The 72,089-nt window shown below is 45.5% G+C and overlaps 1 protein-coding gene across 2 annotated transcripts; it reads right to left on the reverse strand.

Annotated features, from left to right (window-relative positions):
- Positions 1–15,315: 15,315 nt before the first annotated feature.
- On the reverse strand, positions 15,316–26,687 carry LOC146865732 (uncharacterized). Of its 2 annotated transcripts, none has more exons than XM_085632584.1 (5): positions 26,434–26,687; positions 23,827–23,878; positions 23,625–23,723; positions 23,324–23,464; positions 15,316–23,111 (listed from the first exon to the last, which is right to left on the reverse strand). In XM_085632584.1, exon 5 carries the CDS (start codon positions 19,325–19,327, stop codon positions 18,416–18,418), a length of 912 nt encoding a protein of 303 aa, XP_085488710.1. In that variant the 5' UTR covers positions 19,328–23,111; positions 23,324–23,464; positions 23,625–23,723; positions 23,827–23,878; positions 26,434–26,687; the 3' UTR covers positions 15,316–18,415. The 2 variants fall into 2 exon arrangements, with proteins under 2 accessions (XP_085488710.1, XP_085488711.1); XM_085632585.1 differs by having other exon boundaries at positions 18,779–23,111.
- Between the last annotated feature and the right edge of the window lie 45,402 nt (positions 26,688–72,089).

Here is a 72,089-nt window from a genome sequence, read left to right on the forward strand (position 1 = left end):
CAGCCTCTGTCTGATTTAAAAGTTTCCGTGAGGACAGCAGCTCCGGGCATGCTTCCAATTGCCCTTGGAAAAGAATAAAGCCACAATGAACTATGATAAACCTGCGGTGGCTTCGCTATGGTACCAAGGAAGAGCATTCATGAATGTATTGCTTGCAAACTCGAGTTTCCTTCTTCCGTGTTTTTATTTTTGTGATTTTTTCTGAGCGGAGGTTTTTTAAAATGTTGCCAGACAACATCCTTTCCTGCTCGCTCAGCTCAGCGGCTCAACGGACGTTCACAGTTTGTTTGTTACTTTTATTTCGCTAGTTTTATTATAAATAATGTTAGACTAGAGAGGGTCTAAGGCCACTTCTTCCTGAACCTATGTTCGTGAGGATCGATGCTGATCGAGAGGACGGCAACTCAGGAGACCTTACTGAGAGACCTGTCCTGACCCATTTAGCTAGAATAGGTAATTATGAGAATAATGATCTTGCTATTGATTGGCTTTCATTGAACTAATTTAGATAAAAAAATGATCTTTGTTTGAATATCAGTGTTGGGTGGTTATTTCTTTGTCATTTATTGAGTTTCAAATGTTTTTCTCCTATGTTTAAAATCATGACTCAGGACAATATCTTTATGGTCGCATTGACCTCGTTTAGATGCAGATTGGTTTAGGTTTCTCTCCTATATTCAGTGTGGATAGAGTAATAGTATGAATTTCAGTGTGATGGGCCCTAGCGTATGATGAGTGTATGTGCGTGCGACTGTGGATTTACTCTGTCCGTGGAAGTAGGGAGAATTTATATGCGCCGATCTGCAGCACTAACAGCTACCTGTAGTAGGTGCAAACAAGGGGAAATGTGATCTTTTATCCAAATAAACAACACATCGTATGTCTGCTGAAGTGTACATTACAGATTCAATGCATGGAACCTTCTGAGTTGATCTATGCATAGGAATGTCTACTCCTAGGAATTTGTTCTGGAAGAGTATGCCTCCAGTACAAATCTTATGCTGGACAGTACAGACTGACCTCGCGCATAGGGCAGGAATGTTCATCGTGTAAGGCAGCCTGTCTGTGCACTAGTGCGTGGGATGAGACCTGCATCAGGTCAATCTTTGTTGATATGGTCCTGCACTGTGTTCTCTCCCTTGTGCAACACAGCATGGCAAATGTGGATGCTGTGATGCTGTGAAACATTTGAAAATTAGGGCCCAGTTATATAATACTGCTATCCTAGTCCTCAGCATCCCCAAGGGGCAATATGACACACGGTTTAACATGTTCTTATCATTCTTAGATACTAGGGCATCATGGAGTTGTGATACATACCAACTTCATCACAAACAGCTGACAATGTAGGTGTTAGTAAATCAAAAAAGGCAGCGCAAAAATCAACAAGCAGGCTGTCACCCTATTGCATGTTCCCCCTGCTCACGCATCCCAACAAATTTACCTGCAGAATGTACGGACTACTACCTCTGACAGCCTGGTCTCCCTTCTGGCTTCACCCTGAACTCTGAAGTATTTATACATCTATGAAGACTTTCAAACACAAGGTGCAAAGATGCTTGCTTGATAACCTGTTGTTAAGATCCTTTTACTATTAGGATTAGACTTCACCTGCATATTGCTTTGTTTAACTCATTTGGATTTCAGCCTTATACTAAATATCTGATAATGGCCATATTGAAGAAGCACAGTTAGTGCTTGTTTGACCCTGAACAATCATCCATCTGTTGTTTTCCTTAGAAGCGATTGTTGGTCTCTCGGTTCTTCTACAAACCAAGCAAAGGTGTGCATGACCTCATTGTGCTGTGCTCATCATGCTGGTTGCTGATATAAGTCCAATGATCATCTTTCCTAATAATTCAAACGCCTCAAACAAATCTGTTTATCACCTATCTCCTACAAAGACTTTGACTCATCACCAATCTTTTTGTCTAGGTTTCCAACAAATTGATTTGTTCTGATATTGAGCAGTCAAAATACTTCTCTTGAACAAGCAATGCATGCTAACTCTTATCTGTCAAGTTACAACATATGAGTCATCCTTTCTGTCTATTCAGAGGAAGAGGTGACTGCTTCCATGAGTCTGCCTGGACACTCCATCACTTGAGTAGAACATCAGCTGCAAGGACTGGAGATGAATTGGAGATGTAGGGTCAAGTTAGTATTTAAGCACATGTGAAGAAAGCGCAATTAAGAGGAGCTGTGGCACACTGTTAAGCTGATTCAAGACCTTTTAATATACACTGGTCGAACAGGAACCAGCTGATAGGAAAGAGCTGCCTGACAGCAGAAACAGGTACCGATCATGAGAATGGACATAATGGAATGCGGTTTAGTGGTCGTCTTGGAAGGATGTACTATTAACCCCTTCAGTGCCCGCCCCTTTCCCCGCCCTGTGCCGGCCGTTGTATTAGCGGGCGGGGTCTATGACGAGCTGGACTCGTCATGGGCACAGCGCCACCGCGGCCCATGACGAGTCCAGCTCGTCATGGGCACTGAAGGGGTTAAAGAAAACCTGCGATGCAGTTTTACATGTGAAATGGTGAATGCTTCCAGTCCGCAGCTGTGCCTGACATTGGTCTAGCACTGTCACGTTAATAATTGCAAAATTTATATGAGATTAAACATTCAGCAGTGGTGTGAAAAAATACCTATCTAAGCAGGATAATAACGAATACCAATGCTGGCCACCCATGTCGGTTTGGGATTTTCATGTTCCCCTGCCATCAAAGAATACTTTAACATACCTCAGTCATGTCCCTTCTTTTTTATACGATCATTATTGGCTCTCTTGACCACGCTGTAAGTTTCCTTAACACTCCTTTAGATCATCTTGCACTCAGTCATATCTTAATATTGCACCACATGCCATAGGTTTATAATGGAAATTCAGTTTTCCCCACTATTGTGATTTTACCTCCACTGAAAACGAGCCCAAGAAATATTGAGGAAAACTATTGCCAGCAGTCTAAATTTTAAAAACTCCAATTCAAATATGGATGGAACAAATTTATTTTAAAGTGAGCTGTCCTTCAAGAACAAAATAAGAAATAATGTTCCGTTTGTAGGAAATGTAGATTTGTATTAGGGTCTCTATGTTATAATCTTTTCATTCTCTCTTCAGCGGTGCATCAGTGGAGTACAGTGGAGAAAATCCAGTGTAGTGGAGTGCATTGGAGAGAATCCAGCGTAGTGGAGTGCTTACAATAATCCAATATGGTTGATCAGCATGTCCCGTAGGGATTGTACTTCTCATTCGGCTTTTCTACTGCTAAACTAAACACTTTTTAACAAAGCCAATAGGAACTGTTTGCATTTTAAACCCCTTAATAAAACATGAAATAAAAACCTTCTAAAGTGAAAAAACAATTATTTTCTCTATACCATGTGTCTATGATATAAAGAATGCAATCTATGTACTACTCAGATGTAAAATTATCCCTCGTGTGACTGAAAACTAGGGGGTATATTCACAAGAACGAGTGATAACTACCGCAAGAGTAGCTTAACGCAACTCTCAACATCGCAGCCCATCGCTGGAAAATAACCCTGTGACAACGTGGAATTCACAACAAGGCTGTACCATGCGATAGTCTGCCTAAACCGCGGACAATGTCCGTGATACAACCACCTCGGTGGAGATAAAAACACAAACCACAACACAAAAAAATCTGCGATGGGCCAAAGCGCGATGAGGAAATCAGCGATAAGCATCGCCAGGCCTGCAAAACACACCTGGCAGGTGGGAAAATCACAATAAAAGTAGAAAAAACACCCAAACACAAACTGACCAAACCCAAGCACCATGGAGGCAGCCGGAGCAGGTGTAGAGGATGAGCGCAACACCACAAGCACCCTGGACGACCAGCCTGGGACATCGGGGGCAGGGAAGGTCAAAGACAAGAAGAAGAGGAAGATGAAGTTCAGTCCGCAGGCAAACAGGATCATAGTCACGGAGGTGATGGAACACCATCAACACCTGTTCGTCACCTCCAACGTGTCATTGAGCACCAAAACTGGATTATGACGGGACATCGTGGACAAGGTGAATGCCGTCGGAGAGCACAAGAGGAAAATGGACGAGGTCAAGAGGTAATGGAATGACATCAAGAGAAAGACCAAGGAGAAACTCGCAGCCAAGCAGAAGGCAGCAATGCAGACTGGAGTTGGGGGCCCTGCACCACAGCTCGTCCTGGATGACATGGAGGAGCTGGTGTCGACAGTCATCAGTGTGGATACTGTGGCTGGAGTCGGGGGACCGGACACTGCTCGACAGGACACAACACAACCGCAACAGGGTGAGTGACCACCAGGTACTGGGGGGATGGGTGGAGATGGCCACGATGGCACACATGCACAATCAATCAGAGCACAGTGCACATCCTCAATGACTCTGGGTCATCGCCCAAATCTATAGACTTTCACAATGTACAATGCAATGCTGTCTGAATGTCAACATGTACCATGCGACTACGTACATGTGGACAGATTTCAATATCCCATTTCCCCATCACATTTCAGGGCCACCGTCAACACCCCCTGCAGAGCAGTCCCAACCACTCTTCACTCATGACGAGGAGGACAACCCCAGCATCGATGCACAAGACCTCCTAGACATCATTGACATCATTGACATCATCCACGACTCACCTCCAGGATCAGGGCTGACCAGCTGCATCAAGGAGATCCCACCCACCACCCAAACCACCCAGCATGAGACACCCACGGCCCCAGCAGTCTCCCAAGATCCCCAGGAACAACACACAGCCTTCCAACGCCAGAGGGAGATGGCTGAGCAGGTGCGGGTGGGGTTCAACCTCATGGCCACCAGACTGGATGCCATCCATGGGTGTCTAGGCCCTCTCTATGGTCTAAAACGAGCCCTGACGGACATCGCTGGAGTCCTGACATGGAGAGAAGAACATCTGTCTGCTCAGAGGGGCACCACCGATACCAGCCGTGAGCTGGCACACATGCAGAGGCTCATGGAGGACATGGTGCATATGGAGGTGGAAAGGATGGAAGCCACCACTGTACATCAGCGAAATGTAGCTCGGATCTACCATGCCCTGCAGATCATCATCATGGCATTGCTGCCACAAGGCATAGCTCAGATGAATGCTGCTGCCCCCACACCATCCACATCTCCGCCCCCTGGTGTGCCATTGCCTCACAGTGCGGCAGACGTATCCACTCGGGCACCTGATGTGTCAGTGGCACACAGTGCCTCAGCTGGTACTGCAACACCCAGAGGTGGGGAAGAGCACACATCCGGGGATGAGGACATGGATGGGTTTGTGATTGGGAGGCACTAGCATTCATTTCCGCCACCTGGCCTCTTTCTGCTTGGTGCCGCACATGGCCTCATGACCGTCCACTGACCCCCGATATACTCCGATGCACTCACCTTGGACAGCGACATGGACTGCCATATCCTTTGTGATGTCCAATGACACGGCGACCAGACTGCGGACTGTACCCTTCCTCTTCTGCAGTACTTGTCATACCCGGATGGACTCTGGCTGGCCCGCCACGGGCCCATATTGTGTAGTGTGTTCGATATTACCCTGTACCGCTCCAACTGCCGAACTGCACTGGATGTGCAATAAACATCCAGTGACGCACTGCTGTGTCATGTCTATCATCATTAATGTATGAATGTGTGGATTAATGTAGGGACAGTGATTGCCCTTGCGTCAATGATGCTCATCCTGTGGGATGCCAGTCAGAGGGTGCTACATTGCATATTGTGTACCAGGTCCTGTGAACACTACAACAGGGACACACGCATCAGTCACTTCCATGTCCGGACATGGACTGAACCACGCCCAGAGCCCACGAGTCATTTTTGCAGGTCCTGCGCTGGTCCGGCGTATGGGAGGCCAGACCACTCCGCTTATGCTCCAAGGGGGGGCACTCATTGCTACCAGTCACAGGCGTACTCGCTGGTGGTGTGCAGGTCACTGGTTCAGTTGTCCGCATGTCACAGCCACTCTCTGAGGGCAGATTTTCATGCACACCACACCCATCTGGCACAGGCCATGTGACTCCGCCAACATAAGGGGGGGACGATGTCACATTCCCCTCTGCTGGTGGTGACTGGATGACGGACGCTCCACGGTTCTCAATCATAAAGGGCACATGAGTTGTTGTGCACAGGGTTAGTGGCACCTGAGGCCTTGCGGACGTCATGGGCCTACCACCATGTGGCGCTGACTGGCGTTGCAGGGGGTTAGTGGCACCCAGAGCATTGCGGCCGGCACAGGCACCCCGCCATGGTACGGTGACTTTGGGTGCACTGACTCAGTGGCACCTTAAGCTGCTGAGCGGGTGTGCAGCCTGCAATGATACCCCATCCCGGCGGTCCGGACAGCTCAGGTTTTGTGTGCCCTACTGGACCGCAGTGTAGGACAGAGCCAGCGGGCAGCGCGGGTCTACTGCCACGTGGCGTCGCTTCCGGGATCCCAGAATTAGTGTCACCCATTGGGCTGAGTGGGTGTGCAGTCTGCGATGATGCCGGATGCACTGGTATGTCCTATGCCATGGAGTAATCAAGACCCAGCACCAAACGTGAGACCTGGTGGCCTGCGTAGCGGGGCTGTATGGTGTTGAGTGTGCCATGTCCGCGGGCCCCAGGCTTGTGGCTTGCAGCGGCACGTGGTGGGACCTCCTGTCTACACGCCGGTAGCGGAAGGTGAGCAGTGAGGCCTGGGTCTGCATGGGTGGGCATGCTCCGATGCCTCTGCTTGTGTGTGCATGGGCAGGCAGGCGAAGTTGTCTTGTGCAATTGTGTGTACTGTGCCAATCATGTATCTGGTCTCTGTTTCAGATGACGTGTCTGTCTCAGATGTGTGACCTGGTGTACTGCTATACATACCAGCAAGTGGTTGGAGACACACCGGTGGCCGCAGGTGAGCAGTGTGGCCTGGGTGTGCAGGGGCAGCACTCTCTCTCTCTCTTCCCCTCTCTTCTTCTCTCTCTCTCTCTCTCTCTTCCCCTCTCTTCTTCTCTCTCTCTCTCTCTCACCCCCTCTCTTCTTCTGTCTCTCTCTCTCTCCCCTCTTCTTTTCTCTCTCTCTCTCCCCCCTCTTTTCTTCTCTCTCTCTCTCTCCCACTCTCTTCTTCTCTCTCTCTCCCCCTCTCTTCTTCTCCCTCTTTCTCTCTCCCTCTCTTCTTCTCTCTCTCTCCCTCTCTTCTTCTCTCTCTCTTCCCCTCTCTTCTCCTCTCTCTCTCTCTCCCCTCTCTTCTTCTCTCTATCTCTCTCTCCCCCTCTCATTCTTCTCTCTCTCTCTCCAACTCTCTTCTTCTCTCTCTCTCCTCCTCTATTCTTTTCTCTCTCTCTCTCTCTCTCTCTCTCCCTCTCTCTCTCCATCACTCTCTCTCCGACCTTTGATGTGCGCAGGACACACCTTCTCATCATGATTTTTGTCTTGCAGGCTGTGACCTACGGATTGTCCCGAGGGGAGCCGCCATGTGTCTTGATTTCATTTCAGTGTTCATGTTAATAAAGTTTCATTTGTTGCTTCGAAAGTGAATGTGTGATGCTCATTTTTGTGATGACACATGCATGTCACCAGTTGTGATTGTGCGACATCAAGCATATTATTCTGGACGTGTTTAGGTGTAGCTGATGTGTCATGTCTTTTGTCGGGGGTGCTGGGGAGGGGGGGTCCTGGGGGTGGTGGCGGCGGGTGTTGTTGCCCTTTTGGCCCTCCACGCTGCATGTTCAGTTGCCTGGGTGCATCTGTTGCCCTTCCGATGTGGCTGTGGGCTGTGGTCCCTTTAGTGGTGCAGGTTGTGGTCCGACTTTGCACCAGGTCAGAGCAGGTTTTATTTTCCTGCTGCTAACGCGACTTATCGCCTGTTTTGTTTCCTTATCGCAGTTCTGGCTGATCATTGTGAATGTTGTGGAGTGGTGTCGCGGCTTTAGGCATGGGAATGCCTACTCTGCATCTCATTAGCGATAGTTGCGGGGGTCATCGGTGGCGATGATTTTGCGGCTGCTATCGTGGGTAAACTGGTGATGTGGGCTGTTTACACCAGCTTGTGATTAGGGCGATAAGTTTATCGCTACTTTGGCTGCGATAAAGTGCTGTTAACTCTGCGATAGATCCTTGTGAATTTCCCCCTAGTTTGCCATTGCAATTTGAAACTCTTGTCTCCTTCCTTCTTTAGTTGTCAGCACCAGGACGCCCTGGTTGGGTAGCTGGGCCCCTTATAAACTAATATAGGCGGCGGAATGATAACACCAAACAATGGTCAGCAGTCTGAGGTCAGAGAGAAATGCTCCTCTGGGTGAAGCCAAAGCCCACTCTCTATATTTTGAAAAACTTTTAACAATAGATCTTGCAGTTAACTGCTCTGTTAAGCCAAATTAAAAATGGGAGAAGAAAGTAGGGATACCTTTACTCATCATGCGTGTCCCCAAAAGTGACAGGTGCCACGCCCCCTTCCCTGTGTCACCAAAAGTGACAGGTGTCAAACCCCTTCGCTGTGTCCCCAAAAGTGACAGGTGCCAAACCCCATGATCGATGTGAGTGCCCCCCTTTGAGCCATGGGGCGGTGTTACGTGGGGCGGTGCTACTTTTGGAGGCCTCAGTGCCCTATGATGGAGGCTGGACATGTTGTGATGTAGAGGTGCACGCCCCTTTTAGGGGTTGTTTAGGATACATATAAGGCCTCCTTAAGAGCTTTGTACAGCAAGTTGGCGCTTGAATACGAAAAGGTTCCCATAGCAAAATGAAGAGATAAAACCCGCTCGTGAAAAGGCCCATGTGGGGTGGAGGCCAACCAACTATCGATAGATATTACCGCAGCTTATCACCCCTGGTAATGGACGAGGATGCTCAACAAGAATCACCTAAGGATATGGTTTGCGATGTTACAGGTTTTGGCGATGACCAGTGTCGGCATATGGAAGCACATAGTCTCAAGGATTGCGTATGCCGGATGTCACCTATCAAGGTTGGTAGCATCGGAAGTGTGGACTTTTGTGATGGCAGCGAGTATGAGGGATTCAGCTTCGTGGAGCTGGGCGATTTGGAAGATACGATAGTTCCACCTAGCTCGCCCGTCTATGAAGACATGGGTTTTCAGGAGGATACGTCTCCGGAGAAGGTAGTTGAGAAACAGCCGGGTACAAGCATCGAAGATGATGGGGCAACGCAGGACATTAGCGACTCTCAAGATTTCAGAGCCACCGCAAAGGGCTGTAAAAATGCAGAGGTTAGTAAAAAAAAAAATGAAAAAAAAAAAGTTGTGAGCATACGGTTACATAATGATGTCTTTTTATTTCTTCAACTAATGGAGGGTCAATCTTTCTTCTTTTGAACCTAGAGAGCAACTGCAGCAGGATGCACATACTTCATAAAACACTATGGGGAAGAAGCTGGAGCACATCCTAAATCCCCCGACTGTGAAGACATGGTTTTTCTGGAGGAAGCGACTCCTGAGAAGGTTGTTGTGCAACAGCCTGGTACAAGCGTTGAAGATGATGGGGCATCGCAGGACATTAATGACTCTCAAGATTTCAGAGCAGCCGCAGAGGGCGGTGAAAATATTGAAGTTAGTAAAAAAAATATATATATGTTATGAACAGGCAGTTACATAATGATGTATTTTATTTCTTCAAATGAACTAACGGCTTGTCAATCTTTCTTCTTTTTTGACCCTAGGGAGCAACCCCAAAAAGAACTGATGCCGTGGAGCCTCCTACAAAAGCAGACAGCGTAAATTTTTATTGTCTATGTTGTGCAAAACAGACTGAAAGTTCCACAAGACAAAGTACAGATGTTCCCGTGAAGCGTGACTATGTCTCTAAGAGCGTCGCTGATGTAAAAGAAATTCAAGTAGTATTCCAAGATGGCATAATGGCTGTTAAGGGTTTCGCAGTGGCTGTGATACAAGCTTGTGTCAAACATGACTATTACGGCCTTTGTCATGGGCATCAAATGAATGATCCTCAGCAGGCAGTGCATGAGTGTCTGGCCAATGCATACAGAGATCGAGTAATCCGCTATATATGTAGTTTGTTGGACCCGTTCAAGGTGTATAAACTGCTAAGGGTGGTGTACGGGATGTCAGTTGAAAAGAAATATGTTCACCCGGAGATGCTGAAGCTCTTGACAGCGACACTCGAGGAAACCCAACATGCCCACTACCCTAGCTTAAAACTGCTGTGTATGCAGGGTTTGTGTGTGGCTTCTGATAGAAAGATGATAGAAAGACTCGTAGAAAGGCGTATGTGTAAGCTGTATCTAAAAAATAGAAGAATAGGGTCTCTGGCCCCTCGAAGACTATTTTAAATAAATAAGGTCTTACTTAATGGGACATGATAGCTTGTATTTAGAACAAACTAGCGGAATGTTACACCGCATGGTGGTTGTGTGTTAAACCGTACTTATGACGTTACTGTGAAAAGTGTAAAGTACATTATGTTTATGTTTTGTTAATATTCTTTACTTTTAATAAAAGGCTCTCGTGCAAAACACTTGTCATTCATTGCCTGCTGTGTAGAGGGTGATAACATGCAGGGGGAGCTGTTAAGAAAACTTTATTATGATACACATGGAATTGGTAGCTTTGGAAGCACCGAAGCTCTATATAGAAGGGCTGTCGATGAAAACAAACCTGTAAGCAGAGACCTGGTGAAGACCTGGTTATCAGGAGAGGAGGCGTATTCACTACATAGACCAGCCAGAAGACGTTTTAAGAGACGCCCTACAATCGTTAATGCGCAATTAGACTATCAATGTCAGACGGATATCATCAGCCTTTAAGATTTAGCAAAATATAACAACGGAGCTCATTATATATTAACCGTCATAGACGTACTGTCCAAGTATGCCTACGCAGAAGCACTGCGCGATAAAACTGGGACTAGCGTCACGGCCGCTTTTAAAGCCATCTTCGAGAAGGGTCGAATTCCTCAAAAACTACAAACAGACGCCGGTAAAGAATTCTTAAACAATACATTTCAGAAATTATTAAAGCACCATGGAGTTCAACATTTTGTAACACACACAGAGGTAAAAGCAGCGGTTGTAGAACGGTTTAACAGAACTTTAAAGTCTAAGATGTGGAGGTATTTTACGGCCCACAACACCTACAGATACGTTGATGTTCTACAAGCTTTTTTAGCTGTATATAATGCCAGCTATCACAGGACCATCAAAACTGCGCCCGTAGAGGTAAAACCTAGTAATTCCTTAAGTGTTTGGAGAACAGTATATGGACGTAATTTCGCTACAAAGGTGAAGAAGCCTATTTTTAAAAAAGGTGATCACGTAAGGATTTCAAAATTGAAAGGTGTCTTTACGAAGGGCTACCAACAGACTTTTAGCGACAAAATATTTATAGTGGAAAGTGTGGAGCTTAAAGAAGGGATGTATATTTACAGGTTAAAGGACTACGATGGGGAAGCGGTATCGGGGGTCTTTTACAAGGAAGAGTTACAAAGGATACCCGATAACCCGCAGAGGGTGTATAGGGTCGAAAAGATTCTGAAAAGGAAAGGTAGAGGCGCTAATAGTCAGGCATATGTCAAATGGCGGGGATGGCCGGAGAAATTTAACAGTTGGGTGTTGGCCAGCTCCCTGAAGGGTGTGTGAGATGAGGACCGTCTAAAAGCTGCTGTTAAGATGGAGACAGCCCCCTTTTATATCACCCTGCCGTCCAACGCTTCTAAAGATATGTTCCCCGACAACCAGATTTCTAATTATATCGTGAAATTGGCTAAGCCTGTGGACCTGAAAGGGGATTGGGAGGTAGCCCTAACTAGGGGCGGGCGGAATTTGCGTAATCGCGTTACGCAAACCTCCGCGAAACGGTAAAAAATCTCCGCGAACACGCAGAAATTCCGCGAACACGCGGAATTGCTTGTTCGCGATGCTTTTTTCCTGTTCACAATCGCTGTTTGCGTGCTCGGGGAGAAATATCTCGCGAACACGCATTTTGAGAACGCAAACAAGCAAAAATTTCGCGAAGTCGCGGAAAGCGGAATTTTGGGCAATTTCGCGTTCTCCGCAGAACGCGAAATTACCCATATTCTGCAAATTCCGCGAATGGAACGGAATTTACCGCCCAGGCCTAGCCCTAACCGAGATCCAGTACCCTAGAACATGGAATACATTTACACAGAGCGAGGCCAAGTTTTACTTAAAGCAGGAGCAGGACCCTGTGAGCATGCACGAGAGCATCCCCTACGGCTACTACCCAAATGTTCTAAGTGTTGTCGACGCCATCAACAAAGCCATATGTACCATTGAAACATATACGAATACGCAGCTGTCACTAGATCGCGTCAGAAGGAAGGTGTTTCTTAAAGCCCCAAGTCGCACCATGACGTTTAATTGCTCAGGTAAATTAGGAAGAGTTTAGGGACAGTACAGAATGCGAAAAGTCCGAACGAACCGGATCACACATGCCCTGATATTAACAGCGGGTTCTACACGCTCTACGTGTATAGCGATATTGTGGAGGCCCAGAGGATCGGCGATAGTTACTCACCGTTGTTAAGATGGGTCCATGTACAGGGTGAAAATAATACAATGGTCAATATTCAATTCAACAAACCAGACTACATCGCAGTCTCTAAAAACCATTTTGACACTATTTCAATTATGATCTTCGATAACCAGTCAGATCCTGTGTCCTTTAAATACGGGAAAGTTATTGTTAAGCTTCATTTAAGACCTAGACGCAACAGAAGCTATTAAGCAGGCATCATGGTGGTTGTGAAAACATACGGGGACCCTTCTATGTACAGGGACTATTACCGAAACCAGGCCAGATATGGAGGCCCTCCGTACTTTCAAGGGTCACCTGTTATGTACGGGGCTGGTCTAGGAGGTTTCTTCCGCAGTCTGTTTAGAAGAGCTATGAGAAAAGGCTATGAAATTGTAAAACCGCATGTTAAAGCGGCGGCTACGAACATTGCCCAGGACATTGTAGGGTCTGTTACTTCAGCGGTTGCCGAACGCATGAACAAACAGCCGCAAGAAGGCGCGGGCTTGGTGTACAAACCACGAACGCTTGTTAAAAGAAAGAGCCGCGCATCGAGACGCAGAGGACCACCGACCCCCTATAAAAAAAGGAGGAGTTCTTCAAAACGCACTCAGAAAAGAAAAACCCCAAGACGGAAGAGAACTTCAAAGAAGAAGAGATCCGCCGCTAGAGTAAATATTTTTTAAAGCGGAGCAAAATAAAGCATGGCCTTCGTACACTGTGCATCGGGCGAGTGCGCCAAATCTGAGTTAGACTTATTTACTCTAAAGCCCACGCAGACAAGCATCGAAAACAGCTTCTTCATGGAGGTATCGCCTTTAGCAGCTTTGACGCCTCTGGCTCCTATAGAGTTTTATGTATCAGGGTCCACGGATATGTATTTGGATCTCAACAATACGCTACTCCATCTTATGTGTAAAATCGTAAAAGCAGATGGAGCCGATATAGCAGCAGATGCTAATGTGGCGACGATCGCTTACCCCCTAGCAACCATATTTAATCAGGTGGACATCACCCTGGGTGATCGGCTCATCACACAGAGCGATAACATGTACGCCTATAGAGCATACCTCGAGAGTATTCTAAATTACAGTAGCGATGCCCTTGACACGCAGCTTTCAGCGGGACTCTTCTACAAGGACACAGACGGCCAGTTTGAAGCCAAGGAGTTGGACGGTGACAATCAGGGTTTTGTAAAAAGAGCCAGCTTTGCGGGGGGCAGTCGCCAATTTGACCTTCTGGGACGCATACATTCTGACCTCTTCTTCCAAGATAAGCTGCTCATCAACGGAATTGATCTTAAGATCAAACTCACGCGCAACAAGGACACATTCTGCCTCATCAGCGGGGATGCAGAACACTATAAGCTAGACATACTGTCAGCGAGTCTGTTTGTAAAGCGGGTGAAAGTGTCCCCAAGCGTCAGACTCGCCCACGCAGGCGCTTTGCAAATACCAAACGCCAAGTACGCTGTGGAAAGAGTAGCTCTGAAGGTATTCAGCATCCCTGCGGGTACATGTTTAACTCAGCAGCAGAATTTATTTATGGGACAGCTACCAAAGCTTATCATCATAGGGTTTGTGGACAATACAGCTTTTAGCGGCGTCTATGGTTCAAACCCCTTCAATTTTAAGCACTACAACATCAACTACGTGGCGCTGGTCCATGAGGGCATCGTGATTCCTGCAAAACCCTACACACCCAGTTTTAGAACCTCAAACTACATCAGGGAATACCTGGGGCTGGTCTCGATAACAGGGAAGCATCTGCGGGACTGCGGTGTAGCTGTGACAAGAGAAGGCTATGGGGCCGGATACACGCTATTCACATTCGACCTGACTCCTGACATGGAAGATGGTGATCACTATAACCTGGTCAAAAACGGCAATCTAAAAGCTGAAATACGTTTTAACGATCCTCTAACTACGAATGTGAACATGGTCGTATTCTCGGTATTTGACAGCATCATTCAGATCAACCACGCCAGACAGATTTTGTTTGACTATCTTTAAAAGTTTGTGAAATGGACACTGTACAGATACGTAACTTCTTAAACAGACATAAATACGCTAGGAAATACTTTTTAGGTGTTTTCCCTAGCGATGAACTACCAACTGAAATAGGGTCGGAAAGACCACGCACCCTAGTCTTTAATACAGATCCTCATTACAAGGGTGGAACCCACTGGGCTGCAGTGTTTATAGATAGTGACAAGGTTACGGTGTTTGACAGTACAGCAGAGTTCCCCGAACACAGTATCTATACACAGCCCATATTCAAGTTTGTGAAAAAAGCCTCAGCGAGGGTTGAGTATAACAAGCTAAGAGTCCAGGATTCGTTAGCCATCACATGTGGGGAACACTGTATTTATTTTATCAGTAAAATGTCGGAGGGTGTGGCGTTTAGAAATTTCTTAAATCTATATTCGAGTGACCTTGTTAACAATGACAACATAGTTGTGAAATATGTAAAAGAAAACACAAGGGCATCTGTCAGACCTGCGAAAACAGAATATAACGTTTGTCAAAATTGTAAGGGCCTGTAACATGTGTATGTTTAATGATGAAAGCTTAAAATAAAGTCCTTTTTTAAAACACGCATTCAGAATCTGTATTTCTATGATGCTCCAGACCCCAATAATAAAAAAAAAAAAAAAAAAAAATGTTTTCAAAACACGAGTGAGACGGGCTGAAAAGTTATAAAGTGTTTATTACAAACAGTTATGTAGGTTGCGCAGTACATCGGCATCTATTACTAAAGAAATATATGAAGAAAAATCAGACATGATTACACATGTAATAGGCACATTTTATTCAAAAAGTCTGTAAAAACATTAAGGATGAATCCATGTATGGACTTTGGACAAGGGCCTTTTTCGCCGTACAGACGGCACAAGTGGGGTGCTCCAAGAGGGGGATAGTAGAGGAACGTCTGAGGCGGCCGGTAATGGATGTAGGGTTGTCTTTAAACTTTCAAGCATCCGGCGGTTCTCGTTATTACCCACGAGTGTGGAAGGGATGTTGAGTTCAGCGGATGCTCGTAGAAACTGATCCCAACCTCTAGGAGCATTTTGATGAGTTAGGGGCTTGGGGTGTGTGAGACCTTTGATTAGGTCGTACATGTGTGAACCAGCAACCGGCTGCCCCTTGTAGAGAAATTCACCTTGCTCATTCCACGCTGATAGGTCTTTAGAAGCAGCTAGTTTACTCAGCAACATTTGTGCGGCCCCCCTATGCCTCTGACTTATATTTTTTAGGAGATCATCAAAGATATCCGAGGTCGGGGACGGGGTTGGCTGTGGCTGTTGGGGTTGCGTAGCAGGCACAGGCATTGCTGGCTGTTCAGAGTCCGGGGTATATAAAGTTAGCTTATTTTTTTCGGTATCCCACTGCCTGTAGTAGCTTAGACATTTTTTAAGGGTGCTGGTGTAAAGGGTAGCCTTGTCGTACGTGTTTAGATCCGTCCGGTTCAAAATGTCTTTAATTTCAGCATCCATGCGTAGAGTCTCGTTTCGACGTATGTCCCAGGCATTGTCCGTAGACGAGCCCAGTTTCTCCATCTGTTGTCTAGGAACCAAATACATCTTTGAGGCATGCTCCATCACAGTCCTGATAGGAGGTTTGAAATTATGGGTATAGCTATGCCCAGCAATGAACCTATAAAACCCCCAGACTGTTTCACCAGTTTCTTCTTGGTGATGAGTGAGGCCCTTTTATTACTGAGCTTCTTGATAAGATGGCGCTTCTTCTTCAACACTTGTAACTGGCTCTTTGATATAGGGACGTTGCCTTTTAAGGTGTTTAGAGCTATTTCTGAAATGGCAGCCACTAAATCGTCAGAAGCAGCGCAGAGGAGGTTCTTTCTGTGCTGGGGACTGGCTGTTACCAACATTTTCAGGAGGGCCAAATTGCGGCGTAGGCGGTCAGGCATGGTCGGCACCTTGGTTATAGGGGCAGGGACTACAAATGTCATTAAAGGTCTTCAGCAATGCTTTTTATAGGCTCGGGACTTAGTCTTTGGGGTGTAAGCGACTGGGAGATCAGGGGGAAAAATATCGGCCCTCAGTCTTTAGTCCTCTAGAGTGTTATTTTTTAAGTCGGCCAGCAGGTAGCCATGGGGTTTTGATGTAGCATCGTTAAAGGCCTCCATGAAGAAGTGTGTGTTTCCCGGGTACATCTGCTTAGCTATGACAGATATTTGCTGTTTGTCACGGGGATTTTTAAATAAAACAAGGTATGAGGCGTTGAGTGCTATAGAGCGACTGTTCTTACCCTTGTAAAATAAGTTCTGCACAATGTAGCATATGCTTAGATTGCGATGGTGTGAATATTGCGTAAAAGCTCGCTCTAGCTCAGGATGATCACCACCTTCACGCATAAGGTCATCGACAATTACCATGTTTACAAGGGTCGGGGGTAGCAGCTCATCATCGTTGAGCTTATCGGGTATACCTTCTATAAATCTGATATGAGGGAAGCTGCGGGACAGGTCTGTATAAAGATCTTGCCAGCCCGAATAAAGCCACACAATGTTATTAGGTGTTTAGGATAAAGCACCTGCAGCATTTTCCAAGAGCTTTTTTATAAAGTAGCTTTTACCGCAGTTTGAGGGCCCTGCTAACACGCAGGAGAACGGATGCTGTAATCTGGTGTCCATTGTGCTGTTGGTGTCCTCTCTAATGCGCCTAATAACCATACTGCAGTGTTTTATAGTCCGTAGTCAGGACCCTTTTGTCAAAAACAACGCGTAAGGTTTTATGTAGGGGCTGTGTTGTAATTTCCCACTTCTTTTTGGATCTGACTATGCAGGGTTGGTTAACAACTATGGTTCTATCATTTTTTTGATCGGCCGATGCAGAGTATTCTTGCACCAGATCCTTCAGACTGTCAAAATTTATTTTAGGGTATTGCTGACGTTTAAGGTTATACCTTTGACCTTCATGCACACTTTGTTGTTGTTAGTTTTATACGAGTATGTCTTAGGCCCGGCCGATGTATATTCTATTATGTGCTCATCCTTATCAAGCTCACTGGTCAAATTACCTAGATAATCCCCAAGAGGTGGATCTTCATCCCCCGGTTTACTCAGAAAAATCACAGAGTCGGTGTCATGATACAGGCAGCGGTCCTGGAGTTTGTCCATAACCCCGTAAAGCTCTAGACGGGCGTGTGCAGTCGTGAAGCATGCTATGAAGATGTTTATGTTGTTACACGTTGTGGGGTACTCCTCTGTGTATTTCCAGCACACAGCAGCGGTCTCGTCATCGATAAACTCGCAGCTGGACACCTCGTAACAAGGCGCAAAAAGGTACTTAAACAGTTCATCAGGATCTGTTATTAAGGTCGTATTTGACATGTTTCTACGCTGTGCGAATTTTCCCCATAAGGAGTTGAGGCAGAGTTTGGCTAACTGTCTGCGGGCAGGGTTGACCTCTATCAAATGGGGTCGTAAACGTATACCCTCGTGCGTATGGTAGTCATCGATGTATTTCTGTTTTGCATCGTGACTAGTACACCAATCGGGATATCCCGAGGCCTCCTGTTTGTCTCTGAGAAACAAATTAATGTAGCGTGAAAAGAGACAGGTCGTGGTCCTCTTAAAATGCCACACCTCGTGTACTCTCCCGAGTCTGAAGCCTTTCTCTAAGGCAGCTAGGACCTCGATGCTGCACCAGGTTCCTGTGAGCATCCTTTGTTATTCGGTGTGACTACAAACACCGACCTCTTTAAAAACGGTGCATGTTCGACAGAGGGGGAACATCAGCTTACCATCGACTCTGTATGGTAACACTGGAAAGTAAAGCTGCCTTGGAGGATAGATTTCACATTTGACTAGCCCAAAGTATTCGGAAAGGGGCTTAAAGTCTCTATGTATGATGGTAGGGTGTCCTAAGGGGTATACCTTCATTTTGTTTACAAATGGGTACAGACTGGTGAAATCATAATAGTGTATTTTCTCACCCTCACCAGCGGCCCTGTACAGCTGTATGGCATTTGTTCGCCCCCGAATAAGGCTTCGCGGGGTTCCAGAGGTTGTGGTAAATCACGACTCTGAAGGAAAGAGCGGAGCTCTGTGTCGGTTGTTAGCATATCTAACCACTCATGCTCCCATAGGACTCTCATCGCAAAGCCACATTTTTCTATATACTGGGCCCTCCTCAGAGTACGTCTGTGTAAGTGTTCAAATTTGGCACCCATCAGTCTGTTAAATTTGTGGGGCTTGTAACACCGAGGACAGCCGTGGTAAAAACAGCCGTTGTATTCAAAGGCCGTCGGCACTCCCTTAATTACAGCGTACCCATCCAGGTAATAGGGACCCAGGCGGTATTCACCACCTTGTAAGGCGTGTTGAATATGTATGTCTTCCTTCTCAGAGACATGCATGAGCCATTGGATAGACGGGGTTGAATAACGTTTCTGTTTACCGTTATAGAGGTCTGGCGGCACTAGAGCGATACTTTTTGGTCTTAAAAACATGTGTTTGTAGATGGACATACACATGGAGGCCAATGTGATGTTTTGAAAAGGGTCTATGTATTCAACAGCCTTTGTCATTTGAGGTGCCTTGGGTTTCAAGACCCTGACTTTCTTAGTCATTTTAGGAGCCTTGGGTTTCAAGACTGTGACTTTCTTATTCATGGCCACCACAACATCTCTGAAGAGGTTGCAGGCCTGTCGCAGGATCAATACATCGGCCTGACAATAGGCTTTCAACTCGGTTTGAAAATGAAACTCCTTTTCACGGTTTTCAGAGTACCATTGTAGAAAGCTCTCTTTCTCAACAGGCATCATATAATCAACCCCGTAGCTGTCCGGAGGCGGCATGGGCCCCACATAATTCTGGTTCGCCCAGGTGTTAAAAAAGTGTGGAAAATAACCTTTTCACCCGGGGAAACCAAAGGCTTTTGGCAGCTTGCTCAATTTCATGGGTAGGAAATTCAGGGTATCTATGAACCTTATTTGTAACTGGTCAGCCATTAACAACATCAGCTTGGAACCTTGAGTGATAAGTTCTACTTGAACCTTTTCACGAATCATATTCTGTAAAATAAAGAATGAATCTTATGCTTTTGAGTTATGGGCCAGCATGGTATACCCTTTGAATTTGGTCTGGATGAATGTATTAAGGAAATCACGAACGCACGTTCGCCCCTCAAACTCCCAGCAGTCATCAGAATTTAGATGGTGGGCATAAATAGTTAGGTTGGTGAACCCCCGTCTCTTGTGTGCACTCTATATCAAAAACGATGTAATCTTCTGTTTTGGTCTGGGGTCTGCCTTTAACCATGTGACATTGGTGTACAAATCCTACCCTACATGGAATCTGACACCTTGGACATTTCATGCCTTTGCATTTGTGATCTGTCGACACATACCGGCCGCACTCTTGGCAGTCCATTTTAGGGTTGCATTTAACAGCTTGGAGGTGTATGCGTAACCAAGCTTGCGAGCGACAAAACATTTTGCAGTTATGACACAGCACCTTTAGGGCGGCGTCTACGACGCAACCATCCCTCTGACACATCTTACAATGTATTTCACACTGATGATGTGTCTTAGTGTTGTATATATGGTCGCAATGTGTGCACACGTACTTGACCCCCAGAAAACTTTTAAGGTTCAAGATACCGTAAAAGTGATTTTCGTGGTGAAGGACATATACGGTCTTGTTTTTCACACGTTCCCCGGTTGTAAAGTACTTCCAAGAACCATTGTGATAAAGAACTTTCACCGTAACGGCGAAATAGTTCTCAAAAAGACCTATGTCGCCAAAGCCGACCATGCGGTCTGGAGGTATTTCAAGAACCTCATGGGCTTCAGCCGCTCTAGACAGGATGACAGCGTCGGAGGTGTTGCGTCCCATCAGCAACCCCACGATGCTGGCCGCCAGACATGTGTTGACTGCTCCGTTGTTAAAGTTGAGCAACCAACGTTGTTTCTTACCAATTATCTTGCTGTATAGGACGCTCTTTAAAGGCCTGGAAACACCCCCCTCACGACCCCGTACAATGAGGGCTATGACTCTGAAAGTGCCATAGGCGACTAGTTCAGCCTTACTCTGCAAGAGCCTCGAGAGGTTTTCTAGAAATTCCACTGCATCAAACACATCAAGGGATCTTCGCTTGGTGAACAAAGGACTGTCAATACCTTGCCCCTGGAAGCGTAGCTGGAAATATCATTAGGACCCACATCGCGTAACAACCGTTCTATGATGTTTGCACAGCCTGATGTATGGCTAAAAGCCCATGCGTGGAGGACGTTATCTGATGTAGGTTCATAAACCTAAACTCCTCATAGTGTTCTATAGCGTTAAATCTCTCTACAGTACGACTGTAGCTTCTAACGCTCTCTAAGAACACATCCTCTGAATCCTCATCTTGATGAATCTGACTTATGGGGGAGTTTGCTGCTGTATCATTTTGGGAATTCTGGTTTAGCCCCTGCTCTGGGTTTCTTTTAAGCGTCCGTGTAGCGCATATTCTGGCTTTCTTTAGTTTGCTTATTAAAAGCCTGCGCTGCTTAGAGCTATTGGCCCACTTTTGTTTTTTACGGGACCATACTTTTCTAGGTAGCATACCCCATCCTATCTGCGCTGTATGATTTGTGTCGGTTGGCGACATGCTCATAGAGGTCTCTGCTACAGACCCACCCCTAGGCCCTTCTGTGTGTTCCTGCTCTTGGTGTGTTGTTGCTCTACCCCCTGATCCCTTCACTTGTACCCCCCTAGAACGGTTCTCTTCTGAAGTTATGTAATGTAGGGTGTCTGTTAATGGTGTATGTGATTCAGGCATTGTTTGTGAAAATGTGTGCCTTTGTTCGGGGGGTTCCCTGTACTTTTTACGCTTGAGCAAGCGTAAGAAACGCAGGGATTTTGTCAGCACCGTATGGACCTTATTGCTATATTTATATTTGTGCTTACTTTTATTAAGACCCGTGGTATGATGGTTCTTTAGGGGTCTACGCAAATCTAGTCACGAGAGGATACTCCATATGTCGGCCAATGTTGTTTGGCATGTTTGTAGGATCACCCTTTTACACTTGTCAACCATTTTCAGTATCTTTCTCTGCGCCTCCAGACCTGTCCCATCGCCGCTTGCGCACCCCCCTAGTTTTAAAGTGGCGGTGTTCGCCCGGCGTTTTAAATTTCTGACCGCCATCTGTATGTCTTTCACATGGGCCCCTAGTACCTCTTTAGGGTTTACCGAATCATATTGCGGCGGATTAGGGATGAATACAGCGTTTGGTTCTACAACTGCCTGTAACACCCCAGGATCATCTACCGCTCCGTCCGCCACAACAACCTTCTGTAACTGAGGGACCGGGGGGATCATAGACATAGGGTCCCAGTGCGAACAACCCGGGATGGCCATGGCCGGGTCCTCACTCAATATGCCCTCCAAACCCTGATTTGTACAATCGTCCCAGCCCGTACTATTATCGAATACGGCCTCCAAATCCTGATTCGACCATTCGCCCCAACATGTACTGTTATCACCGTATATTGCTGGTGATGATGTGTGGTTTAAACATACCCGCGGGACTGGTTGGGTCATACGCACATGGAGGTATGATAGGTAACATAAGGGTTGGAGAGTTTAAATGGTCGTCAAAATAATCTAGGGCCCTATCGGCTAAGGAATTGTCGGTGTTGTTGGAGGGTGAATGTTTAACATCCGTATACAGATCCCCATTGTACGCTTTAGAAGGACCTTTGTGCACTGCTTCTGAGGTTCTATCAAGTGTGTCTATCAGCCCTGTCAAAGCCTTGAGACATCCGCTGCCACCAATATAAGGGGGTCCTGAGGGTTGAGCATTTTCAGGCTCTGAGTTTCTAAGACCCTCAGGCATGATTATAGCCGGTTTTGGGGTTTGGTCTAGGTTGAACCCCTCTATAGATGTTGTTAGTTTATTTGAAACTATAGAGGGTTTCAGGGTGTGGTGTAAGGGGCTCTGCTGTTTCCACTTGTAACGCCTGTACCCCCTGCTTCTTCTTCAGATACTTTCTTGAGAGGCGATTCACTGTAGGGGGTTGGGTCTGTACCAGATCTTCTACTACTACCGTCACAGCCGCGGGCTCATTAGAGATCAGGGTTGTAGAGGGTTCATTCACAGATGTCACAATATTTTTTAATGAAAGATCTAGAGGCATAGTTTGGGGCTCAGGGACCACAGGTTCCATCTTGAGGTCCAAAGGGCCTGCTTGGGACTCCGGGACCACAGATATCTTCTTGAGGTATAAAGGACCTTGTTGGGGTTCCTGAGCCCTCTGCTTATTGTTAAGGGTGGATTTGCACTTTTACAACGAACAGGCATTACGTTGTCGGGGCTTGTAAACACGTCGCAGTTGTTTTCCCCCACCCTTTGTAGAATAGACATGCCTGTAGTAGTGTTCAACATTTTGACAGAGGGCTTGATTTGGCATTTCACAGCAGTGTCTGTTCTCTTTTGTATGTGCGTGTAGTATGTGCAGAGTTGTCCTGGTGCACACGCCTACTCACATCTTTCGCTGCCGGCTCTGCATTCTGAACTGTCTTTGTTATGGCCATTAAAGGTTTCGCAGACTTCCTGACCTTACACGAATCTTTTCCAAGGTTCTTTTGAACGGCTCCTAGAATGTAAGATAAAAATATATATATATATATTAGAAAAAAATAAAGAACGTGTATAAGATGTTTACACTACCCACAGACATCCCCGTACATTAATTTCTACACGACCCCCTTTATACAAACCCTACTACACGTCGATGCCACCTACTACTGGAGAGAATAAAATACAAAGAGTTCTTTTTTTTTTTTCGCACCCTTTTGTAAAACACACCTTTTAGAGGTCTTTTGCCAGCTCCTTTCTTTGTCACCGGTCCATTTTCAGATGTTGAAGATTTCCTTTTTAGCTGTTTTTCTTTTGTAGGCTGTGCAGCGTCTTGCAAAGCGGCGCCGGTCGTGAATGACTCTGAGGACCCTGCAAAGATAAACAATAATTAAATTTACGGTATAAACAAGACCTTAGCAGTCCCTTTTGAGGAGCCCTTCTACAGTACGCCACTGGGGGCTTTAGTCTAACAAAGTCTAAGTCTTAGGCAGTTTAAAGAACATGGCTTTTTTTTATTTTTTTTATTTACCTGAAAGAACCACTGTATCCTGCACCCTCTGTGACGCGTCTTTAGACCCCAGGTACTGCTTTATATCATCAGGATTTTGCTGTACGTCGGTATCATAATCTATAAAAACATACATATACACGAATACCATTAGAAAAGCAGAGCTACTGAGACAATGGTGTACAAAACCTACTGAGAACTACGCAACTCTAAATACATATACCTGCTTGCAGGGCTATCATTTCTGCGTCGGTGATGGTTATTTCCGGTAAGTCCTGTGTTTAGAGTTAGATAAAAAAAAAAAAAAGCTGCTTAAAACTACACCTCATAAACGATGCATTACCGCTTGTTACATACAGCTTAGAAAAACGCCAATCATAAATTCAAAATTGAAAACATCCTTGCCTTGACATTTAATTTTTTTATGAGAACCTCTGATTCCTCCCCACAAGACCCACCATATCTACACCCATAACCTATATACATATCTATATAATGGTTGTGCAAACGACTGTTGGGAACCTTTTAATAATTCGATGCTTGATATTAGACATTTCACTTATAAACTGCAAGTAACAAAAGTATAGTGCCTAGGAGAAAAACCTGTCACAATTCGACCCTAAATACATTATGCGCAGCATGGTCTACACCATATACACACTCTGGGTTGCATTTAAATGGGCTGCCTGTGTAGAGAAAAAGCACGCATTTTAAAAAGGACTATCTGGGGGAGCGCATAAATATGCATGCTTTTTTTATTAAAAGGCTGACTGGGGCTTGCAACAACATGAGAAAAAACCCTGTGCCACAACACTTAATCTACCTTTGCCTACCTAAAATGAATGTGCGTTTGTGTAACTTAACAGTAGCTCCACAAACAGAGCTTCTAGACCTTCAGGTTGAGTTTGCGCTATATAAAATGGCCCCTAGGAAAATAACAACAAACAAAAAAAAGAAAAACCACAGGGACACTGCTATATGGCCCCTGTGGCTGTCAATCCTTTTTTTAAAAAATTTATTTATTTAAATTTATTTATTATTTTTTTTATTGCCCACACTCATGGGGCTATGGCAGGTTAAATTAACATGGCCCATTTGAGGGGGGGAAAAAAAAAAGAAAAGCTACAGGGACGCTGCTAATATGGTCCCTGTGGTCCTAAATACATTTTTTTTGTTTTTTTAAATTTTATTGCCCGCTTTGTGCACAGCAGCCGGAGCCCCCCACCCGGGAGCTTCCTCGGCGTGGATGGTGCGGTAGGAACTGCCCCTTCAATGACGTCAGGGTGTCCCGGTGACATCACTGAAAGGGCGGGTCCTACCTCAACATCCCCGATGAGGAAGCTTCCTTCTCGCCTACAGCAGCCATCAAGACCCACGTGGGGTCGGAGTGAACAGGGCCCTAGCCCCCAGAGCAGCGCCTTTGGTAAGCGGGCTCTGGGGGCCATGCTTCATTTTTTTTTTTTAAACAAATAGGGCTCGCGAGCCCCAATGCTCCTAAAACCATGCCCGCACAAGCCCTCAGGAGCTCTGCCTGGAGGAGAGCGGACTCCGGGGGCTTAGTTTTAAAAATAAAATCACCCTGGCGCCGCGAGCCTCCCCGCCCGCCCCAAACCCCCACACATCCGCATACAAGTCCCCGGAGCCCCGCACTTGTGCAGCGGGTCCGGGGGCCTTCATTTTTTTTTTTTTTTAAACCGATGCCTCGAACCCCCAACGCCTGCACATGACCCGGAGCCCCGCACTTGGTCAGCGGGCTCCGGGTCTTCATTATTTATTAAATTTCGGGGCAATGAGCCCCATCGCCACACAGCGACGCACAACCCCGGAGCCCCGCACCTGGGCAGTGGGCTTCGGGACTTCATTTTTTAAAACCGAGGCCTCGAGCCCCACACGGCCTCAAAACACGGAGCCCCACACTTGGGACAGCGGGCTCAGGGTATTTTAATTATTTAATGCAGGGACATGCGTCCCACATGCACAAGCTACCCGGAGCCCCGCACAGATCACAGCGGGGTCCGGGAGCTTACATTTTTAAAAAAAAGGGCCTCTCACGCCACACTGCAACCCCCCAAGGCCTCAGGATACCCCAACAACAGCCTCATAGGCGACCCTGAGCGCAGCATGAAGCACAGATGGCTCCGGGGACTTCAATTTTAAAGAAAGAAATCTGAAGCCAATCCCCAGAGCACCGATAGTGGTCAGCGTGCTCTGGGGCCTTTTATTTTGATTTAAATGGGTCAGAAATATGTCGCGCATAGCCCAGAGCCCTCACGGATCTCAGAGGGCTCCGGGAAGGTATCATCATATTCGGACGGCCTCTGACCCACACAGGACTAGCACACAGGTCTCCAGGGACACCTATCGACCATGTGAACAGCCACAACCTGCGCAAGAGACACTGCAGCACCAGCATAGCCATTGGGTAAGTACACATTTGTATTTATTTTGACCTGTATAGAAAGTCTAATATATAGTGTACTCTGACAACCTTACAGTACCCAACAAACTGTTACATGTCTCTAGGATTTTTGTAAAATATATGATTACCGCTGCACTTAACCTATTCGCACCTCTGTCTTATACACCTTAAACGCAACCCCCCAAAGAAGCATTTAAAATTACACCACATTTCACCTGAATACCTCCAACCTTGTTCACATTAACCATCAGGCCCCCACTCTTTAAACATTATTTAAAGCACTGTAAATACCGTCCTACATTGCGCTAAAAACCTTTTAAAATGCAGCCTTCACCTTAAATGCATAGCCACCAATACTTTAAATAAAAACCTTAAACATGCCACATTGTGCCATCCCCCCATTTTACTTACATTCCATAATGTATAGCAGGCGGCGTCAATCTGTGTTAAGTTGTTCTGCTCCATTATTCCTTTTGAATTTCTGAGTTGATCCTGTGCAGCAAAACAATCCACGTAGATCGGTCCACCAAGGCGTTTTTGAATAGCTATGTCTGCTGGTCCCAAAGTATGCTTTTATACCTGTCCTGGCCTGCTAATTAGGTAACCACCCATCATGGAGGTGGGGTTTAGAACCAGGTATTGGGGTCCCTGAGTGGGAAAATTTTCTGACCAATGTACAGCTTATGCTAGATGCCCCCCTTTAACATCTGTTAATTCAACCTGCTGCCGGTCCTGGGTAGAGCTGAGTAATCACCTGTGTTTGACTAAATCTCCTGGGTCGATAAGTGGTCTCAAGTTTAGGGACATGCTGTTTGTCCCGGGTACATTTTCTAATCCGGGCTTTGTGTGCTAGATACACCCCTTAGCAGTGACATCTGTTAATAAACTACTGTCTGCTGAGGGGCTGTCTGCGTAATCAGCTGTGTTTGGGACTCGTTGTCCTGGGAAGGCTGGACCTGGTTGATTAGCGTTTTTTCCCTCTTCTTCGCTTTGCTCTGCACACATTTCTCTTAACATAACCTTAAGGCCCTGATAGCCTTACAATGAACTGCAAGCCTAACATTGCCTAAACCACGGCACAAACCTTCTGCAACATCATCCATCATGTCCCCAAACTTTTTGTACCCAAGCTGTCACTTTTAAGGACAGAAAGACCCTGGCAGTTTTAAAGACACGTGTTTCATGAACAGCACACTGCCAACCTTGGGGGTGGGGGATTTGAGGAAGGCCTGCACATTCACAGCTCAGCATACCTAAACACCCTCTGTCACAGCCCTGCCATCACAGTTTTAAAACATGAAGCCACTTTTGCGCACACACTTTTCTTTACACAACCTAAAGGCCCTGCTAGCCTAACAACGCCTTCAAGCCCTGCACACACTCTGCCATAAACCAGGTGCCACACCCTGCCACACATCCATCATGTCCCCAAACTTTTTGCTCCCAAGCTGTCACTTTTAAGGACACGCTCACACCTGTCAGTTTTGGGGACACGCATGATGAGTAAAGGTATCCCTACTTTCTACTAATGGGTATTAATTAATTTGTTAATGTCGCCCCCTTGCTAATTTGTCTAGCTTCTGGCCACTTGTGGCTGCCATCTGAGAGGTGACCATTGTTACTGCTGATAAAAGAGGCACTCTTTTGGAGCCCTAGTGGGTTTGAAAAGAAGAAACCTGCCAGACCATCCAAGGCAAGTGTGCTCTGGCAATAGATCTCATGCTGGTGTGTGATGCCAATCCAAGCCCAGCACACCTAAAGGATTCCTTCTTTAGGCCACACAGCTTACACACTGTGAACAAAGTCACATCGGGCAGCAGGACCGAAGTGGAGATGAGCACCAATGCAGTCAGGGATTGTAGTAATTTATTTACCTATGGCAGGATCAAGGAGACTTCTGTTGCTAGATGGCCTTCTTGGGAGTTCCTCCAAGAGCTGGCTCAGAGCTAGCATCAGTGCATCTGTTCTCCAGAGATGGCATTTGGTAACTGTGAAATCTAATGAAAACTTGAGTGAACAGTACATAATAAATTCACTTTTTAAGCTTCAAAAACATAATATTGTCTGGATTTTGAAATGTAAAGACCAGTTTTGCAGTGGAATAGGAGGAAGCGGATTCCTTTTATAAATGAAGTAATCATAATATTAGTTTTTCAATATAGCACTCCACACCGTGGAGGCCCTAATTACAACTGGCCTCTTAATTTCTATGATGCCAGTAACAGCAGTTAGTCGGTTCCAGAATCAGCAATTCCTCATTTCTTAGTAGAACCTCAGGTTTCAACTCTTAACTTCATAACTGGTGAGATTTTCCCCACTCTTGGAGTTACCGGTATCCCTGGTATTGATAACTCTGCGTGTAGAAATACCGGCCCACTTTCCAGGCCACTCATAATGAGAAGCCAAAAGGTCTCATTTAGAGATGACCCATTTATAGTGCTCTGGTCACCTATTGGGAAGGATTGAGGCCAGCATATGGCCTCATGATCTCCAAAAGACATTGTCAGAGGGAACATTCAGCTCAATGAGCCAGCCTTCCACCTTTCAATATTTGAATGTAATAAGCCATAGCAACCTGAACAATTTTCAGAACTGAAGCAGGTTCCTTTTGTGTTGCAGGTACAGGGAAAGCTTTCCAATGTGACATAGATCATTTGTGTATTTCTAAGCAGTTTACAGAAGTGTACTATATGAGAATAATGTGTTTCCATTTATTGTATTAAAGTAAATATTTTGTGGGAAAGCATCATTGTAAAATGTCGTTTTCATGTGTTGCATTTTTTTGCAATGATTTATTCTAAATAGGTTGGCTTTTACTTGAATTGTATCCTGAAATTTCACTGCATCCTTTGTACAGTATGTGAGTATAGGAAATAGCTGATGAATAAAGTTCACCTCGTTCATTCCAGTTTTCTACAAACAGCAGCAAGGCATTCACGTTTCCTTTGAATTCTAACTCTGTTGCTGTTCCCGAAATAAATTGGGCTGGATATATGTATCCTGCTGACTTGATCTGGCAGACTGTATTTGTCAGCAGAATTATTTTTATTTGGTACTTAATCCAGGAAGGAATGGAGAAGCGTTTGCTTTCTGGATAGATCAGACAAAGCTTTAACCAGGTTTTTCAATCATGAAACTTAGCAAGTTTGTTCAAACATCAATTGTTATGCTGCCTCTGCAACTATATCATGAATTATATTGCTGTTCCGCAGATATTAGTTCGGCACTGTAGGTTTCTACCACCAGCCACTACAAAAACTAATGTAAAGATGAGTTATTTATCCTTAGAAGACAACAATCCAAGCATAAGCCTTTAAATACATAAACATGTACATGTAATTTGCCGTTTTGACATGTATTGGTTTGATGTGCATAGACTGTTATTCTTCCTTGTCACCCAGTAGTCACTAGGATACTGCACCCTTCACATGACAGACACTTTGAAGTTACACTACCTAACATCAGAATCCTCCCTGTTACTTTTTTTAGGTGGAGTCCACTAGAAAGCCCATGCTCTCTCTGTCTGTTGCTAGGCATATTGTGGCTTACCAACAGCATAAAGACAGGCCCATTGCTTACCAATGGTTGGCTTTTCTTGTCACTCACATTTTCATGCTTCTTGTCAATCTTGCGGTGTTTCTCTCATGGAGCATTGCCTCTTTACAATCTCTTTGAATGGCTGGCACCTCTTCTTCTAGTGCTTGCTTGTTAGGACTACTTTTTTCTTTAGCGTTAAGCACTCCATCCAAGTGCATGTGTTTTCAAGCTGTCTCCGTAGTGGACCTTTCTCTCCCTGTGTCGTTCTCTGTCTCCATACGTGTTGAAATAAAGTAACACAAACATGTACATGATTCTGCCTCTTTTACTCTCTAACGATTGTAATTTCGCAGTAAAAATTCTGGGGCCTAGGGACGTCGATTCACCAAATCTGCCCCAATAGTGCTCCTTTTGTAATCGTTTCCTTTTCCTTTGAACCCGTGATGGCAAGTGGTGTCTAATTTCCCTCCAGACAGCTGGTGACTTCAGGGTCCTGCTGCCCACTCTGTAGTGTGCTGCCTATGGTCGACATGAGTAGTTTAAATCACAATAGAGAGCTCGGAACTAGGGTAGCTAGTTCACTTCCCCAGGGTATTTGTATAATAATCAATAGGAGCTAGCTACACTGATAACGCTCATGTTGTATGTGTCTTTGGAAAACATTAGTTTTTTTAGAAGGCCCTCACCCACCAACCTAGTTGGTGGCATGCTTCATCATCGGGCCCCACCCGAGGCACCGAGTGTGCCTCAGGTGTGCTACTACGCCTGTTTACAGTGGAGCAGGTTGTGTTAAGTGAGTGTGCAGTGATGATGTTGAGAGTGGTGTTAGAAAACTGTCCTAGAGATCCCAGTCGATTAATGTATTAGTGGGCCCTCGGCAGAGTTAAAAACAAGGTTTTGGACGTGGTAGGAGAGACTTATGGTCTCCCACGTCTGGTGTGGTCAACTAGTTTCAGCCAGGCCTTGGGTTAAAAACTGGCTTTCTTCAGGACCTATGTGTGAGGGGATGAAACAAGGAACTTAACTGTTTTAAGCATCCTATGTGAAGCACTCGCTAAGGTGCTGTAGCTGTAAGAAGAGGTTTTCCTCTAAGTTTGTACCTGTAAAGGAAAAGAGACGGGACAAAAAAGTAGACACATAATTTGTAAAAACAGGCTGGTCAGGCACACGATCTGTGGTTGCGATACATGGTGCCTAAGCAGTGAGCGGGAAAACCGACAGTGTTATGCGGTTAGTGTCGGCTGGTGAAGTATAGGCCGAGTAGTATTGCAATGCGGTAAAAGTGCTAGTACCTGAAGGTGGTGAAACGAAATGCTAATGTGACCAAGGCAGACAGAATTAAAAGGTTTGAGCTTACTTCCTAATTTCAGGAGACAAACTCCATGAGTCTCTGGCGGGGATCAGAGACACTCATGCACTCCAAGTGGGTTCAGAAAGAGTGGGTTTAGGGGGGTGGGTGGGGAGAAGAGAGGTCTCGTCATGCGGTGAGGGCTGCTCACTCGGGAGTAGCCGTTGGCTGCATCCCGGCGGCGGTGCCGTGCTCCGAGATGTCTCCCTTTTCTCCCACTTACTTGGCGTGATCTCAGGATCCGCTGTTGCACCTCATGTAGCCGGCCAAGAACTCCGTCGGTGAGGGATATGTGTGCTGATGCGGTCTAAATAGTGATTACATTCCGCAGCTGGGGCTCGTTGAGGCAAGGCGTGTCTCTTCTGTGAGTAGCGTCTGTGGAGGAAAGTAAAAGACAGACACAGAAGACAGATGCACACTGAGAATGGCACCTGCGTGCGATGCTATGTAAAAACAGTGAGTATGTGTTAATAAATGTGCATTTAAGTATTGCAGGGTTATTGGAAGTAGTAACCACTCGGAAAGAGTATATAAATATAAATCACTGGTTCCGTGGTTAATACGGCATCAGGGATGACTGATAGCAAAAATCCGCGTCTGTAAAGAGAAAAGACACAGAAGCCAGACTCGTACTGTGTATGGCACCTGCGGGGGATGCTATCTTAAAGCTGCCAGGGTGTGGTAAAAAGTACTAAATATATTCCAGGGCTAGAAAGTCATAACCACTCGGCAAATGTAAAAGATATATGTTAGGTGAAAGATCGCCGGTTCTGTGAAATTCGCAGCCTGAGGGATGAATGCAAAGTCCGCGTCTGTGGTGAGGGCAGCCAGGGAGTTATGCTAGGGGGCCCACAGTAGAAATTAGGTCATCTGGAGCAGTGTCTCTGGGATGTCTAGAGTTGGTTAAGACATACTAGGCTCTCACATGTACCTGCAAGGTACGGTAAAGGTAACAAGGAAGAATCATGTGTCTAACGTTCTGTTGCTTTTTGCCCACTGTCACAGTGAGGGGCTAGTACAATGTTAAGGAGGCCCAGATGATGGGGGTGACATTGTGCGCGCAGAGTATGGCAGGTTGGTGTGTTGGTCATAGCCAGCCCTGCTCATGGGTGTTTAGCCAAGGTGGCAGTGTCACCAGATACAGTTAAGGCAGGACATCGGGGAAATCAGCGGCACAGGCTGTTCCAAGGTATATTGTCATTTATGTCATTGTCATGGATGTGGGTTGAAAGGCGATAGATCCAACGCTGCTCTTTGGTTAGGAGAGTTTTTTCATTGGTATTGGGATGGGGTGGTATTTGCCGTCCAGAGCATGTCGTTGGGCGTGTGTCCTTCCTGTAGGTAGTGGTCCATAAGTTTGCTGTTTGCTTTTTTACAGCGAATGGTGCTTCTGTGTTCCACAATTCTGGTCCGTACTTTCCGGGTGGTCATTCCTACATACCTGAGTTTGCAGGGGCACTCATTGAGGTATATTATATTGGTTTAATTACAGTTTGTATGTTTGAGTTGTTGCCATGTTTTGCCAGGCTCCAGGTTTAGAGTCTTGCTATGTCGTGTGAGGTGACAGACGCTGCAGTCACCACACGGGTAGTGGCCGAGCACATTAGGTAGGCCCCACGCTGTGTGCAGCTTGTTCCTTGATGGAGGAGTTTGAATCTTAGGACGGGTGGACACCAATCGGTCTTTCAAACTGCTTGCTTTTTTGTAAGCAAATAGTGGTTGCATCCAGTTTCTGTTGCCAGTGTTAAGAATCCTCCAGTTTCTGTGTATTATTTTGGCTACATGGTTGAATATGCCATAGTACGTGGTAACACAGGTTAGTGCTGTCGATGTCTCTGATCGTATAGTTTCTTCCAGGAGTGCTTCTCGATTCTGGTTCCTGGTGCGTTTCCTGGTGTTTTTGATTATTTTCTCGGGGTATCCTCGCTCATGAAGTTTTTGTGGCAGTTCAGCTGATTGGTTGTGGTAGTCTGTGGTAGAACTACAGTTGCGTCTGATTCGCAAAAACTGTCCAAATGGGAGATTTTCCCTGAGTGGTCGCGGATGGAAGCTCTCAAACTGGAGCAGGGAATTCCTCGCCGTGGGTTTATAGTACGTGGAGGTTTTGAGGGGGCCGGCCTCGGCTTCTATCATCAGGTCGAGAAAAGGCAGGTTCTGATTGCTGGCTGTGCTAGTGAACCGTAAGTACGGGTCACGTGCATTGAGCCAGTTAAGGAAAGGGGTCAAGGACTCTTCTGTGCCTGTCCATATCATCAAGATGTCGTCGATGTATGGACGCCAGAACCCTATATAGTCTTTGTAAGGGTTGGTGGGTGAGAGGATATGTGATAGTTCAAAGTGGTATACATAAATACCAGCCACGTTGGGGGCAAAAAACCGCTGCCCATCGAGGTACCATTGGTTTGTAGGTAAAACATGACACAGTCAAGCATGTAGCAAGTGGGGCGTGGCTAGCGACCAAGCAAAATGGCCATAACCTAGTGGAGCTCCGCGACCAGGGGAACCCTCTTTATTAATCCACACATTCATCCGGCCCACATACAGCAGAATTAAAATGCCGATGCAACCGGAATTTCAGCGCTACAGATTGTGCCTTTCTACAGCGCCGTAGACTGAGTGGTGGCGAAACACGAAGCGGAGACGCTTTGCGGCCTGCCTGCCTTATCGGAGCCGGGCCCTTGCGTGAGCCATTCATCCACCGCCGCGCCGGGGCTGGCAACATCGGGGGCGGCGACGTTTGGAGTGACAACCAACTGAGGAATACAGAGCAACTTGCCGGGACGTTCCAGAGGGTAGGAGTAGACTTCACACACAACCGGAACCGGGACCCCGGTGAGTGAGACGACGGACAGACGCCGCGCCGGAGGGGGCCCCAGCATATTCAACAGCGGGCCTGGTAAGAGTGCGCGGGCAGCCGGTGCATCACGGCCCGCCCTGTGGGGGCCTGCAACAATCCATAAAGCTCCACACACAAATCTACACTCCGTACCTGTACGGAGCTTCACGTCCTGGAGGGCCTGGGCCGACTCCGGAGTGGATGCCGAGGCCACGTGTGTACTCATTGCCACGGTTCTGAAACCCGCGATGCCAGGACTCACAGTATCCAACAAAGTGTCCGACAGGGCACTGGTGGCACTTACACCCCTCGGGGGCCCCCTCCCCACAACTACCAGCTCCGCCGCCGAGCGGCCTCGCTCCTGGGCCCAACAACCTCATCCACCGCCACAAGCGGCATCCCACAGCCGAATCAGGCGCACGCACAAGATTTGGACGACCAAAACAACTCACTACCACAAGACCACATTGACCAGTGTCTGCACAGTCAGCGACGATCCTCTACCAACACATAACGCGGTCAGGTAGCATTATAGCAGCACTGTCTCACATGGCACCGGGACCCACCTCCCACCCATGGGCGTCGTTCCTCTTCAGCTCAGACGCCGCAAGTGATCAAGGCGGGGGAAACCTTGCTGAGGCTGGCTAGCTAGCAACGGACACTGTACCATCAGCGGGGTTGTTGTGGACCCCACAGGCTCTCTTAAGGAGTGGACTCTCCTCTGAAATACCCACCGCCCCAAGGCAGAGTGGTGGGCGGTGTAACTGCCTGTTACCCAATCATCAGCACGTCCAACTGTGGGGGATTGGGTAAGAAACCCAAAAGGCAGCGCGTGCCACCACATCACACGACAGGCAGCGGTGATTACTACCCCTTCCTCCCAATACACTAGGCACTGCCCCCAGCTGCAACGGAGGAGATGGGGGCCGAGGCCCACTAAGCGTACCTGCTGGCAAATTGGACAAATTTGCCTACACCAAGGACCCTACAGACATAACACAATCGATCACGACGCAATCTGAGGTTCCTGCTGCAAAAGAGCCAGATGCAGTTATACTGGTGGATATCATGGCCACCCTCCAGCAAGTGCAGTCATCCATTGGCACAATCTCAACAGACATATCCCTCATCCGGGCAGACTTCTCAAAGTTGTCGCATAGGCTGACAGAGGTGGAATCTACAACAACGACCCTCTCCACGGATAAGACTGCACTGCAACGCCAAGTACGCAATCTAGAGGCGGACACCAAACTCATCCTTGCCAAACTCGACGACTAGGAAGGGCGCTCACGCCGCAACAATGTGCGCATCATTGGAGTGCCGGAGAGGATGGGTGGATCAGCGCTGGATCTCTTTGTGGAAGATCTCATAAAAAAACAGCTGCAACCACGAGGACTCTCCAGCTTCTTCTCTGTAGAAAGAGCTCACCGAGTACCAGGGGGGAGGCCTCGCCCGGGCACTCCCCCCAGACCGATTCTTGCCCGCATCTACAATTTTCGAGACCGGGACGCTATCCTACAGGTGGCCAGGGTGGCCCCACTGATCCGTATCGAAAATTCAACGGTCACGCTCTACCCAGATTACACAGCAGCAGTCATCAAACAACATCACAGCTTTCTGGACTTCAAGAAGGAACTGCGGGCTAGGGAGCTCAAATACTCCATGCTCTTCCCAGCAAAATTCAGAGTAGAGGCAGAGGGAAAAACCTGATTCTTTGTTACGCCCAAGGACACCAGGGTCTGGCTGGAGGGATGGCATCCGGCAAGGGGATCGGGCAAATCAAGAGCCCAACAGCAACAGCGAATCCAAGTGGCGCAAAGATCGAAGTCGCCTGACTCCAGTGATAAAGAGGCTCGACCCAGCGGGCAAGAATGACAGTAACACTGAACGACAACGCGGCCCTCCTCATCCCTAGGCACGAGCTGTTCCAATCTACGTTTGCCTCACCTGGTAGCATGAACAATGGACATGCCACATGTACAACGATGATTATTTCACTCTCAGGAGAAAAACTAGCCGCTGATGATGACACCGTCAGAGGGGACCCCCCAGGGTCGCGGACAATCACTCACCGCCCACGCAAGTACCTGTTCCGGGGCATAAGCACTCTGCTCAATGGGGGAGGCGGGTAGTTTGGGGTCCGCCGGACAGGGAGGCAGGGAGGGGGAAAGGAATTATGAGACTGTTATTCGTGCTATGTGTGGCCCGGTTCAATTTCTTGCCGGACAGACATGGACCTCAGTTTATGTTCACATTTGAATTTTTTATTTTGTTAATGTTTTGTTGCCCAGTGCTAATGCTGTGCAATCCAAGGTTAGCACACGCGACCCAATGACCCCCACACACTATTCCAATGCCTAACGACCGCACTGATGCCTCGAGGGGCGTTACTCCCGACCCCACACAGTCACAGTCAAGGGATACACACAAGCTTTGTCAACCTCTAACTCTGATATCCTGGAATGTGAACTGTCTCTGTGACAAAATAAAGAAGGGCTTAACACTACACTACCTTAAGAGGCACGCGCCCTCACTGATTCTCTTACAAGAAACTCATCTGGTGGGGACTGCCACCAAGGCGCTAGATAGATGGGGCTTCAAGATGGTAGCTCACTCTGAGTTCACTTCCGGCTCCAAAGGGGTGGGTATACTCGTCCGAAAAGGCTGCCCACTGGTGGTCCGAAGCACCAAGACAGACGACCAAGGCTGTTTCGCGGTGTTTTCGTGTCAGTGGGAGGGGCGTGCCAACAACTTTGCCTCAGTTTTTGCTCCCCCCACGCTCCACAATCTCACCTTCCCGGCGCTGGGTGAATTCCTGCTCTCGTTACCCCTAGGAGAACTTATTGTGGGAGGCAATTTTAACACCGTACTTGACACTGCTTTCGATAGGCTCCCACCACAAAACCAAGGGACTTCCCCCACTGCCTTGCGAGATTTCACTGAAGCACTAGGACTGGTGGACGTTTGGCTCACCCGCCACCCCACAGAGCATCAATACACACATCACTCAGGGGCCCACAACAGTTTGTCCAGAATTGATTACATCCTCGCGTCTCCATCGAGCCTTGAATACATTCTTGAAATCAAGCATCTCCCCAGAGGGATATCTGACCACTCCCCGATTTCAGCAACATACACCCTACAACACACTGGGAGACGGCGCATATACCCCATATATCCCGGATATTTGAGGGACCCGACCATAGGGAAAACCCTACACAAGACCACGAAACACTACTTCCAAGACAGCACACACTCAGTATCCTCCCCTGCCATTCTATGAGAGGCATGCAAGACGGTCCTGCTCGGACAAGCCATTTCACTGATCACTCCACACAAACGAGACAAGGCCCAGCAGATGCAGGAGCTTGAGAGGGCAGTAAGCCTAGCAGAGGAAGACCACACGAGAGACCCAACCGGGCACTCGACTCATAAACTAGCCCTCACCCAACGGGCCTTCTGAGACCATGCATGGGAAGAAGCCAAAGCCAGAGTAAAGCAAACACAACACACAATCTATGAGGTGAGGGACAAGGCCGGTAAGCTCCTCGCATGGCTCGACAAAAAGGAACGTGCAAATCGTTGGGTGGCCCGGGTGCGCTCAATCTCAGGGGAGATAGTCACAGACCCGCAGGATATAGTCACGGCCTTCGCACAGCACTCCATGACAGTTTATACACCAGCCACGAACGCCACCATGCAGGAAAACCTAGCCTTCCTTAAAGACATATGTTTGCCAAAGTTGACAGCCCCTGAGATGCACACGCTAGAGGCGCCCCTCATGGCTGATGAAATCACGGCTGCTATCAGGGGACTCCAACCGGGCAAAGCACTGGGTCCGAACGGCATCCCCGTGGAGCTTTACAAGAGAGAAGCGGACATATTAGGGCCTCACCCACTACAGATGTACGTAGACAGCCTAAAACAGGGACAGATACCGAGAGACCAAAGGTTGGCCACCCTGGTGGCGATCCCAAAACCTGGTAAGCCCCCCAACGAGTGCACCTCCTACCGCCCCATTTCGCTCCTAAATGCGGAGGCCAAAATTTCAACGAAGGCACTGGCGACTAGGCTCCAGTCCTGCCTAGCGTCCCTTATCCATCCAGACCAATCGGGCTTCCTGCCTGGCCTCAACACAGCAATGAATTTGAGGCGACTTCACAGAGTGCTGGCCCCGAATGTCAACAATTCAGGAAGAGGCGGTTCTCCTGTCCTTAGATGCCAGCATGGCTTTCGATCGGGTGGAATGGCCCTTCCTGTTCGCAGTTCTACAAAACATTGGTTTTGGGCCCAAATTCTTGGCCTGGGTCCGGCTCTTATACACACAGCCGCTGGCACACGTGGTGGTTAATGGACGGGTGTCGGATGACTTCCTAATGGGGCGTGGGACTAGACAGGGCTGTCCCCTATGCCACCTACTGTTTGCCCTTGTGCTCGAGCCTCTGGCGGCCTGGATCAGGGGAGACCCAGTGATATGCGGACTGCAATGGTCAGAGGGTTGGGAAGACCGCGTCTCCCTCTACGCAGATTATATTCTGTTATACATGGCTTCCCCCAGCCGCTCCATTAGTTGTCTCCTGGACATATGCGCATCCTACGGCAGATTCTCCGGATACATGATCAACTGGGCAAAATCGGTCATGTACATTCTCCATGGTCCCCCCCCATGTCTACCCGGAGGTGTGACAATACAACTCGGAAACGACGGGTTTAAGTATTTAGGCATCCATATCACCCTGGACCGCACTCAGTTCTACAAGCGCAACCTCATACCCCCTCTTAAGAGACTAAAACGCGATGTAAAATATTGGCATTCCCTTCCCCTGACCCTGCTGGGCCGGACGGCCCTCTTCAAAATGATGGCCCTCTCCAGGTTTTTATACATCCTTCAAAACACGCCAAACCCAGCCCCCGACTCATATTTTAAAGCTATTGAGGCAGAAGTGAGCCTCCTCCTGTGGGACGGGAAACCCCTCGCATAGCAATGACAAAACTAATTAGGGGCTGGTACGATGGAGGCATCGCTCTGCCACACGTGCAGTTATACTACAGGGCCTCCCAACTTACAATAGTGAACCAATGGCTCCATGCCCCACAAGAGGAACCAGCCCTACGGATGGACAGACGCACCTTAGGCATGGACAGACTAATGAGCCCACTCTATGACAAGTCCAAGATGCACAAATTGATCGGCCCCACGGCTTACACAATACATATGTGGTTCAGAGCGCAACGGGCGCTCGGCTGGGAGGGAAAAATCACCCAACACACGCCGCTCTGGGACTCCCCAAAATTGGGTACACTCCGCAATAGCAAGGGTTTCGCTCGGTGGAACCTTATAGGAATCTCCAAAGTAGGTGTTTTGTGGAAAAAAGGGGAAATAATGACGTTTGACCAACTACGCACATCATATCAGATGGCGGACTCGGAGCGGTTCCGATACCTACAAATCAAACACGCACTCACCAAAGTCACACCCCAAGGTGACGATCACCACGAGTCATCGCCACTGGAAGACCGCCTCCTAACAGACCACCTCACCAAAAAAGCAATCTCCCTCATGTACCGTAAGCTGGTGAATAACCAGAAAGACCCCACACACACCTTGAGACAGAAGTGACGCACAGAGGTGGGGGACATGGACGACCAAGACTGGCAGGAGGCCCTAGCATCCCCACGGGAGGTAGCGATCTCATCCCCACTACAACTTGTGCAACTGAAAATACTGTACAGAACATATTATACTAGAACGACGCTTCACAAGATTGGCTGGGACGCCTTTCTGTTTAAGGGGCTGTGGGCAACTGGGTACATTCTTCCACACGTTATGGGACTGTCCCGTTATAACACAGTACTGGAGAAAGATCATGGCTACCATCACCAGTGTCAGCGGGGTGGGGGTCCTCCCAGAACCCCGGTGCTGCCTCCTCAATATCTGGTAACCCACCGACCTTAACCATGCAGCGCAGACTTGGGCAACCTTGGGGATCACGTTGGCAAAACGACATATCGCACAACACTGGGGGGCACCTGCTGTCCCTATGCACCTACACTGGTGTCAAGACTTAGATAGGGCGATGGTGGTGGAGAAGACAGTATTCATTCACAGAGGTTGTCCCCGCAAGTGGGTGAAGATATGGGGTAAATGGAATGCATTCCGCGGCAAAATTTGCCCCCCCACCCCCAGATGAGGCCTCAGACCCTGATCTAAGTGGGATCAAATGAACTGCTTGGAAGCGATATTTCTTGCTTTAATGCCTTAAAAGTTGGAAAATAAAGTAACTTTGTACCTTATGTCAATAATTGGGCTACCTTGTCAATTGTACAAACTGAGTTTACAAATGTCATTTGCTGTCAGCAAGTTTGTTATTTAAACTAATAAAAAAAAAAGAATTAAAAGCATGTAGCAAGCAACATGATAAAAAGTAAAATGATGTCATGCATGCCAAGAAAATATACAACAATTGACATGTTTAATCTTCCTCCTTTACCCAATACCAATTGTAATTTCGCTGGAGGGGAGTTGGGTGCCCATGGCTATCTATTCACCAACATGCCTAAAGTAGCTGAAGGGACATGATGTACCCATGGACACAAAATACATCACAGGGTTGACTTTGGATCCCACCACTTGCTCCTCAACTTACTGCTGAGAAGTGAGGAAAGGATACAATTGGAATCTCCAGATTGTAAAAAATACTATTTTACCTTAAGGTGGGCAAACGTTTAATTGAACTGACATAGTTGGGCAAATTGGGAGAATTTTGGGGCATATTTACTAGGACGGCGATAAATAAACACAAAGCGCTCTTGTTTATTTATCGTCATCTATCGCAGGAATTTATCGCCCTGGTAACGCGTTATTAACAACGCGTTACTCCAGGGCGATAATATTCGAGGGGAATGGGCCAACATCGCTGGAAAACCAGCGATGTTGCACCCAAAATGGAGCTAGCCTTGGTGATACGACCCATATGCCCCTTTGTAATTTTCAAAGAAGTGTGAAGGAAGGTGTAGTTATAGGCAGCTGGGTCAAACCTAGACAGGACATCAGGTTGCATGGATTTATGTTTCTATGTCAGCAGCAAAAAAACATCATCATGTCTGCTCGGCAGTGTTATTCCCTTACTCTGCTCTCAGAAGCTTAAGCCTGGGACTTTCCGAAAGGGAGAAAAGGATCGGAGCAGGGTGCCACCAAGAAGAAAGGCAGTTCATTCTCTTAAAAAAAATGATAATTTGTGCAGTACATATCGCAGCTGGAAAACATTTTACAAAGTTATACAGCTCATTTTATAGTCCTGTTTCCTTTCTGTTCTTGTAACTACATTCATGACCCCTATGATCCTGGGTAACAAGGGTGTTTCAAGAGGCTCCAAATGGCAAGCTAATGACAAAAACAGCTACCTCTGAATACCATTAATGACACCCTTTCCTGGATCTGGTGATCCCACAATTTATTAAACCCCAAAAATGCAGTTTGAAAGTAGCAGGGTTAAAAGATGTATATTGAGGACCTCTGATCATACTGCAAGTCACTACACTTTGTAAAGCACGGTCCTTATTGTCTTCTCTATATCCTGTGAAAACCTTATTAACCATGTACTGACTCCTGTAAGTACCTATGCCCAACACAGCACCACCAGCAGATATTAAATATTCACAACAGCCTAATATCAACAACAGTGCATTATACATTTAGTTAAAACCTTATAGGTAGGGGGACGCGCGTGCAGCATCTTTCAAAATGGCCGCCTGAGCTCGAAGCTCTGCGCTGCGTCGGGAGAGGCAGTTCTAATTTCGGAGGTTCCAGAGCCGCTCTACTGCTTCAGTGGGGAGTCTTTTACAGCAGAACTCTCCCTGAACAAGAGGCTGTCTACCAATTTGCCATTCCTGCTTCTTGCTGCATAAAACATCGAGGGACATAGATTGTTGCCTTCCGGCCACCATTTAGTTTTTCTCCCTGACTGGATGATTTCCTTTCAGCTATGGATAGAATGTACTGCTTATTCCCTGTTTATCCTATTGGCTTTTGAGATTTTCCCTCACTGCAGTTTGGATTCCTCTAGCTGTACTTAAAGACCCACACCACTGGACTTTTCATTTCTATTTTTATTCAAAGGAGATTTTATTGAAATTCTATGCTATGCTGATGCTGGGCTAAAAGCATTTTCTTTATTCATGAGCAGAACTAAACATCTATAACATTAAAATAAAAGTCTTACTGCTGGTTTACCTGTGTCAAGCCCTCCTTCCTTAATGCCCCTATGGTTGTTTTGTAAATTCTATCAATATGGCTCAACCTAACTCTTCCAGGACAGTGTCTGTGCCCATTGTGCCATCAAAAATGTATGCACCCTCCTCTGCTAGCAAAAGGCTTAAACAAGACCCTCCTTCTCCGCCGAAGTCTGCTTCACCTGTATCTTTGGACACTGTCCTGGAGGAAATATGTGCTTTGAGACCAGCTATTGAGGAAACAAATATAGGCCTACAAGTTCTGGATACTAAGTGGTCTTCACTCGATTACATGGTGACTGTCATTGAGCGGCATGTCAGTGATCTTCAAGACGTTTCATCTCTGAAGAAGGATGTTATACTCTTAAAGAAGTCTGCTGAGGATCTTGATAAGAGAAATAGGTGCAACAACCTTCGCTTGTATGGCCTTCCAGGGGGTAGTGAGGGAGATGTCCCTGTGACCATCTTCGCCTCTTTTCTTCCGAAACTTCTGGATGTCCCTGCATCAGTGACTATCTAGTGTGCCCACAGGCTGGGTCCTCGTCTCTCTTCTTCATCCGCTCCTGCAAAGCCCTGGGGTGTAATCCTCCTATTTTTGAAATTTACTGAACTTTTACATGTTTTAAATGTGGCCAAACTTAAAAAACAATTAATTTGGTCTGGTGCAAAATTGTTCTTATCCCAGGAAGTTTATACAGTAACGGCTAAACAGCGGAAGGACTTCCTTGAGCTCAGACCAGCTCTTCGTACCTTGGGTGCACGCTATGGTTTATTTCATCCATGCATGTTTAGAATGACTTTTCAGAACCGCACCTCTACTTTTGAAGACCCTACAGATCTTCGAAAATGTCTTCATTCACACTCTATGGCCTCCATGGAAACAACTTGTCTCTCTTCTTTAACTTGACTCTTTATGACTGTCTCTGAGAATTTGAGAGTTTTACGACAATTTTACTGTTATCTTAATTTTTTGCTTTCTATACGGGTTATATATTGATTGATGTATTTGTATTAAGGCACCTTAATTTGTCTTCTCGTTGTTCTTACCATCATTGAAGATCATCCAGGATCCTTACATAGCCGTCCAATATTCTTTTTTGATTTCCCGATGTGGTGTGTCTTCCACTGTTGGATGTGCCGTCTTTACTGTCTGTCACCGGTCCTTGTTGTTTGCTTGTTTTTCCTTTGAAGGTACGCATTACAGTTGTTATTAAATGTACTGTCTTCTCTTATCTCCTTTCTCATTCCCTTTCCTTCTTTCCTATTCTCTTTCGCTAATTCTTCTCGCACTGATCCTACTGTATTTTTCAACCTTTACCGAGCGAGCTACGGTAGGACTGCTTGGTGGCTACCGACGACTGTGGGGAATTTCTGGGGGGTTTAGCACTTCACTCTTTTAAACTGATTGTGTTTTTAGAAATACTGAAATTACTTTTAATCTTACTTGCACTTTGCACTTTTTCTCTGCCACTCACTCCGGTCCACCGCGGCAGGCTGCCGTTTGTGTGGAGGGCGGGATTGGCAGCTGCCTGTGACGCCATATTGGGCGGAGCCTCGTGACACACGCTGCCCATTTAAAAAGCAGAAGGGACAGCGGACGCGCACGAGCTACGGTAGGACTGCTTGGCAGCTACCGACGACTGTGGTGAATTTCTGGGGGGTTTAGCGCTTCACTCTTTTAAACTGATTGTGTTTTTAGAAATACTGAAAATACTTTTAATCTTACTTGCACTTTGCACTTTTTCTCTGCCACTCACTCCGGTCCACCGCGGCAGGCTGCCGTTTGTGTGGAGGGTGGGATTGGCAGCTGTGACGCCATATTGGGCAGAACCTCGTGACACGCACTGCCCATTTAAAAAGCAGATGGGACAGCGGACGCGCAGCGAGCTACGGTAGGACTGCTTGGCGGTTACAGATGACTGTGGGGAATTTCTGCGGGGTTTAGAGCGTCACTCTTTTAAACTGATTGTGTTTTTAGAAATACTGAAATTACATTTAATCTTACTTGCACTTTGCACTTTTTCTCTGCCATTCGCTCCGGTCCACCGCGGCAGGTTGCCGTTTGTGTGGAGGGCGGGATTGGCAGCTGTGACGCCATATATGGCGGAGCCTCGTGACGCGCACTTCCCATTTAAAAAGCGGATGGGACAGCGGGTGCGCAGCGAGCTACGGTAGGACTGCTTGGCAGCTACCGACGACTGTGGGGAATTTCCGGGGGGTTTAGCGCTTCACTCTTTTAAACTGATTGTGTTTTTAGAAATACTGAAAATACTTTTAATCTTACTTGCACTTTGCACTTTTTCTCTGCCACTCGCTCCAGTCCACCGTGGCAGGCTGCCGTTTGTGTGGAGAGCGGGATTGGCAGCTGTGACGCCATATTTGGCACAGCCTCGTTACGCGGGCTGCCCATTTAAAAAACGGATGGGACAGCGGACGCGCAGTGGACGCGCCAAAGACAAGCCCGTCTGCGCCCGTCCACGTCTGGCCCGGGTCCAGCACCAGCCTTGTTGCCCTACCGGACCATACTCCTTCAAAGGTTTGGTCTAGGCATGAACTGTTGAAGTTGTCCAGGGGAAGCTGCAATCTACACACTAATTTTGATCCTAGTACTATTAAACAAGGTGATGCTGGCCTAGATTGGCATTGTAAGGCATGCTCCTTTTCTTTTATTAATGGAGAGTCCCAAGGTTGCAATTATAAAGACATTAATACATAAACTCTGTTCAATACTCGTATTCCAACCGAAGGGCCCATTATTAACACTTGCCTAATAAACTGTCGATCGCTCCCTAAACACAGAAATGACATTTGGCTCACACTTGAATCTAGGACTCTTGACATCATGTTTCTTACTGAAACCTGGTTGAGGGACTGCTCCAACCCGAATATACTGCTGGCTATTCCAGTAGGCTACAAAATAGTCACAGCTAACCGGATAGGCAGCAGAAGGGGGGGGGGGGGGAGGGATTGCTGTTATCTTAAGGGACCACTGGGAAATCTCACACAAAATATTTGATCAGACCAGACGAATTGAAGCAATGTCCTTCAGCATTAAAATATCTCCCACTTTTGCAGTGGCAGGTCTATTGGTTTATAGGCCCCCGGACTCTGAGCCATCTGAACTGCTGGAGATGTGCGATTTGATCGCTGATCCCTCACTGAGACACTCAAAGTTCATTGTCCTTGGTGACTTTAATGTGCACATGGACAATGTAAACTGTCCCTTAGCCTCTCAGTTCTCAGACTCCCTAACGGGACTAAACCTTACCCAATTGGTCGCACTTCCAACCCACAATGCTGGTCATTTACTTGACCTGATTTTTACAAATATCTCAACTTTAAAAGTGGCAGGTCCTGTTCCACTTGTATGGTCAGATCACAGCCTTATACCATTCACATTCCTCGGTCCAAGCAATAAAGACCCAGTGAAAAATAAATATGAAGAAAAAAGTAATTGGAGGAAAGTCTCACTAGAATCTAAGGGACCGGTACTCTCTAATACCCCCCTGCTGTTAACAGGAGAACCCAGCCGGGATGCCTCTTCCTTCAGTGACTGGGTGACCATGGCTCTCGACAAAGTGGCCCCGATTAGAAATACAAAACAGATTAGAACCAAACCATCTGCCCCCTGGTTTACAGATGAACTCGGCAAAGAGAAAAATCTCTGTAAAAAATTGGAAAGGACATGGCGGAAAAACTATGACACTAAGACTAACAGTACTTACAGAGCAGCACTAAAACTATTAAAAACACTCAAATGTCATGCCATTAGGGACTTTCTTGCTGATCAATTCACCGCCTCAGACAACTCTTCCAAAGAAGTTTTTAGGATTGTTCAAGGATTCGTCAAGCCTGAGGCCATGGAATGCACTATCACCCCTTCGGCCGCCCTGTGCGAGGACCTTTCCTGCTTTTTTTAGTATAAAATCCATGCAATATATTTGGCGTTTATTCTAACGAAAAATCCTCCCCCAATTCCAACTAAACAACACGGCTCAGTCGCCAGGTGCAACTTTCACCAATTCAGCGCTGAAGCCTCTCTTAAACAACTTCTTAAAGTCAAATCAGGTTAACCGACCGATCCGTGTCCAGCCAAGTTTTTCACCTCCCTTGCCCCACTACTAAACCCCCCATTAAACCAGATCTGGAATACCTCCTTGAATATAGGCACCTATCCATCTTGTTGGAAAACCGCCTCAGTACAGTTCATCCTAAAGAAAGTAGACGCTGACCCGCCTAAACTAAAAAACTACAGGCCAATCTCCCTCTTACCAGCCCCGGCTAAAATACTGGAACAGGAAGTGCAGAAACAACTTTCAAAATATCTTGAATCGAACAACCTTCTGCATGACTACCAGTCTGGATTCAGGGCTGGTTACAGCACTGAGACAGCTCTACTGGAAGTGGCAAAAACGATGCGAGAATCCCTGGATCGCGGCAATTATGCTATGTTAGTGCTGTTGGACTTGTCCGCAGCATTTGACACTGTCTCACACCTGATCCTACTGTAGAGGCTTGAGCAGCTGGGCATAGGGGACATGGTCCTGACTTGGTTCCGCTCCTTTCTCGAGGGTCGATCCCAGAAAATCTGTCTACGTCATCATGTCTCCACCTCCCGCCCACTCATCTGTGGAGTCCCACAGGGTTCGGCTCTTAGCCCAACCCTTTTTAACCCCTTCAGCGCGGCGCGGATTCCCCCGCGGTGCTGAAGGGTTCGAGCGCGGGCGGGGCCATGACGGAACGGTTCCGTCATGAGCACAGCTCAACCGATGCACATGACGGAACCGTTCCGTCATGAGCATGGAAGGGGTTAATGTCTACCTCGCCCCACTTGCCTCAATCATTGAGCACCATGGTGTCAAGTTGGTTTCCTACACTGACGACACCCAGCTGGTGTTCTCTTTTAAGGATCACTCTGAGGCTGCTTTTATTAACTTTAGACAGTGTCTGATCAACATATCATCCTGGATGACAGACAACTGTCTAAAGTGATATATGGAAAAAACTGAGGTTTTGTTTTTTAATCAGCCATCACCCCCTAAAGCCGAACTGTGGTGGCCTGCGGAACTGAATCCTCACCCTACACCAGTCCCGTCGGCAAGAAACTTAGGATTCAAATTTGACTCCGCCCTCTCAGGGAAGGCCCAGATAGGCCAAGTCTCGTCCTCATGCCTTTGGAAGCTGAAAACCCTAAAGAGATTTTTATATCTCTTACCAATGGACTGCAGAAAAACGGTGGTGCACGCACTAATCACTTCTCAACTGGACTATACGAACAGTCTTTACTTGGGTCTTCCAGACTATATCATTAAAAAGCTGCAGGTCATTAAAAATGCGGCAGCCAGGCTCATTAGAAATGTACCTTTTCATCATCACATCTCTCCACACCTACGCAGCCTACATTGGTTGCCTGTCCAAAAGCGGATCCAGTTCAAGGCTCCGACCTTGGCTTTCAGGTCCACTAATGACATCGGTCCTAGTTACCTGTTGCTAAGACTTCCTAAACGTACCCAAAACAGGACTCTGAGATCGAATCTCCAGAGATTTCTTACTATCCCACGTTTAAAAAAAACTAGACTAGGTGGTCGCACTTTCTCTTTTATAACCGCCTCTCTATGGAATTCCATGCCGGAGCATCTCCTAAAGGCCAACTCTGAATTGATATTTAGGAAGAATCTTAAAACCTGTCTTTTTAGTCTACCCTAGATCCTCCCCTCCCAACTTACCCTCCAGTTCTCTTTCTCACATAACTCGCTGTCAGCGCCGGGACACCTCCGTTGGAGGTAGCTGTTGCGCTTTACAAAATGTAATAATAATAATAATACTTCTTTCTTCACTATTTTATTCATCCTTTCTCATCGTTGATGATCATGTTGTTCTACATCTGTTCATTCCTTCTACATTCAGAGTTATATCTTGGAATGTGAAAGGTTTTATTAAACCTATAAAGAGGCAGAGAATATTATAATATTTAGCCTCATACATTCCTGATTTAGTTCTGTTACAAGGAACCCATTTGACGGAGACAGAGGCTTTGAAACTCAAACGGAATTGGGTTAGTGTAGTCTTAGTGTCTCCTAAGACCACTAAGAAAAATAGGGTAATTATTTTATGTCATAAACATTTGAAATGTTCTGTTAGTTCTCAAGAAACTGATTCGGAGGGCAGATGGTTATTAGTTAAATTGCTCATTAATAGTATATCTTTAACAGTATTTTCTGTTTAAGGTCCAACATGCTCACAAACTGGAAAAATAAAGCATTCCAACCAGAAGCAGCCACAAAATCATAACTTTAAATTCACTGTGAGGAATTTCACACCAAGCAAATCACTGTACCCATCAGAACAGATTCCGAAAAAAACACTACTTGGTACTCTGATTCATCAATGAGAAGCCTACCACAGACATTCTGCTGCCTTAAGAAACATCCCTGGATGATGAAGTAGGGACAAGTCTAGCCACCACAATTTATGGTCTTACTAGTGTGTATAGAGGTCCATAGATTAGTGACCACTCTTTATAGGAAACCAACAGGCATGTAATAGCATTCTGCATGCCCGCAGCTTTCAACCTGCACCGGTTATTCAAAGTATACCTGTTGGTGACCTTTGTAGTGTTAGAAGAATTTTCAGCACTGATGAGGAGTATCTGGCAATAGAATAACAAATGATAACAAGAGCATAGAGAATGCAATAGAGTGAAACAGTGTAAGATGGATACAGTGCTCTTTAAGGTTTAAAAGCAGAAAGTAATTAATGAACATAGATTCTTTACAACTTACATTCATGAGCATTTGAAAGTAAAGACTGTCCTTCATAATTACTGGCATCTTATTAGGAGCAATCCTTTAATTGATAAGGAGATCACAAGGAGACCCCTCACTACTTATAGACATGCTACGTCCATGGGAGACGATCTTGACTACAGTGATATCAAACATGATAGGAAGCTAGGGACATGACTTTCACCTGGAAAGTTGTTGAATTTATTGTAACCGCTATTTTGATTCTTAAAATAATATTGCTAGCTAGTTTCAAAGCAAAGATTTACTTTAATAAGTGTATTGAAACCTTCCCATGTTAGCCTGTGGCTGATTTTCCCTACCAGGGCATATAAGACATCTTTTATATTGTCCTTGGTTTTTATAACAATGCACCCTACAATTGGGACACCTAGAACAAACCTTAGAGGTGACATATGCATTAAAAAAGTAGTTTTAGACTTTGGAAGTACTTTTAATTCCAAAGTCAAATTTGGACATAGTTTTAATTTAAAACCAGTCTGAAAGCCTGGCTTTAAAATTACACCAGACACAACAGCAGTGCACACTTAAGAACAGTAAGTCCACTAGGGTCTCTAAACCTACATGCCCTACCATATGCTAGGGACTTATAGATAGATTGTCTAATTAAGCTAACTGGTTGATGTTGGCCCTCTTCATTTATTTGTGCCAGTACTGGCCCAATACCTTGCTCTGTATCATCTGTCTGTACCATAAACTCATTTTTATAGACTGGGACCGATAGGACTGATGCTAAACACATAGCCTCCTTTATAGTGTCAAAGGCCTTCTGGCGGCCTGCGGTCCAAATGCCATTTTGGGCTGCTTCTTTGAAGTACGTTCTGTCAGGGGAGCCACAATGGTTCCATAGTTCTTCACAATCCCCCTGTAGCACCCAGTCAGGACAATAAAGGCTGGGTTTCAGGAGCCCCCCAATCCAGGATGATATGTATCTTGGGCTAGAGCCTTTGTACATGGCCTCCACCCACAAGGTGGCTCAGGTACACTACTGAACCTTTCCCTATCTGGCATTTGCTTGCCTTGATAGACAGGCTCACTTGCTGCAGGGCCTAAAGCACTTCCTTCATGTGGACTAGGTGCTTCTCCCAGGTGGAACTGAGTACAGCTATATCATCCAGATAAGTTGCAGTAAAAGTTCTCAACCCAGACAGTACTCTGCTCACCAACCTTTTGAAGGTGGCAGGAGTATTCTTCAAGCCAAAGGGCATCACCTTGAACTGAAAGTGACCCTCGGGGGTGGAAAATGCTGACCTCTCCTGCGCTCTTGGATTTAAGGAAATGTGTCAATAACCTGAGGTCAAATCAAAAGTACTTAGGCATGGTTCAGCCCCCAACCTGTCAATGAGCTCATCATCTCTAGGTATGGGATAAGCATTAATCTTGGGGACTACATTCAGACCTCTAGAGTCCACAAAGCCTCAATTCTTTCTTTCCCCCTTCAGGATTGGGCCTTCCCCATTGACTGTCAGAGGGCTCAATTACCCCCAGCTCCAGCATCTTGGCTACCTCAGCCTTAATGTTGGCTTTGACTTGGTCAGACAACCTGTACAACTTTTTCTTGACAGGTAGGCTGTCACCAGTGTCAATGTCATGGACACGCCAAGTGGTGAGTCCAGGGGTTAGAGAGAGTAGCCCAGCAAACTGCTCCAGCACTTGTCTGCAGTCCTTCTGCAGCTGGTTAGTCACCTTGGAAAAGAGTACTACTCCCTCCACTAACCAATCTTGTGCATTTGTGTATAGTAGGTCTGGCAGAGGTTCTCTCTCCTCCTCCCTTTCTTCATCTGTGACCATCAGCATGGCCATGTCTGCCCTGTCTTGGTGGAGTTTCAGTCTGTTGATCCCCTGTGGGGATTCCTGTGGGCCTCAAGGTCCACCAAGTAGGTGGTCTCAACCTTTTCCTCCAGAATGGGGAAGACACCATCCATTTGTGCTGGAGGGCCCTGTGAGCCACAGGATCCAACACCCACACCAACTGTCCTGGATGGTACTCAGACGTAGTAGCCTTCTGGCTTATAAGCATTAGACTGGCCTCCAGGTTCCTGCTTGCTCTCCTCATCTACTCTGCCATGTGGGACCACAAGCCTAGCATATTATCCAAGTAGGGGTCTGACCATTGTGGGAGCAGTGACCGTCTTGAGGGGTATTGCTTCTGGGCATCTAGAGGCATGGTCTATTATCACCAAGATATATCTGTTCCCAGAGGCAGTGGGTCAGTCTAGGGGACCAACAATGTCAATCCCCACCCTCTCAAAGGGAACCCCAACCACTCCCAGTGGTATCAAGGGAACCTTTGGTTTGCACCCTGCCTTGCCACTGGCTTGACAGGTGACAAAGGAGCTGCAAATCTCCTTTACCTTGTCAGAGATAAGGGGCCAATAGAAATGGTTGACCAGCATGTTCCAGCTCTTGGTCTGTCCCAAATGTCCGGTTAAGGGGATGTCATGAGCCAATGTGAGAAGGAACTCTCTATACTTCTGGGGTACCACCACTCTCCTGGTTGCCACTGGTTTGGGGCCCCTGTCCTCAGTATAAAGGATTCCACCCTCCCAGTAGACTCTGTGAAAACAACTGACATCATCCTTCTCGTGCCTGGAGACAGTCTGCCTCAGGCCCTCAAGAGAGAGACAATCCCTTTGTCCCTGGCACAGCTCCTCTCTGGAAGGTCCACTGGCTCTCTGCAACTCTGTCAAGTTGTACATATCTTGCAGGGGTGTAATCGCCCTTCTGGTACCAGATCCCCCCTCACCAGACCCTTTGCCCTTTCTCTTGTTCTTGGAGGCTTTGTCATGACCAAAGCAGCACTGCACAGCCAAAACGCGCTGCTACATCGCCAGAAAATATAATAGGAATTGCAACCTAGGATTGCTGTTCTCACCTATATGGAGTGTGAGAATTATTGTTTTGGAAACATACAGGAAGGCGCTTGTCTTTTCGGCATCACCAGCTATTGGGAAGCATGCCAGCAACTTCAACATGTTGAAAGATATATAACAACTGGGTTGAATTCCAATGTAGTGTTTGCATGGAGGGTGTGTACTCCATTGAGGTTGATGGCTGCTGCGTGCAGTGTTCGTGCTCCACTGGGTTTTATTCCCCTGTAATGTTTGTATGGAGGGTGAGTACTCCCCCGGGTTAAAGGCCTGTGAGATTTTTGCATAGATTATGCATACTCCACTGGGTTATAATTCTGTTTACGTGAAGAGTACATACGCCACTGGGTGTGATGCCCATGCAGATTATTAATGTTGAGGTTATTTTCGGTTGTGTGTGCCCTGTGTGGGGGTGCTGTTGAGTTCCCTGTGTGATGTATGAAGGTGTGCAAGCTTGCATATTGCCATTTGCCCTGTGAATTTGTGTATGGTGTTGTTTAGTTTTGAGCTTATTTCTTGTATGGTGTGCACATGGTTTGTTAGGTTCTATTTTGGTTTCATTATTTCAGAGTTATTTGTGTATCATAAGTCAAATAAGTTGTGTTCTTTTATTTTAGCTATTAAATAAGTTGTGTTCTTTTATTTTAGCTAATATATGTTCTGTTTGTGGCGTTCTTTTATATTCTTGTACTTTATTGTGCTGTTCTTTGTGAGGGGTGATGTGTTCTACAGTATCTTCTGTTCTAGCTTAGTGTAGACTGTTGTGAAAACAACAAGGTGATGGATGGAATGCTTGAAGGAATTTCAGCCACTGGCAATCGCTCAGAGCCCTGCATGCCACCTCAGTTTGATCTGATTTGCATATGGCTGGGTCTAATTTGAGGTGGCATGGTGGGACAAAAAACAGTGGGTTAGAATGCTACCCTGAGTAACTGCCAGTGGTTAGACTTATTGCAAGCATTCTCCCACTACCTTTTGTGTGTTTGGTGGACTGTTGTGAGTCATGTGAAACCTGTGATGTCATTAGTGTGAGTGTTCTATCCTTATCATTTGTCTGTAGCAGGCATGTTACATCCTAGCACCTGGTGGGGTTCCCTTACTTGTAATTTGTTCTTTAAATAAAGTACTTGCTCCTGTATTTACCTGCCTTCTGTGTTTTTCTACGAGAGAGTATCTTCACATTACAACAGGTTTCACCACCCCTCAACCTGTAGTTTGTTTTCCAAGGTTTGCTGGGAAGTGTAGATTTTTTGACATTCAAGGTAGCAAGTTCAGTATGAGCCTCTCATTCTGTAATGAAATCAGATGGCCCAATGTTCAAGGAGCTGTCTTTGTCAGCTGGCCATGAGAAACTGGAGACAGGAGTAAGAGTGCACTCATAAACTTCACAAAATAATCAGAGTACAGCTCTGACTCAGTCTGCAGTATCCATGATATCATAGGTATTTTGGTTGAAGATCAAGGTCTCCAAAACTGTGGCAACCTATTGGTTGCTGGCGATGATAGATGGGTAAGGATGCCAGATTTCCAAAATGACTGGGACACTGGGTAGATGGATTTAGATTCCAGAAGTTCACAATGACTGTGTGGTCAATAGCTGAAGGGGGGTAAAGCTTCTGCTTTTGATATGGGGGGTCAGTTTGTAGAGTAGACAGTGGCAGAATACATGCAGACAGATCCCCCAAATCACGTCGAGAAAGCAGCTCTTGCTTGCCAGTCATCTTTGGGATGCTTGCTCCTCTTATGCTGTACTGCAGGGATTTCACTTTGTGTTTCCTGCGAGATGAAACCTGGAAATTGAGGATTCTGTGCCATGTACTTAGATTTTCAGGAGTGAATACTAGGAAGCAACAATACGCACATATTTATTACCATTGGATTTTGTAACATTAATTAAGTAGTGAATGGATGTGAAGCCTATTAGTAAAACAGTTATAGAGTGAGCATGAATGAATAAGAAATAAAAAATATATAAAAGCGCAGAGTCATTCAGCATGGTGCTACTAGCAAAAAATGGAGGACTTGCCCCAGAAATCCATTCCTTTCTTTCCATCAGTAGGTTTGTACGGGTGCTTTCTGGAAGGCCGGTTTAATAGGGGAAGGGTGGTAGTGGTGGAAAAGCAATAGGGTGTGTGCCTGACGTTCACTGCTTTCTTTCAACTGGAAGAGAACTAACAAAGAGGACTTCCAATAGGTGTATTAAAACAGATCCTTCTCCTATGCCACAGTGAAGAGACAGCGAGACATGTTTAAAAAAGCAAACACACCTCTTTGCGCTGGTAAGGATCAAAGAAGAAATTAAGATTTCCAATCAACCAATATGGGGTGTACTATTCATTTGAATTTACAATCCATACATTTTAGAGATGTCTCATGCTCTAAGCACATTTCTTTAAATGGGTTTGGATCATCTGTTTGTTTACACAGCAGATCCATGAAATAAAATCAGAAGTAAAATGTTAATCTAAATGTTTTCAGTTTCTGTCCTGAAAGTGCAGGCACAATAATGCTACATCGATTTTTCACAGTTATTCAGCATCTGCATTGAGAGTTGATGGCCCAAATGAATACATGCCAAGATAGCCCCCTTCCAGTACTTGGATTCTGAGTGGGCAGGTTGCCTTGCAGGCTTTTACTCTTTTCTCTCCTGTAGGCTATGCAAAATATTGTCAAGCCAGTGACTCCTTGGATGGGTGTTCAGCTGACGCAGATGTTGGGGGCCCTTCTATAACATGTGCCTCTTTCTCTTCTTTGTGGTTCAAAGACCTCTGTGTTTCGAACTATCTGTATCCTGAATCTGGCAACTTTTTTCCTGAGACATTCTATTAGGGCTTCGTAAAAAGCCGCCGTTTCTTTTATGTCTTCTCTCGTTAGGATTAGCTTCAAAATAGCGTCTGCACAAGGTAAGGCTACTTGCTTCTAACAGATTCAAACTTGTTTTTAAATTAAAGCCAGAGTGTAATAAATCATATGTCTCCTTTAATATTTTTTTGGGTAGCTAGAATTAATGGTTGCCACCATTACCACAAAATGTAACTTCCACCCCTAGTATCACATTACCTGGAACAAGTACCGCAAACATTTTAGGAATTTTGAGTTTGATATGAAAACAAGCTCTGGAATGTTGTTTAAAAGAAGAACTACTGTTACAATATCAAAAGAGACATATGGGCAGTTTGTTTTTAATTTCAGCAATCTTTTCAGTATTTGAGGCTTAGGGTACAGCCAGGGCACAGCTCCAGTGCATTCTACTCAACACATGATCGCTCGGCAAACACCCAATGGAGATCTGGGACATAATCTCATCCTTCAACCCCAGCCATCATCTTCCCCACAGAGACCTAACTGAACCCTGCTTCCGCGCTGGACATCACCACCCCTCAAGGCTACATGATAACACACCAGGACTGAACCAACAAACACGGAAGTGGAATTGCTATCATCTACAAGGAAAATATGCACTGCACGACCTCCTCCGACAACCCGACTCAGATAATGGAGCATCACAACTTCCAACTTCACAGAGACAGAAAAAGCACCATTAGAGTCACCCTCACCTACAGACCACCAGGAACATACCCCAGCTTCTGCAACGCCATCCTTGACCTCATTGTCCCGATTGCCATTGACTTCCAGCACTACATCTTCCTAGAGGATCTTAACTAGCACCTCAACGACCCTAGCAACACCAACACATCAGCCTCAAACAGCTCATCACCCACACTACCCGCATCGCAGGACACATGCTTGACCCCATTTTCATATCCAGTGACAGAGTCAAGTGCAACCTCGTCTCACAGCTCACCTAGACTGACCAACAGCATCTAGATTACCATCTTGGTACCTACCAACAATGACAGAATGCCCCCTGCTACACTGTAAAAATAGATCAGAAGGCCAGTGGAACAATGCTCTGAATTCCTACCTCTCATACAAATCATACAACTGAGAACAGGCTGCGAAGAACTTCTCCCAGTGGATCACAAAATGCGTTCACACTATCGCCCTGCCAAGTCAGCCAAATCCAAAGAACCTGCCAGAAGAGCCAGCTGGTTCACCACGGAGCTAAAATCTATCAAAAGCAACTACCGACAACTAGAAAGGAAGTGGTAGACCAGTAAAGAGACAGGAGACCATACTATCTTTAAGACAGCACTCAATTAGTACCACCGCCTCCTGAAAGAAACAAAGAAGAATGCCCTAACAGATCACATAAAAGCCACCGCAATCCGCAGCAAGGAGCTCTATGCCATTGTGAAGGAGTTCTCCAAACCAGCAGCTGCTGAGAATGACATTACCCCCTCTCAAGAACTGTGTGGTACCCTGGCGGGCATCTTCCATGATGAGATCTCAGTCATCTACAAAAACTTCATAACCCAATCCCATCAGCCACTGACAGTATCAGCCAGCTCAAACCCATGAACACAAAACCTGAACACCTGCTCACCTATTGGGACACTTTCACAACTCAAGCCACAATCATGAATTCTGTGCACTCAGGAGCACCCACGAACTCCTGCCCCCACCGTATCTTCAACCTCGGGAGCAAGACGAGGCCAGTGATGGTGAGTCTATTTAACAACAGAGTCAAAATTCTCCAAATCAACAGAACTGAGGGACCATGGATAAAGAGAACAGCTCGGTCACGATATTTCCAGATTACACAGCAGATGTCCAAAGACGTAGAGACTCCTTTTCCTCCATAAAACAATGGCTTGGACTCCTTAAACTCAAATATGCATTGCAATACTTTGCGAAACCTGGTGTGCTGGATGGTGACAAGGACCTTAATTTCATAACCCCAAAGGAGGCTTTGACCTAGCTGGAGTCCAAAGGCAGACCAGTCCCTCCATCTGCTGAAGATGCAGAGAAGGATGAGTAGTACAGAGGAACAGACGTTGATCCAAAAAGAAACTCTTTGAAGACTTCAGAAAGAACAAGTATGGATATGAAGGGCACAAGTGATCACAGAGATCGAAAGGAAGGGAGTCTCGGGGTCTGATTTTTGAGACTCTAACTCTGAAACACTGGAGACTCATGACTAAACCTTTCAGGAGGACATCCCAAAGTAGCTAAGAGAGGGCCCTTAAATTACCCCGATGACAGTGTTCCTGCCACTATAATATTATTGTTGATACATCCTTTGTGTTGGTTTACTGGTTTACCAATCTGTTGTCTTCTCCTCTATTTCTATGTCAGACCTGAGAGCCTTATGCTTACCCTTGCCATGAAGGGGAGGGAAAAGGACCGCAATGTAGGAGTATGGGACGACTCCATCTCTGAACTTGCCTTGTTGATTGTCTGGGATGCCCCCCACAGTTAAGATTGAACATTATTGTGTCACTATTTCACACTATATTCTGGCTTCATTAGACCAAGCTCACTTACGATCATGGTCTCGGGTGGGGTTTTTGTGGTGTCTGTTTGAATTGTTACCTACTTTGCATGGACAGGGGTCTCCACTGCCCTTCTTCCCTGGATGGCTTCACCACAGCACTTTCTGGGATGCCTTCTGAGGTGCAAACCTTGGACTTTACAATTAACCACAAGTCAGGAGAGAGGAGCTGAGGAACACACTACCATGGCTATTCAGTCATACCATATACTCACATGTTAGGGGCCTGGGCACCCACATAAAAAGGTACAGGCTCCACACAGTCATGTTAACAGAACATGTTTCCTTTGGAAGGATTGCTATTAAAGTACTATTAACTTTGTGTCTTCTTCTACAACACTCTCACATACACTCAACCTATCCACATACATGGAGGGAGCAGTATAATTACACACCAGAATCCCTTTGTTAGTGAGTCAAGAACAATAATTAAAAAATATATATATCCATTTATTTCTCTACTTGTTTCAAAATAAAGTTAAAAAAGCATAAGCTTAACAGTGCATAGGTATACAGTATCTTTGTTGCATCAAAATATTATCATGAAACATAGTAATTTCATACAATCATCATTTAAAACAGATATCACATTAAAAAAACGGGGAGAGTACACATAAAAGACAGAAGACTATGTCATTAAATGGCCACATCCGTGATTATTTCATTTAGAGTCTGAGACCCGATACCATACAATAAATGGGCATTCAATGGTCCGAGTCGCCTCACAGATTGTGTTCCTTTTGTAAAGCGTTGACGCGTTTCGATGGTGCCTTTTATATAGCCATCTTTTTGAAGACTGAATCATTTATGACTCTCACAGACAAAAGATAAAAACCTGGAACAGTTTGGACCACCTCTTATTGAAGTCGGAATAAAAACACGGTGTGTTTGAAATTCGGAATGCCCGATAGGTTCCTGAGGGGCATCTACCTCCCTATATCCTATTCGGATTCTTCTAGACAGAATGTGTGAAATCTAGAACATAAGACGGACTGTGACCCACTAAGTATGGCTCATTGTAGTAAATTGGGTTCACCCGCATCCGAGCCCTCGTTCGAGTGGTGGAATAAAAGGATCTTTTAAGAATTCTATTCTTTCCTGATAAGGACAGATGTCCAGGAAGTCAGTTACCGCTGTCGGTGCACCTTATTAGTTAATGGTTGCCCCAGCGTGAGTCCCTTTTGTAATTTAGGTTTTTGCAGGGATCAGCTGTCCTTCTACGCGGCTTCGCTCGTGGTCCAGGCAAAGTGGTATACAGATAGCATGTATACAAGAGACACATTTAACTGCAATGGAACTCTTAAAAATGTCCAAAAGGTGGTGGGGAATGATGTGTTTGAAAGAACATATTCGGGGTATGCCAGGGTTGTTTTGGTGTGGGTGACACCAGGAGTCCCCTATGTAGTCACACATTTGCGAAATGATCCAGAGGATCAATATGTAGTCTTGGAAGAAAACATAGATGGGGAACCAATGATTACATTGGCACTTACTGCACCCAATTCAGGTCAGTCTCCTTTCCTTGCTACCCTGTCTCCAGCTCTCTCCTGATCCACACCTCCCTGGCAATATGGTGCGGAGACTTTAACTGTGTCCCTAATCTCGCACAGGATAGAACAACTCCACCAATGTCAGGTGCTCACTCCTTCACTACCACACAGCATCTCCAATGATGTGTACACAACATACAAGTTGTGGACGTTTGGAGGACACCCACCTGTCCACGCAAGTGTACGCACATTACTCAGCACTTTATGCATTGCACACTAGAACAGACCTCACTTTTTTTACAACGAACATCGCCCACTGATCCGCTAAATTTGGAATATTTGGATCATACATGGTCGGACCACAATACCCTGATTACTCTATCATGGGGGAAACCACACTCACAGATATCCACACAAGCACCTGCCAATAGCAGCATTAAGGGACGAGGCTGTCTACACACAGATATGGGAGTCAATAGGCCAGTACTTCACAGAAAATTAAGGCTTGGGAAGAATGAGGTCATGGAATGGAATGGATTTAAAGTGGTGCTAAGCGGCGTATGCATGAAAACAATGTATGGGACCCAGAAGGCCTCAAGGGAGGAGACTATGAGAGTGGAAGACAAAATGATGGACCTGGCACGGGATAATGGAGCAGACCCAGATGCACAGTACACCCTGGCAAGACTTAGAAAGTTCTACAGGAGCAGCACTACCAAATTGACCAGTACAGACCACAGAAAATACTTGAAATGCTGACACAAATGAGGTGATAAGGCAAGGAGTCTGCTAACTTGGTTGCTCAAATCAGAGACACCACACCACACTTAGGTCTCTTTACTCAGGCGGGAGACAGGAGGTTAATTAACAATCAGCCATTTTTAAGGTGTTTGAGGAGTACTACAAAACACTGTACAGGGATACAACTAGCTTGACAAGCTGGCAGCCTTAGACTTTTTGGTATAAATCACGATGCCCATCATTGACCCGCAGCAGTAACAAGAACTGGAGGCTCCCCTCACTGTTGAGGAAATTAAAGCAGCCCTTTAACAAGTTGCAAAGGACAAAGCAACTGGCACGAACAGTTTCAGGTTGATGTTCAAAAAACATATCATGCCATCACGCCTATTGGCGGTGTTTGAAAAAGGTCGACCATGGGGCATGCTAGGGTTCGCTATCAGATACCATGAGGGAGGCGCTGATAGTGGTGCTCCTAAAACCAGGCTGAGACCCTCTAATGGTTACATCCTATCATCTACCCTATATTTACTAACTCTCAATTACAAGGTACTTGCCAGTAGACTGACCCCGACAGTGCAGGGGTTGATACACCCAGACTAAAATGGGTTAATTCTGGGCAGGAACCCGTTTCTTAATCTTCATTGACTGTTTTGGATCATTGACTGGGCAAACCGCATGGGGACATGATGCTGGATGGCCTCCCTTGACATCGAAAAAAGACCTTTGACAGCATGGGGTGGCCATACCTTGGAGGAGTAGTGAGCTCCCTACAGGTGAGATCTGAGTTTCTTAAGTGGATAACACTACAGTATGCTTACCCGGCAACAAGAGTATGAACAGGCAGGATAATCTCACAACCGTTCCCAGTAGAAATAGACACTAGACAGGGGTGCCCCATATATTTGCCTAACTATCATTCTTGCCTATCTTTCTACTTATTCTAGCAGCACCAAGATGCCTCTAGACATTTGTTTCTGCTTTATAAATAATAAACCAAATGAAATTAAATTGAATCCCCTATACTTTTCACTTTGGCAATAGAGCCTCTGGCAAGCCTACCACGTGCACAAGGCCTGCAATGGGGCATCTTAATTGAGGGGTGCCATCACGTTGTCTCCCTCTCTGCAGATGACACACTGATATACCTCAAGGTGTACACCAATTTCGTACCAGAGGTAATGACTCTTCTAACTGAATTTGGTCACATTTCCAGGCTTCAAATTAATTGGGACAAATCCTGCATGTATCAGAATCTGATAGGGTGTGGAGTTTGGTTGGAAGGGGGGAATTGATGCATGCACTGCTACTTAAATTGTTGTTACACCATATGATGCAGTACAATGTAAACTAGCTGCTATAGCCATGTTCCTATATGTCGATGGAGCATGACTGCATTATTCCTTTGTATTATTTGACACTGAATGGTAGCACGCATTTTGAACATATGCTCTGTAATGACACCAATATGAACTGTGCTATGCTACGGGAAAAAACGTTTACATCGCATGCGCTACAACGCATGTGATTACAACACGGTTGTTACAATGACCTCGTTGTTACAACACAAGCCATTACATCGCAAGTTGTTTCTATGACTAGCTGCAGGGGGCTCGCAAAACTATGTAATAGAATAATTTACTATTCCAACACATCCCTTACTGTTGCACACGCTGGAGTTAGAATAGTAAATTATACTATTCCTAAGTCCAGCGCACCCCCTTCAGCAAGTTGCAGAAACGACTTGCGATGTAATGGCTTGCGTAGTAACAACACAGTCGTTGAAGCGACCGCGTTGGAATCGCATGCGTTGCAGCGCATGCGATGTAACATCGCATATTCCTATGCTAGATTGTTCAAAATCGAACGTAAATTTTTACAAAAATGTTTGGAGTTATAATACTAAATTCAAGCCTCCTAACCCCCAAAAGCCCAACACTTGCCCTAATGTGGCTAAGGGGATGAGTTAGAGTTTGGTGGATAAGGCACTCTGTCTCAAACGTGATGGAGTACCCTGTCTGCCAAACCCCTGGCCTGCCTGCCCCATTTAGAAACATGCAGACCTTCAGTAATCTGTCGACAGAACCCCCATTGGTGGTTCCTCTCTGCTCTTTTCTGGTAAAGGCAAGTCTGATTATTATCTATTTTCTGAGGTAAATATGTGTGTGTGCATGTGGAGGGGTAGCTTGGTAGTAAAATTAGTACGTGCACTTTAATGTGATTTTTAGCTTACAGTTAAAGTAGGGACTTGTTGTAGTTGTTTGATGTGCATGGGCTAGGCCTACAAAGTTTTATTTTATATGTATTTTATTGGGAAGAAATATGTGTTATTTTCTGGAATTCTGACTTATTTGTTACTATTTATGTGATGTATGTTTGTTTTGAGGGTGGGTTTTTGTTTTTTATTTTACAGGTTTTTTGATCAAAGTTGAACTATTTTTTGATGAAGGGTGCATTCAAGTTTCTTTTTTAAAGGGAAAATGCTTGTTTTTTCCTCAAATATTTAATTTTAATTTTTAGCTTGTTTTTACGTTTTTCTGGAGTTTTTTATGTTTGTTGTTTTTTGGGTTTTGGAGGGCTTCTTTGGATTTTATGTTGTCACAATGTATGAATTTATCAGTTTTTTTCTGCTCTATATTTTGAGCAAATTTTGGATAAATTATGCATTCCATTGGATGTTCTATCATGTATGGAAGACTTGAGCAACAGACTTGTGAGTAAGTACCTTTTTAATTTTATTTATATGTTGGGCAGGATATATTTATTGTATTGTGTTTGTATATCTATTGCTATTTTGTAATCATGTGTAATTGAATTTTATTATATATAGGGCCCAATTCCGATCTCGCTCGGAAGGGCTCCTGACAGCATCCGTCAGGAGCGAGTCCGAGTCAACCGTGCGATTTCCGACCAACGCGTCCCGCCGTATGAGCGAGCGAGTACGATGTGAATATCGCCTCATGCTCCGAACAACTCGTACCCATCAGCGAAGCCCTCCCGGTGACTACAACATGGCCGACTCGTACAGCGCAATGGGTCAGACTTCCGAGTGACGAAGTACGATGTGCGTGCCCAGCAATCGGATCGACTCGGTGCCTCTGACTTGAAAAAGCTTCGGGAATCGGACTTCGGGGGACCGTAGCAGGCACCCCTTCATCCATAGCCTTACGAGTCGGCCGTAGGGTATTCCCAACGAGATCCGAATCGGACCTATAGTGTTTCCTCTCTGTGTGCTTTATATTTCTGTATGTTCATTTTGTTATTCTAAAAAATTACTTTTTATAAGTAATAATTCAAATGTATTTTTGTCTTACTGAATTAATAATTTCTGGGCTTTTCAGAGTGATAAAGTAACAATTTATTATTTATAAAATTTATCAGGTTGTTCTTATTTACTTCATTCAGTTATTTTTTAGTTTTAGTTATTTTCTGGTGATATTTTTACAACAGGGTTCTGGCTATTGTTTAAAGATGGAGTAGTCCTTGTTTATTAGTAAATATTCACAATTGGCTTGCTAGCATTTTGTGCATTTGGTTAGTTTGTTTGGATATCTTTTGTTTTAGTTGTGTTAGGGATTCTGCTATTCTTAGTTCTTGGTAGGTTTGATCTTTATGAGTTTCTAGATATTGGCACAGTGTAGAGTGGTTTCTCCTGTATTTTGAAAGGAATTGTGCCACGCTTCAACTGCATTGTTTGTTTTGTTTTTTGAGAGATTCTACTATCATAGACATCCACCTTATAATGTTACATTTGAGTTGGCACCGATTCCTTGGAAGGAATTGTGCCAAGCTTCCACTGCATTGTTAGATTTTCCTTCTTAACAGATGGTGCTTTCCACAAATCCCAGCTAGAATTTTTGGGTATTGTAATTATTTGCTTTAGGTTTAAGTAGAGTCAAGTATATGTCATTTGTATCACATATTTATATTATTTATTTGCATTTTTGTAATTTTTCCTTTTTTGGGCTTCTAGTGTTTGTGTTTGTTGAAGGTTTGTTCTTTTTCTTCTCTTGGTTCTGTTTTAATTTTACAGTTGGGAAGAACAAATGTTTAGTTATGGAAGTTTATTCTAAATTTGTCTTAGGTTTTATTGACTAATTTTAAAAACTGAATGTCATTAATTTGTTTTAGGGGTTATTTTTTATAGTTTTCTTTTCATTTTTTATACTTACATTTTATTATGTCTTTGTTGCAAAATATTTTTTTCTACAATGTTGTGACCTGTTCTTCTTTTTTTGTTGTTTGGTATTTTTTGCAGTCTTGGTGCTTATGTTTTGGAGATATTCTTTAAAATAATTGTTAGTTTATTTTGTTATAACAAATAATTCTAAATTAGGGGCATATCAGCAAGGGCCGGCGATAATTATCGCTAAGCGCACTTAGCACGAGGATAATTATCGCCGGCCAACTCTGAATTTTATCGCGGAGATAGTGTGCTATTAGCAACGCTTATCTCCAAAGTGATAACATTCAAAGTGCTAACTGACAAATGGGAGAATATCGCTGGAAATCCTGCGATAATCTCACAAAGTTTGGCGATAGCTTGATGATAGGGCAAGGCATACTTAGCCATGATATCCACCTTCCATAGGATATCATCACTAAGTCAGTCTTGAATCAGGCGTAAGGAAAGTCGCTATAACAGAGGTTATCGCTACTTTTCTTGCCGCTATGCTTCTTAGCGTGAGGCTTGATAATAGGAGAAATGTCGCTTAGCAACATTTCTCCCATTATTCTGGGGAGGAACGCCCACTTTGCATCTCATTAAAGATGCAAAGCTGGGCATTAAGGGAAAGGGCGAAGAAGCATGGAACTTGCTAATAGGCCATTAAAATTATCGCCGCTTTTCGTCTGAAAATGGACACAAAAGCGGCGATAATTTTTTAACGCCTCGTTGATGATATGCCCCTTATTTTCAGTAGTTAAGTTTAAGTTCTGTTCAATACAGTACTTACTTCGTAATTAGAGGGGCATTATTTTTTTAGTGTTGCATCCCTTCTACATGTAGCTTTGAGGAGAGAGACTCTTTCCAGCAGTGCTGGCTTCTTCTGCAGCAGTAAATTGCAGGATTTTATTTCTTTTTTATATTATTTTTTAAGTAGCAAAGCGTTTTCATCGGCTAACTCCTTATACATTTAATTTAATTGGCTGCAAACATTTTGCACCTTATATGGTAAATGCTGATTTATGTTTTGTTTGTATTCAAATATGTTTCATTTTATATATATATATATATTGCCACGTCAAGAAGAAACGCAGAGAACTCCAGGCTTCACTATTTTGAATAATTATTTTATTTAGCGTACAACCATAGTTGAGAAAAAACGGACAAACGTGTTTCGAACGCCTCACCTTATAAACATAAACTTAACTCATTGGGCAGTTTCATCGGTCAACAACAATAAAAAGGACTTCATTCTAAAGAATCAGTAATTGCTTACAAATTTGGCAGCCATTATATAATGTGCATACATCGTTTATATATAGATAGAGACATATTAGTGATGTCATTTGAGATGTCATCAGTGATGTCATCAGTGATGTCACTGACCATGCCATGAGTGATGTAATATGTGATGTCATTAGCAGTGCATTGTGGGTGCGTGAGTTATAGTTAGCTCAACTAACTATAACAGGCGAATTTCTCTGGTTTTGTATAAGTCAAATGTCCAACTAACTATAACGTCCCTGAAACCTATGGTTTTTTCAGTGAATTTCTAAGGTTTTTTTAAATGCTAATTCCTAACTATAACGTCCCTGAAACCTATGGTCTTTTCAGTGAATTTCTAAGGTTTTTTAAATGTTTATTTCTAACTATAACATGCCTGAAACCTATGGTTTTTTCAGTGAATTTCAAAGGTTTTTTACATGCTGATTTCTAACTATAACGTGCCTGAAACCTATGTTTTTTTCAGTGAATTTTGAAGGTTTTTTAAATGCTAATTTCTAAGTATAACGTCTCTGAAACCTATGGTTTTTTCAATGAATTTCAAAGGTTTTTTAAATATCGAACTACTATTCTGTATTTGTCATTAATACTATTTTTTCTAACTTTTCAACTACATAAAATAAACTGCAAAGGTACAATGTAATGTAATACATTTCACACATTACAATGAGTTTTTAAATAATACAAAACAATTTAACATGCAAATAACAATTGTTCTCCCTTTTTTTCTGTCATCAGGTACTACTTAACTTCACTATTCACAGTGATGCCAGTGTAGTTTCATCATAAACAGCAGGGAAAAAAAAACAATCAACTAGATTCCCTAATTCTCTCAAATATAATACAAAATCAACACAAATAACACATCTAATAGTATTTCAAATGTTCAAAGCTTACCTTTACTTCGTAGATTGTCTGCAAATTTACCCAATACACCAGCTAATGTATAAAAAAAAATTGTTTTGAAAGCATCCAGTATGAATTCTTTCAAGATCTTACGTAGTTTCTCTGTACATTTTCCCAATACGCCAGATAATATATCAAAAATTTCACTTTGAAAGCATCCAGTATGAATTCCTTAAAGATCTTACATAGTTTCTATGCACAATTTTTCCAATACACCACATAATGTATCAAAAATGTCACCTTGAAAGCATCCAGTATGAATTCCTTAAAGATCTTACGTAGTTTCTCTGCACAATTTTCCCAATTCACCACATAATGTATCAAACATTTTGCTTTGAAAGCATCCAGTATGAATTCCTTAAAGATCTTACGTAGTTTCACTGCACATTTTCCCGATAAGCCAGATAATGTATCAAATATTTTGCTTTGAAAGCATCCAGTATGAATTCCTTAAAGATCTATACACCTTCCCATTAAAGCCGAATAGTCTATCTAAAATCTTTGTTTCAAAAAAATTAGGTATTAGTTGGGTAATTCATAAGGCAATCTCGGTTTCATTTCCAAGTGTGTATCATTACAGTGACTCCAACCATTATTAGACTTTAAATAAACTGTATAATGTCCACTGGCAGTAGTACTTCCAGCATGGAAAAAAATAGCAACTGTTGCAAAAGTTCTTCCAGAAATGGATACTTGATTAGCAATAAACTTTTTGATTTTGGTTTCCACTTTTCTTCCATTTGGTCGACAGTGTTGCAGCATTATAATCAATTATTTTCCATATCTTTGTAGGCATAATGCAGGTAGCATTCTTGATTTACAACGAGAACACATCATCTCATGATCAGCTTCTTTTACTAATTTGGAAAATGTTACAGATTTGCAGTCAGGTATTGTTAAATATAAAAATCATTCTCTGTCAACTATAGTGCTTGAAGTTAACGAACACTCTTCACATTTATGTTCCCATTTGTAACTGAGTCCAATAAACTATCAAACTGAATTCCTTCATCTTCTAGTACTCCAAGCATAACCATCAGAAATTCTTGTGCATCTTGCTGTATATTAGCACTGAACGTTAAAGATCCAGTATATGTATCCAACAGTTGGCGAATACCAGAAGCCGAATGAATCTTACGTCTATCAGTTCTCAATTCTTGAAATAAAGTGTAGAGTGCAGAACATACATTTTTTTCCTGACTTTCCATAATCTCACCACAAACATCTTCAAGATAATATATAACATTCAGAATGTCATTACCATAGCAGTTGACACCAGAAGCATTTTCTAATTGGTATCCAACAACATCCTCACTTATTTGTATTTTCTGATTCTTTACATCTTTTCTTTTCTGTTGATTTTCTTTCTGCTTTCCAACGATAGTTAACTCTTCAACATATTTGCGTTTTGAACACACAACACGTTTCTCATAAATAGGATATTCACCTAAATGGGGAGCATAAAGCCTTCTCAAACGATTATATTCTCGTACACAATTAACATCAGCACTAACCTTGTTCTCATCAAAATCAATGAAATACAAACCAGACAACGTTCTAACTCGTGATAATGCAACATATACCATTCCCTCTTTAAACACAGTTTTTCCAACATTTACCAAAGCATTATCTACACTTAAACCTTGTGATTTGTGAATAGTTATTGCATATGCTAAACAGAAGGGAAACTGTTTTCTACGAACATACAAGTCTTTTACAAGCAAAAAACGTGCAGCAGAAGGTGCAATCTGTCTTACCTCTGCAATATGATCAAATTTAACTTTCAAAAATTCAATTCCATTTCTATTTTGATATTTCACAAAATCAACATCTTTCCCCATTGCTCTATTCACTAAACCTTCTTGTACATTAAAAACCAGACACTTTATATCTAGACCCTGGAATACGGTGGATACAAATCAGTCCTTTGTCTTCCTCCGTCACTTAACTAACAATTATTCAGTTACTCAGAGTATTTCAAATGGGCATTCACCACAGCTGACCATCTGATACCCATAACTATAAAAAACATAAAGATACACATAGGGCCTTATTATGAGTACGGCGGTCTATAGGACTACCGCACTCGTTTTGGCAGTCCGACCACCACCACACTGCTGGCCCACCTGCAGTATTACAATTGGGGCGGTTGGACCGCCATAGGACCACTGCATCTGCCGGGGATCCCGAATCCCACGGCATTCACGCAGCTGTCAGAAGCAGGGATATACTGGCGGTGTTGCTGTGACACCACCAAGCATATTCTGAGACGCCCTCTATGAAAAGGGTGGTGGAAAAATAACTAAGGGAGCCCTAAGAGGGTGCATGCAGTGGGAACAATTGTGCTCCGAGGGAATTGCGCCTCTGTTTCCGCATGGTGTGGCAATCATGCCATACCATGCAGGAACAAGCAGCAGGCACTGTCACTGTGACAGTTTGCATGTTAAGCTCTCCTAAGAATCTAACAGCCTACCGCTGTTAGACTGCAGCAGCCCTGATCACCCGACTAGGATTAAACTCCTAATCCGGCGGGCGGAGGCACCATGCTCTGTCAGTGCTCCAGCTGACGGCATGGTATTGGCACCATGGGAGGACTGCCAAAGTTGTAAAAATCCCCATAACGTTTTTCTGTGGTCTACGAATTTGTTCCACAGATTTAAACCTGAAGCTAGAGAAACCAAACGGTGAGCAGCCAAAATATCGAAAATAAAATATCGACCTACACTAATATCGAGTTTTAAATATCGAAGGGACAGAATATCGATGTCAATAATATATATGGACAGAATATCGACCCTAAGGTAAGTATTTTTATATCGATGTTAGTAATATCGAAGTTAGTAATATCGACATCAAATATATCGATTTTACTGATATTGATGTTACTAATATCGATATTTATATTATTGTTATGTATTTTATTATGTATTTAATATGAATGTGTTATATGTTTTTGGTTAAGTGTTCTACTGGTTTTAAAATATATGCATACAATTTTTATATGTTAATAATGGTTTTTTAAGTCAATTTTGTGTTTTAGTACTGTGGCGGGTTGTGGGTTTATAGGGGAATAGGGTGGGAAGTAATGTAATTATATGAAATTAATTATACATTTTTAGGAATTATAAATTAATTTGAATTAATTTTTGCGTTTAAGTTCTGTAGCGGGTTGTGGGTTTATAGGGGAATAGGGTGGGAAGTAATTTAATTGTAATTAAGTAATAATTTATTTTCATTTATTGGTATTGATAATGATATTATTGTTAATTAAGTATTAATTGGTAATTAATTTTTATTAATTGGTAATTAGTTTTTATTAATTGATTAATTGATAATTATGTTAAGTGTATTATTTTATTATTGGAGTGTGTCGTGCGTTTTTAGGGGAATAGTGTTGGAAGTAATTGAAATCTAATTAAGTAATTAATAAATTTGTTGTTGGGTATTGATAATTAATTAATTGGACATTAAGGTGCCAATTCCGATCCTGGAGAAACCGGGTACGAATGGTCGTACGGAGCGTATTCTCCGTACGACTCGTACCCGGTCAAACAACATTACAAAATAGCAAGTACGATTCGTATGGAAACACCATTTCCGTACGAATCGTACAAAACACCGACCGACGGAAATATCCCTACAAATGTGATCCGGGAAAGCACCGACGTGACGTCGGGACGCATGCAGGCTGCGTTTCACGAACCAGGAAGTACGATCCGTACCGACGTCACCCCGCACGGATTATATTTTCCGACTGCCAAAAACTGCCGGGAAATCAGGACGACGCACGCAAGGAGCACCTGTACGCGATGGACAGCCATGGACCCGAACCTACGTGTCATCCCAGCCCTCATAGCAGTCCACCTGCTCTACAGGAACCGACGCAGACGCCGCAGAAGGTCAGAACAACACCTAGGGGCAAAGGGGGGGGCAGGGGCAGGACACAAAACCCCCACCCAAGTCACAATTCATACATGCCCTGGACATACCTGACCTTCAGGGCCTGGTCACTTCGAGGGGGTGGGGGCGTGTCCAGCAACGGAAGTGGATGTAGACGCGAACTGGCAACACAACAAGTCCGGTACGTACCGTACCACGCCCACCCCTACGTCACCCCAATAATGGCGGTACGGCCCGTACCCACGTTCTAAAGGCCTGGGTACGGGCCGTACCCCCAACCGTGTATGTACGGCGCGTACCAACACCCCACCCGTGGATGTACGGACCGTACCCACACCCGCGTACGTATGGAGCGTACCCCCACCCCAACAGTGTATGTATGGAGCGTACCCCCACCCCAACAGTGTATGTACGGACCGTACCCACACCCGCGTACATATGGAGCGTACCCCCACCCCAACAGTGTATGTACGGACCGTACCCATACCCACGTACGTATGGAGCGTACCCCCACCCCAACAGTGTATGTACGGACCGTACCCACACCCGCGTACGTATGGAGCGTAACCCCACCCCAACAGTGTATGTATGGAGCATACCCCCACCCCAACAGTGTATGTACGGACCATACCCCCACCCGTGTATGCATGGAGCGTACCCAGACCCGCGTATGTTTGGAGCGTACCCCCACCCATGTATGTACGGACCTTACCCACACCCGCGTACGTATGGAGCGTACTCCCACCCCAACAGTGTATGTACGGACCGTAGCCCCACCCGTGTATGCATGGAGCGTACCCAGACCCACGTATGTTCGGAGCGTACATGGCCAGACACAGGAGGGGTGGGTGCAGAGTCCTCCCAGCAGTGCCCAGACATAGGAGGGGTGGGTGCCTATTACTCCCAGCAGTGCCCAGACATAGGAGGGGTGGGTGCCTATCACTCCCAGCAGCGCCCAGAGACTGGAGGGGTGGGTGCAGAGTCCCCCCAGCAGTGCCCAGAAACAGGAGGGGTGGTTGCAGAGTCCTCCCAGCAGTGCCCAGACATAGGAGGGGTGGCTGCCTATCACTCCCAGCAGTGCCCGGACACAGGAGGGGTGGGTGCAGAGTCCTCCCAGCAGTGCCCAGACATAGGAGGGGTGGGTGCCTATCCCTCCCAGCAGTGCCCAGACACAGGAGGGGTGGGTGCCTATCACTCCCAGCAGTGCCCAGACACAGGAGGGGTGTGTGCAGAGTCCCCCCAGCAGTGCCCAGACACAGGAGGGGTGGTTGCAGAGTCCTCCCAGCAGTGCCCAGACATAGGAGGGGTGGGTGCCTATCACTCCCAGCAGTGCCCAGACATAGGAGGGGTGGGTGCCTATCACTCCCAGCAGTGCCCAGACACAGGAGGGGTGGGTGCAGAGTCCCCCCAGCAGTGCCCAGACATAGGAGGGGTGGGTGCCTATCACTCCCAGCAGTGCCCAGACACAGGAGGGGTGGGTGCAGAGTCCCCCGGCAGTGCCCAGACACAGGAGGGGTGGTTACAGAGTCCTCCCAGCAGTGCCCAGACATAGGAGGGGTGGGTGCCTATCACTCCCAGCAGTGCCAAGACACAGCAGGGGTGGGTGCAGAGTCCTCCAGGCAGTGCCCAGACATAGGAGGGGTGGATGCCTATCACTCCCAGCAGTGCCCACACATAGGAGGGGTGGGTGCCTATCACTCCCAGCAGTGCCCAGACACAGGAGGGGTGGGTGCAGAGTCCCCCCAGCAGTGCCCAGACACAGGAGGGGTGGGTGCCTATCACTCCCAGCAGTGCCCAGACACAGGAGGGGTGTGTGCAGAGTCCCCCCAGCAGTGCCCAGACACAGGAGGGGTGGTTGCAGAGTCCTCCCAGCAGTGCCCAGACAAGGGAGGGGTGGGTGCCTATCACTCCTAGCAGTGCCCAGACATAGGAGGGGTGGGTGCCTATCACTCCCAGCAGTGCCCAGACACAGGAGGGGTGGGTGCAGAGTCCCCCCAGCAGTGCCCAGACATAGTAGGGGTGGGTGCCTATCACTCCCAGCAGTGCCCAGACACAGGAGGGGTGGGTGTAGAGTCCCCCCAGCAGTGCCCAGACACAGGAGGGGTGGATGCAGAGTCCTCCCAGCAGTGCCCAGACATAGGAGGGGTGGGTGCCTATCACTCCCAGCAGTGCCCAGACACAGGATGGGTGGGTGCAGAGTCCTCCCAGCAGTGCCCAGACATAGGAGGGGTGGGTGCCTATCACTCCCAGCAGTGCCCAGACATAGTAGGGGTGGATGCCTATCACTCCCAGCAGTCCCCAGACACAGGAGGGGTGGGTGCAGAGTCCCCCCAGCAGTGCCCAGACATAGGAGGGGTGGGTGCCTATCACTCCCAGCAGTGCCCAGACACAGGAGGGGTGGGTGCAGAGTCCCCCCAGCAGTGCCCAGACACAGGAGGGGTGGTTGCAGAGTCCTCCCAGCAGTGCCCAGACATAGGAGGGGTGGGTGCCTTTCACTCCCAGCAGTGCCCAGACACAGGAGGGGTGGGTGCAGAGTCCACCCAGCAGTGCCCAGACATTGGAG

This window comes from Triturus cristatus, chromosome 2_1 (assembly GCF_964204655.1).
Source record: "Triturus cristatus chromosome 2_1, aTriCri1.1, whole genome shotgun sequence".
NCBI classification, from domain to species: domain Eukaryota; kingdom Metazoa; phylum Chordata; class Amphibia; order Caudata; family Salamandridae; genus Triturus; species Triturus cristatus.

Excerpts from the sequence above, each read along its gene's own strand:
- LOC146865732 (XM_085632584.1), bottom strand. The coding sequence starts at position 19,327 with ATGCCGCCTCCGGACAGCTACGGGGTTGATTATATGATGCCTGTTGAG.